Source organism: Sapajus apella, unplaced genomic scaffold (assembly GCF_009761245.1).
Source record: "Sapajus apella isolate SASKATOON/1434 unplaced genomic scaffold, GSC_monkey_1.0 scaffold2, whole genome shotgun sequence".
Taxonomy (NCBI): Eukaryota; Metazoa; Chordata; class Mammalia; order Primates; family Cebidae; genus Sapajus; species Sapajus apella.
Window position 1 is genome coordinate 74,429,604 of NW_022436942.1, and position 72,089 is coordinate 74,501,692.

At 44.3% G+C, this 72,089-nt stretch overlaps 1 long non-coding RNA gene across 1 annotated transcript; it reads right to left on the reverse strand.

Annotated features, from left to right (window-relative positions):
* Positions 1 to 15,661: 15,661 nt before the first annotated feature.
* On the reverse strand, positions 15,662 to 51,107 carry LOC116557128. Its single transcript, XR_004271376.1, has 3 exons — positions 50,548 to 51,107; positions 17,068 to 17,174; positions 15,662 to 15,691 (listed from the first exon to the last, which is right to left on the reverse strand). It is a non-coding gene; the product is annotated as an uncharacterized LOC116557128 (long non-coding RNA).
* Positions 51,108 to 72,089: the final 20,982 nt, after the last annotated feature.

Genomic DNA, 72,089 nt, shown 5'->3' on the forward strand with positions numbered 1-72,089 from the left:
TTCTTCTGTATTTGTGGTTTTATGAGGAGGTCACTGTTTACTTGGCATGTACATTTCTGATGAGCCTGTTCATTATAATCTAATCGGTCACTACTCAAAATTCTAACAGAAGAAAGACTTTCTTCTCTCATCTCCTGGCAGAGCTAACTAGCCTAGACACACCCGGTTATACTCCTTATCATGCCATCTTTTCCAGGGGTTCTTTTCTGAGTGTGTTTATCAGGCTCGTTTTATGCTAGGCATCTAACCTTCCTGACTGTCTTAGGAGGCAGGTCCCATCCCAGTCCCCATTTTACAGATGAGATAACTGAGGTCCAGAGAGGTGAAGTGATTTGCCTGAGGGCACACAGCCTAGAAGTGCAAGGCAGAACTTGAACTTTGACCACTACGACCTCCTGTACTAAGATGAAGCTAGAGAATTCCCCTTCCTCCAGTGCTTCAGACACTCTCTGGCCCTTGTTCCGAGTTCCCCACCTTTTTTTACCAGCCAGGTGTGGCCCCCGAGATGTCTTATGGGGGGCCTGCAGCAATATAGCTGGACCACTTAGCAGCCACCCATTCTTAAGTGGCCTCACCATTCGGAGACTCCGTTTTCTCATCCATAATGTAAGCGTAATTATACAGACCTCATGGGAAAGTCACTAATAATAATAAGCATGGGCATGTTTACTAAGCTCTCCTCATGTGCCAGGTACTGAATGAGGCAATTTGCACCATGGTCTGATTGAATCCTCCCAACACCCTTACGAAGTAGATACTGTTTCTTTTTTTTTGAGATGAAGTCTTGCTCTGTGGCCCAGCCTAGAGTTCAGTGGTGTGATCTCAGCTCACTGCAACCTCCACCTCCCAGGTGTAAGCAATTCTCCCCTGCCTCAGCCTCCCAACTAGCTGAAATTGCAGATGCCTGCCACTGTACCCAGCTGATTTTTTGCATTTTTAGTAGAGACAGGGTTTCACCATGTTGGCCAGGCTGGTCTTGAGCTCCTGACTTCAGGTGATCTGCCCACCTCAGCCTTCCAAAGTGCTGGGATCACAGGTGTGAGCCACCGCACCTGGCCTGAAGTAGATACTATTATGATCCCACTTTGCAGATGGGCAAACTGAAGGACAAAATGAAATGTCCAGCATGTGCCACCACCCAAACCTAAGCCACCGTCCCTTTGTTGCTTTCACTCCTTCTGAGACCCCTTGCGCTCCTAAGTTCTCTTCTCCATGTGGCAGCCAGAGGGATCCTGTTCAAACCTAAGTCCGATCATGTCACTCCTCTGCTCTCAACTCTTCCATGGCTCCCATTTCACTCGGACACTTTGCCATGACCTGCAGGGTCCTGTAGAAACAGGCTTTGTGCTCTGGCCTTCAGATCTCATTTTTTTCTGACCTTCCCTGCACATGCTGCTACAGGCATGCCGACTGCCCTGCGGCTGTTTCACACACTTGTCCTCAGGTCCCAGGCCCTTGCAGAGCTGTTTTCCCTGGGGCATTCATAGAGCTCCCTTCCTTGCTTCTGTTGGGTCAGATGTCCCCATATCAGAAGCCCTCTTAGACCACTGCACTGAAAATATTATGCTCCTCCCTCTCACACCCCTCACTCTGTTTAGTTTCCTCTTAGCATCTACAGTCACCTGACTGGCTGGGCACGGTGGCTCACACCTGTAATCCGAGTAATTTGGGAGGCCAAGGTGGGAAGATAGCTTGAGGCCAGGTGTTCGAGACCAGCCTGGGCAACATAGTGAAACCCCGTCTCTACAAAAAAAATACAGAAAAGTTAGTGGGTCTTTATATGCGACAGAAAAATTAAAGTTAAAAAAAGCCAGGCTTGGTGGTGCATGCTGGTGGTGCCAGCTACTCAGGAGGCTAAAGTGGGAGGCTCACTCGAGCCTGGGCAGTTGAGGCTGCAGTGAGCAGTGATCATGCCAATGCACTCCAACCTGGATGACAGAGTGGGACTATGTCTTAAAAAACTAAAAAAAATTTAGGCCAGGGGCAGTGGCTCACGCCTGTAATCCCAGCACTTTGGGAGGCCAAGGGGGAGCAGATCACCTGAGGTCAGGAGTTTGAGACCAGCCTGACCAACATGGAGAAACCCTGTCTCTACTAAAAATACAAAATTAGCCTTGCGTGGTGGCACATGCCTGTAATTCCAGCTATTCAGGAGGCGGAGGCAGGAGAATCGCTTGAACCCTGAAGGCAGAGGCTGTGGTAAGCTGAGATTGAGCCACTGCACTCCGGCCTGGGCAACAAGAGCAAAACTCCATTTCGAAAAGAAAAAAATTTAAAAAGGCCAGTTGCAGTGGCTTAAACTTATAATCCCAGCACTTTGGAAAGCCAAGATGGACTGATCACTTGAGCCCAGGAGTTTGAGACCAGCCTGACCAACATGGTAAAACGCTATCTCCACTAAAAATACAAAAGTTAGCCAGGCATGGTGGCAGGTGCCTACAATCCCAGCTACTCAGGAGGCTGAGGCAGGAGAATCACTTGAACGCAGGAGGTGGAGGTTGCAGTGAGCTGAGATTGCACCACTGCACTCCAGCCTAGGCGACAGAGTGAGACTGTCTCAAAAATTAAAAAAATGGAGAGACTATTAAAGTCACCTAACATATCATACATTTATTTTAATATATTTTTGCCTGTCTTCCCCTCCATCTATTAGAATGTAAACCCCATGAGGGCAGGGTCTTGGGGGGTTTTTCCTCCTGTTTGTTGACTGCCATATCCATAATGCCTATAATGTTGTTGGCATTTAATAAATATTTGCCGAAGGAAGGAATACACAATAATCCAGTACTATATGGTAAGCCCCCACCAGTGCTTGGCATAAAGTAAATGTCAATAAATGCTAAGCTGTTATCATCAAAGGTGTTAAACTACCTTGGGCCATGGGCAGCTCTTCTCCTTGGCAGGAGGATGAGAGCCCTGTGAACTCCAAGCCTCACTCCACCTCTGTCCAGAAAAAATCACTTCTATGGGAGCTGGAGGGCCAGTTCCTCCTGGTAGCAACTGAGAGGGGAGAGCGGCACTTTGTCGCTTGGCCTGGGATGAGGTTGGGGGTCAGCAGACTACAGAGGAGGGAGTTGCCTAGGATTCTTGAGGAGCTGCAGAGGTCAAACTGTATCTTCAGCACCTCGAGCAGACAACCACTTCCAGAGCCAGAATTAGGGTCAAATCATAGCCTAAGAGTCTCTAGTAAGTTTTGTGCCCCCTCCACAGCAACCTGGCTACCACTGGGAATTAAAGTTTGTATAATAATCTAATTTTCTCTCTAATTTGGAAAGTAACACAGGCTCCATAAAATATTCAAACATCAAAGAAATATGTAATTTAGAAAACGAAACACCCCTTTTCCCAACCCAGATAGCTACTATTAACAATTTGGCATGCTGCATATTCATCTAGATTTTTTCCTAAGCATATTCTAATGTGTATTATTACTATTATTACTTACAAAAATGGAATCACCTTTTATATTCCTTTTGCACCTTGTTTTTCCTTAAGCAAGTTTATTGAGATGTAATTTACATGTAGTAAAACCCGCCATTTTTAGTTTAGTTCTATGAGTTTTGACAAAATATCTACAGTCATATAAGCATGACCATAATCAAGGTTTAGAACAGTTCTGTTAACACCTTCCCCACCCCAAATTCCCTCCTGCTTCTTTGTAATCAATCACTTTCCTCATCCTTAGCTCCTGGCAATGATTACTCTATTTTATGTCCAATGTTTCTTTTCCATAATGTCACACAAATGAAAGCGTAAGGCACACAGCTGTTTTGTATCTGGTTTCTTTCACATAATGCATGTGAAGTCCATCCATGTTGTTGCATGGATCAGTGGTTCATTCCTTTTTATTGCTGTATAATGTTTCATTGTATGGATGCATCATAGTTTGTTTATCCATTGACCAACTGAAGGACAATGGGGTTGTTTCTAGTTTTGGGATGATTACAGATAAAGCTACTATGAACATCCACATACAAGTTTTAGTGTTATTGTGGTTTTACTGTTTAAATGCTGAGTGTCATTATTATTACTTTACATTTTAAATACCTTTTTGTCATTTCTCTTGGCTAAATACCCAGAATTGAGATTCCTGGGTCACATAGTAAGTATATATGTATTTTTTGAGACGGAGTTTCACTCTTGTTGCCCAGGCTGGAGTGCAGTGGTACAATCTCGGCTCACTGCAACCTCCGCCTCCCGGGTTCAAGCGATTCTCCTGCCTCAGCCTCCCAAGTAGCTGGGATTACAGGCATGTGCCACCACACCTGGCTAATTTTGTATTTTTAGTAGAGATGGGGTTTCTCCATGTTGGTTAGGCTGGCTTTGAACTCCTGACCTCAGGTGATCCGCCCGCCTCAGCCTCCCAAAGTGCTGGGATTACAGGCGTGAGCAACTTTGCCCAGCCATAAGTATATATACTTGTAAGAAACTACCAAACTGTTTTCCAAAGTGTTTTTTCCATGACCCTTACTTTTTATTTTCTAACCTAAGAAATATATATTGCCTAACAATATGTGCTTATTTGATTATGAAATCTTTCCCACCAGAATGTAAGGACATGATCTCCTTTGTTCACCATTGCATCTTTTTTACCTAGAATAGTACCCTGCACATAGTATGTGTGTTGGGGGTCCAGCATGGTGGCTCATTCCTGTAATCCCAGCACTTTTGGAGGCCAAGACAGGCAGATCGCCTGAGGTCAGCCTGGCTAACAGGGCGAAACCTCATCTCTACTAAAAAAAAAAAAATTCAAAAATTAGGCAGGCATGGTGGCACATACCTGTAATCCCATCTACCTGGGAGGCTGAGGCACAAGAATCACTTGAACCCGGGAGGTGGAGGTTGGGCAGTGAACCGAGATCGCCCCACTGCACTCCAGCCTGGGCACCAGAGCAAGACTCTGTCTCAAAGAAAAAAAAAAAAAGCAAAACAAAGAAAAGAAATGTGTGTTGGATGAATGAGCCCCATGGACCTTCTTCCACGTGAGGGCAAGTAGATACATGTCATTAATCTACAAGTGACAGCATCGTGTATTCCACTGTTGGTGTGTCTCACTTTACCATTCCCTTATGGGTGGGTCCTTGGTGCTCCTCTGTTTTTCTCTACTACAAACAAGGCTGCATCCATGAGCTTGCATATTTATTTGCAAATTTGCATGAGTTTTTTTTTTTTTTTCATTAAAACAAACTTCCAGAAGTAGTAGAATTGTGGGTCAAAAGGCATGAAAGATTGCAACTTTGGTAGGTTTTTGCAAAAGGTGATACTCATTTATATTTCCACCAAGAGTCGGGGAGGTTACCTGCCTCAGAAGGGTCCCTGCTTCACCTCAGCCTTGCCTGCCCTGAGTATTACTGATGGGGATGAATATCAAATCCACACTGCTGAGGGGCTCAGAATGGGCAAGGCTAGCGCCTCTCTAGTTACTGGATTTCTTACAGGCGTCCAGTCTCCTGAGAGAATTGTGGAAACTGACATAGGATTGACAAGTTCTTGTTTTGCTAAGAAAGAATCAAAAATCAAGGTCAGGTGTGGTGGCTCATGCCTGTAATCCCAGAACTTTGGGAGGCCAAGTGGGGCAGATCACGAAATCAGGAGATCGAGACCATCCTGGCTAACACAGTGAAATCCCGTCTCTACTAAAAATACAAAAAATTAGCTGGGTGCGGTGGGAGGCTGAGGCAGGACAATCACTAGAACCGAGAGGTGGAGGTTGCAGTGAGCCGAGATCGCAACACTGCAGTCCATCCTGACAACAGAGCGAGACTCCGTCTCAGAAAAAAAAAAAAAAAAGAAAGAATCAAAAATCAAAATAAAACCAAATCTCCTATCTACAAAACAGTACCTCCTTCTCATCTTGTAAATAAAAGGACATTTTACTCCATCAAAAAATTGGAAAGGCAAACTGTGAGAATAAAAGAAATCGAATTGTAATACATTTGAACTTTGGTTTGTTATTATGATATTATTATTGTTATTTCACTGTGAATTGGGGGAAAGAATGCGGCAAGGGGCTTGTGGATGGGTTTGGATGGAAGCCTAGTTAGTACCAGCAGGCCTGCACAGGTGACCCTGTGAGGGCTCTAAATGAGAACAAAAGGTAGTTGGAAAAAAAATGAAACTGAACAGGGGGAAGAAATGAAAGTGTTACAATTAGCTAATTGGGCCCAGTTCTTCTGGATATAGCTTTATCTCCCCCACTGTGTGTGGAGCTCTTCTCCACATCAAAGACCACTCGCACGCCTGGAGAATTGGAACCGATGTTTATGGAGTGCTTTGAAGATGTAAAGTACTGTTTAAATGCTAAGTATCATTATTATTAGTTTAAATTTTAAATACCTTTTTTTTTTTTTTTGGTGGGGATTTTTAATACAGTTGCAATTCTTATTTAACGTGCGAGCATGCCTGTCCGTTACATCATACTTCAATTCTGGCTTAGGTGAGGTAAGCAACCCAATGTACCTTTGGAATACAGAACCAACCTCACCACCCTGTCCTTGTAAATTGTGTTTTCCAGGAAGATGAACAGTGTCAATCAGATGCTGTCAGTTTATGTAAGAACATGTCTCAAGATCTAATTGAAATACAGTATCTTTCCAGGCAGAGTTGGTAGAGTTATCACATTACAGATTTTATTTGACTCTGCATCTCAATTCATTCCTTTGTATAGTTTCCAGATTTCTTCATAAAACAGAAATTAGACACAGTCTTGACATTAGAATTTCACGAAGAAGCAATCAAATCCAAATTACTTCCAAGAAAGAAAGCACTATAAAAAAGTAACTAAACAAAATGAAAGGAAAAGACATTCTGGAGGGCCCTAGTTCATGAATTAATTTGGTTATTTGGTTCTTGGGACAAATCCAACTTAATTTAAGAGGTTGCCAGACAATAAAACACAAGGAAAAACTTTTGCCTCTGTGGCCAGTAGGCGCTTGGAGAGAAACACGATAAAGTTTGAAAGTTTTTTTTAATTTTCATCTTTGGTTTTGCACAGAACTCAGACAATAAACTGGTCACTATCCCTTCTTTGGTTTATACGGACTTGACTGGTCAGTATCCTTTTCATGTGTTCACCGTGTGTTAATAGATTTTTTTTTTTCCAGCATTGGTGGGGGATTTTTTAAATTAAAAAATCATCAAAGCTTAAATGAATTCCTGGACATAAAACTTGGATCCGAAATGGAACATAGTCATTGGACCTTTTCAATTTCCTATGGTAACCAAAGACCAAACTGTGTTTTTAAAACTGTTGTAGCAATGAGATTCACAAGAGGTATCGAGTTACTAAGTGGCTTTTAGCCTCTTTTGAAACTAAAGTAAAGGAAAATCTCATTAATTTGAACTGTGCTAATAATGGCATTTGTTATAATTCAACCTGGCCTGAGCTGCAGCTTACCTTTAGTCTACCTGTGAATAAAGTTTACCAGAGTAACCGTGTCAAGAAGATTGTGCAGAGCCTGCTGCATGTCTTTAAAAGAGTAAATTGTCCTAAGGCTTTTAGCACCTCACTCTTACTCAAATAAATTCCTGCCAAATCCACATGAGTTTTAAATGTTGATTAAAGCAGAAGAAAAGTACTACTACTTGGAAACCCTTTCTTTGTCAGGGTCTCCTCTGTACTCAAAAGGAATAAAGGTTCATTTTGTTTAAGGATTCTAAACAGTCCCTTTAATACAGAAAGACCTCTTAACCTGCCCTTCACACCAGTTGCTACGAACGCATGAGGTTTCATTGAAGCAGTAGCAAAGATCTGTAATTACAACCACTAACAAGGGAGCGAACTCAAAGGAATGTTTTTTCCCACTTGTATGTGTCAGGCCATGAGCTTAGCACTTTCTGATTTCTTTACATTGTGCCTGGTGCCTGGTTACTAACAGATTCTTAGCAGAGAATTATATTTACTATTAATCTGTATCTTTTTCCAGCTATACCAGAATATTCACATCCATTGGCCTCATTGGCATCAATGGCCAGGTAAAAGATTGTCAAAGGAAAAGGAGGGGCATATGTATAAAGAAAAAGATCATAGATGATGGACAGATGGGTGGAGGAGTAGATAGGTAGTAGGTAATGGACGATGGATGGATGGTGGTGGTTGGATGAATGGGCAATGGAAAATGGATGGATGGGTAGATGGATGGAAGATGGAGGATGGATGATGGATGGATGGAGGATGAAGGATGAGTGGATGGAGGATGAAGGATGAGTAGATGGATGGAGTATGAAGGATGGATGGATGGATGGATGAATAGATGGGTAGATGAATGATGGATGGACGAATGGATGGATGGATGGGCAGACCGAAGTATTCAAAGCAAAGAAGCTTTAAACATGTTGTCCAGGTGTCATTGAGTGGTTTTTCTCTCCATTTCTTCAGTTTTTCATTTAATCTAGGACAATCTAGTGGCAAGGCAGGTTAATCATCTATGAAACAAGGATGGCACAGCCCTTCTGTCGATCGCAGTGGACTCTGTGTCTAGTGCTCATCTGCTGAGGTCCAGAGGCTGTAGGAAACCAACAGGAGGAGCTGAAGCAGACTGGATCCCAGTCTGTTAGGGAAGCTGGAGAAAGGGTCGGTGTGGCAGCTGCACGCACCAAGTAAACACAGAGGTTCTGCTAACTTGAAGGATTGGTTTGATTCTGTAATGCTTGAGTTTTGTTTTCTTGCCCACAGTATTATTTAATGGATGTAATTTAATGGGTGTCAAAAGTCTCCAAATCTCCCTTCCCTGCTAGAAGGAAATGCCTTAAATTCTCACCATTCCATTCACATTTTTTTAATTAAAAAGCCTTTTTGCTTTATCAGATTATAAAAATAACATTAAAAAGTAAATAAGACAAAACGAGAGAGCAAAAGAAAAAGAAACGCAAGCTCTCCATTAAATATTCAAACAATATTGAAGAATATTAATGAGCAAGTAAAAATGACCTATAATTCCATCATTCAGTGATATGCGCTGCTAACACGTTGAGAAATATCTAATTAAGCAATAAAAACAATATATTTAAAGATCTACCATGCTCCAGGCACTGGAGTTACTGGGGACAATCTTTGTCCTTCGGGACTTCATAACCTTCTGAAGGAAACAGATGAAGTATTGTAAATGTGATGAATGTGTTGTAACTTGTTTTTGCACTCAACAATGTGTCATAAACATCTTTCTCTCTGTGTGTGTGTGTGTGTGTGTGTGTGTGTGTGTGTGTGTGTGTGCACATATGTATATATCAGGGATGAAAATATTACTGTTTATCAGCCTTTCTCTTTTTTTTGAGATAGAGTCTGGCTCTGTCGCCAGGCTGGAGTGCAGTGGCATGTTCTTGGCTCACTACAACCTCCACCTCCAGATTCAAGCCATTCTCCTGCCTCCGCCTCCCGAGTAGTTGGGACTACAGGTGAACACCACCACACTCAGCTAAGCTATTTTTGTATTTTTCGTAGAGATGGGATTTCATCATGTTGGCCAGGGTGGTCTCGATTCCTTGACCTTGTGAGCCACCTGCCTCGGCCTCACAGAATGCTGGGATTACAGGCATGAGCCACTGCACCCAGAATCAGCCTTTCACCTATTCTTTCTTCTAAAGAAGATTCTGCCTTTGCCTGCCTAATCCCTAGACCTTTGTTAGACCCATCAAGGAATGGAGAAGCCAAGAGTGAGTACGCTGACTTGTGATTTGCACAAGGAAGGACCTGAAGCCACCTGGGGTAGAACAGAGTAGATCAAAAAGGGAGTAATGCTAGGGACGGTCGCTCATGCCTGTCATCTCAACTCTTTGGGAGGCTGAGGCAGGAGGATCACTTGAGCCCAGGAGTTTGAGCTTGCAGTGAGCTAGGATGGTACCACTGAACTCCAGCCTAGACAACAGAGCGAGATCCTCGTCGCTACAATTTTTTTTTTTTTTTTAATTAGGCATAGTGGCACCTCCTTGTGGTCCTAGCTACTCAGGAGGCTAAGGTGACAGAATCTTTCGAGCCCAGGAGCTCCATGTTGCAGTGAGCTGAGATGGCACCACTGCACTCCAGGCTGGGCCATACGAGAAGATCCTGCCTCTTGCAATTTAAAGAAAAAAAAGTGGAGAGGAGTGGATGAATCAAGAAGGAAGGAATTCCTGAAGAAAAGAACATAATAGCCCAGGTTGAGATTGGGAGGAAATGAGGAGAAGCATTTAAGGAAGCAGCTGTTATTATGAGGGAGACATGAGGATCATACAGATTGCTCAAAGAGACTTCAATTCAGATGTCAATTATTTTCCAATACTTTGTGGATTCAGGACCAGTGATCCTTTGGTATGTGACACTATGTTGAGACTAGTCACAATTTGGCTCATTGTAGTGTGATATCATTTAAAACTATCTCATCCTTTTTGATGGCAGCATAGTTTTCCATGTTGTGGGTATAAACAAACTTTATTTAATCCTTTCCTTTTAGGCTGAGATATAGGTCATTAGATCTATTTTTGCTATTAAATATAGATGCTGTGATAGACATCTCTCCAAATAGGCTTACTTCTAAAAAGTGAAAGGTAGATCAATGAAGACAGGGAAATAAAGAAAGGAGAAGAAAGAAGGAAAGATGGAGGGAAGGAAGGAAGAAAGGAAAGAAGGAAAGAAGGAAGGAAGGAGAAAGAATAAACTGTGGTATATTCATACAATACAATACTACTCATTCACAAAAATGAATGAAATGTTGATACACAAAACATGGATGAATCTAAAATTAATTACACGAATGAAATAAACTTCTGTGTGTTTCCGATTACATAAAATTCTAGAAAGAAAGCAGATCAGTAGTTGCCGGAGTACTGGGATTTGGGACAGGAAGGAGGGATGACGAAGGGGCATGAGGACATTTTTGGGAGTGATCATATATTCATGATCTTCATTGTGGCGATAGTTTCACAGGGGTACACATAAGTTAAAATTATCAAATTGTACATTTTAAACATGTGCAGACTGTTGCATGTCAATTATACCCTAATAAAGCTATAAAGTAGATGTGATAGACAGATGAGGGTGGCCTTTTAAGGTGAATGAGAGAAGAAAGGAGATCCAGCCAAGTGATTTAGAAACAGCTGTGTTGGGGTCTGGGGAGACAGGCAGAGTGTACATTATGGATGTCAGAGGGGTGTTTTTAGAGGGCAGCCCTGATAAGAGGCCTGCTAGTGTTGAGGAGATGGGCAAGGATGAGACCTGAGTCCCACCCCATACTAATTCCCCATCTGCAGCAAAGGTCTGTTTTTGACCCCTCTGCAACAGAGAGCCTGAAATGGTTAAAAGGCTGAGACAGCCCTGGGTTCACGTATTAGCTCTGCTCCTTTCTGTTTGTTTGTTTTTTGAGACAGGGTCTCACTCTGTCACCCAGGAGGGAGTGTAGTGGCATGATCATGGCTCACTGCAGCCTTGACCTCCTGGACTCAAGCGATCCTCCCACCCCAGCCTCCTGAGTAGCAGGGGCCACAGGCGTGTACTACCACGCCCAGCTAATTTTTTTATTTTTAATAGAGATGGGTCTCGCTATATTGCCCGGGCTGATCTCAGACTCCTGGGTTCAAGTGATCCTTCTACTTCAGCCTCCCAAAGTGTGGGGATTATAGGCATGAGCCATTGTGACTGGCCTGACTCTGCTCCTTTTGAACTTTGTGGACTTCGCAGGTGAAGCACCCTTTCTGAGCCTCAGTTTTCTCATCTGTAAAATGGGGAGGTACAGAGTGCTTAGCAAACTGTGTGGCACACAGTAGACACTGAATAGTAGTTTATTTGATTTTTTTGATACAGTAGTTAAGAGATTAAGAGCTGGGACTCTGGAGTCAGGCCAACCCAAGTTTAAATCCCAGATAATCGACTTTGAGCAGGTGACGTAAAATCTCTGAGTTTCATCTCCTCTTCTACAATCTGAAGACGATACACATGCATTGGTTAGGAGCCTGGGTGGAAGCAGAGGGCACACTCAACTGGGGAATTTGAGGAGAGTTTAACATAGAGATTATTTGCACAAGTGTGGGCAGAATTTAGGACGATCAACAGGGTAGAGTGCAATACCTGGGCTGGCAAAGGGAGGCGCTGTTACTAGCCCTGAGCTTGGCAGGACTAGAAGGGTCAATTTTCAGTTGCCGAACCTGGAAAGGGGAGCTGTATGGAGAAGGTCACCCAACAGGAGATGTGGAATTTGGAAGAGGCACAGCCAGCCCACGGCAACATAGAAACGTGGCGGACAAGTGTCCCAAACTCATTGTCTTCCTTCCACCCATCTCCTGCCAGTGCCTCTTCTCCCCTTAGGTAAACCCAACTGCAGTAGGGGCTGGGGGGCATGGGAGTCCACTGGAACAGCTCAGCCCCAAAGGGTAAGAGCAGGAGGAAGAAAGGATGCATGGGCCTAGGGGGCGAAAAGATGAAATTCAATCAGTAAAGGTCCAATCTCATGGGATTAATAGTAACTCCTGAGTAATCAAAGAGATTATGTTAATAAAGCATTCAGCACACAGTGAGGCTCCTCTAAGTGACAGCAGCCCATGGTTATCCGTGAAGCAGCTCTAGCTAGATTCTCAGGGTGGCTGCCAGGCCAGCCTCGACCCAACCCACAGTGCTGGGAATGGAACAGAGCTGATCTTCTCCTACATTCCATGTTTACTTAGCGAAAACTTGGCTGCTTAGAGCCAGAAGAGGTTGACTGTGGTTTTCTGCAACAGCTGGGGGTGAGGGGAGGCAGAGAGAGGGGAGCTGGAACATATTAGGACTCCTAAACGCCAAGAGACCCCAGAGCCCGGGAACCTGAGAAGAGTCCACACACACAACGGCATTTACTTGCTGTCTCTCTGCCAAGGGATTGTGGATTTCGGGGCTGAGCGGTGTGTCCTGGGACCTCGTCCCCAGGAGGCAGGGCCACAGGGCTGCACCCAGTGCCGGCGATGTGGAATGTGCCGCTCTTGGAAGCAACCGAGGCTCTTGCTTTTTAAAATTGGCCTGTAAATCTCCGTATAGTTTTCAGGGTTTAGGAATTTTATTTTATCTGGATTAAAGTTATGTTCTGCTTTGGCATCGGAAGGCGTTTATGACTGTTAAAACAAGAAATGAAAAATATAGGCTTGGAATCAGAGAGGCTGCCTCCTGCCAGACTTTTAGGGGTTTGTCTTGGGGGCCAGGCTGAAGGTTTTCTGCCCCTTCTCTGACTGCCCTGGTGTTTCTTGATAAAGCTGGGGCTGCCTGAATCTGAGCAGCAAACGCAATAGCCTGGAAGGGTCTGTTAGGAAGGAACCCTGTATCTTTGCTTAGGTGAGCTCTGTCATTCTCTGTTTTCCCCCTCTAGGGAAATGCACACTCTCTAGAGGATTGTTTAAGGGTTTTCTCACATTGCTGGCCCCCGGCTTGGTCTAGGAGGCAGATGGCTTAGGACTTTTGATTCATCAGGGCTTGGGATGACTTTGAATTCCCCCAAATTGCCATTTGGGGCAGGATTTAAATAACTGAGATTCCAGCTTTCTTTGGCCTAGTTTTGCCATTTTTCTCTACTCCCTCTTGCTTTTAAAGCACACATGCATTGAGTGTGAACACACATGCGTATACACACACACGCACACACAGTTTCTTTCCTAATGGTACAAGTTATACATGGTTCATGGAGAATACTTGGAAAGCAAAGGAAAGCACCAAGTGGGGGGCGGCAAGGAGCTGGAAAGCAAAAAAATCACAAGAGAAACCACTCAACATTTGGGCAAAAATTGTTCTAATATTTTTCCTCCTATCCGTTTATCATCTACCTATCCTTCTTTATTATTATTATTATTGAGACAGAGTCTCGCTCTGTTGCCTAGGCTGGAGTGCAGTGGTGTGATCTTGGCTCACTGCAACCTCTGCCTTCGGGGTTCAAGTGATTCTCCTACCTCAGCCTCCCAAGTAGATGGGACTACAGGCATGCGCCATCACACCCAGCTAATTTTTGTATTTTTGGTAGAGACAGAGTTTCACCACGTTGGCCAGGCTAGTCTCAAACTCCTGACCTCAAGTGATCAACCCACCTCAGCCTCCCAAAGTGCTGAGATTACAGGCGTGAACCACTGTGCCTGACCTTCTTATCCTTTTTTAAAAAGTATCACAGATTACATGCAATTTTGTTGCCTGAATTTATACTTTTCCATATTTACAGATAATGTAGTTTATGATGATAATAACAACTAGTACTTATTACACACTGAAGTTCAGTGCTTAATTCATAGCCTTTGTAGTCAGAGAGATCTGGGTTCAAATCTCAGTAGGATTCATTTTTCATTGTGTCTTTGGGCAAATGACTTAACTTGGAGGAGCCTGAGTTTTTCTATAAAATGGATAAAAATATTATCCACCTCAGAGGGAGGATTGCTGTGAGGATCAAATAGAATTCTGCCAAATAAAGAAAAGCCTGGGAAAGGCTTAGGTCCATAGTAAGTGTTCAATAAATTACAGTTCATATTCTTACCGCATGTGCGGTGGTGATGTATGTAGGACATTTGTCTGTGTTTTTCTTTTTCGTGCTGGTGCTATGCGCAGCATTCTCTCTAAACCAGAACTTTGGGCACCGCAGTATTTGATTCACGGTAAGCAGCTAGATGATTTTAAACTTCTTTCTTCCCCCAAGAACACTCGACAAAATTGGCAGCCTGTAATATGCAAAAATCCACCCAGAAATGGAAGAGAGGGACATTTGCACAAGCTGGGTTGTGTCTACAGAATTAGAAGACACAGTTGGACTAATTTTAGTGCCTAAAAATTGGAAACATTGGAATCATGCTTTATGGGAAATGCAAGTTCTTGAAAGTGGCAAAAGGAAACACCAGGAATGGGTGCATTTGGGACCATTCTCTCAAGATCTGGGCTCAGTCTTCATCTGTGGGTAGGTTCAATGGGGCTGGAAGCTAAAGGTTAGGTGGGGGAAAGGGTTAAGCATCTTTCAAGTCCTCAGGTTAGGAATGAGCGAGAGATCTCGTTCACATTGCCTCTTCATTGTCTTGATTTTCCCAGCTATCTGCTTTCCTTTGTCTTGCCATAGATAATTTTGATCCTGTGACCAGCCTCTTTGGTGTTTTGTCCTTCGGGATTTCTGAGAGGCGCGGGCCCCTGTGATTGACCTCACGTGGGCAGACTGCACACAACTCACTTTGTATCTGAGGAGCAGAGTGGGGGCCTAGCTCCCTTGCGTGCAGCCAATCAAGCCGGGGCTGAGAATTTATGAGATGAAGGCGAACCACTTTGAAGAAAGGCGCCCTTGTCTGCAGCTCCTCCATTGCTCCGTGGTACGCGTGGGGAGGTGGAGAGGGGTGGGCACGGGGAGAGGGGCTGGCGCCCTGGGGATGGATAGGGGAAGAAAAGAATCCGAGAAACCAGGGTCAAAAGTCTTTCTGTGAACAGGAAAGAAAACTGAGCAGCCTGCCTTCCTACTTGCAGGTGTGTGCTCACAATGGGGGAGCCACAGACCCTTCCCAAAGGTCAGGGAGGAAGGAGTGCATCGCAGACGCTGCCTCTATTCACTCCCAGTCCTCCCACTCCTTGGAGACTGAAGAACCAGAGAGAGCCAGGAAGGCAAGATCACTTGTAGAAGCAATCCTGGCCGCCAGTAATCTAGATGCAATAGTAACTCCGCCAAGTCAGAGGCATAGCTGCAAATTCTGGGCTTCTCCCCGGGGAGGGCAATTGCTTCATTTCTCTGAGCGTCAGTTTCCTCATCTGTGAAAAGGGGTGGTTAACAACAGAACCGCCTTCCTCCTTCATCGGGTTGTTGGGAGAAATGTGTAGAAAGCAGTCAGCACAGGACCTGGTATACAGTAAGTGCTGAATAAGTAGAAGCTACTATTAATAGCAATCATACCTGGTTTCAAAAGAGATCATCTGCTTTCATTAAAGCCAAAAATAAAGGCCATTTATTCAGCCGTTTTTTCATTCATTTGTTCAGGCAATCAAAAAACATTTATCAGGCCCTACTATGTGTTGGTGACTTGAATGAAGATGATAATAACAGTAGCTAACACTTGCTTGCTAGGTGTTAGGCTCTGTTTTATTTTTATTTTTTGGGACAGTCTCACTCTGTCACCCAGGCTGGAGTATAGTGATGCAATCATAGCTCATTGCAGCCTCAACCTCCCAGGCTCAAGCAATCCTCCCACCTCAGCCTCTGGACTACAGGCACACGCCACCATGCTTGGCTAATCCCTGTTTTTTTGTAGAGGTGAGGTCTCACTATATTGCCCAGGCTGGTCTCAAACTCCTGAGCTCAAACAATCCTCTAAAAGTGCTGGGATGAGCTGCCACACCTGGCCCCTGTTTGTCTCTGTTTTAAATCCTCCATATGTCTTTTTTTTTTTTTTTTCCTCCTTCTTCCGCCAGCCATGAATTATATAAATTTCATGATCACATGGTGAGGTAGGTACATGTCACACGGCTAGTAAGATCAGGAGCTGGGATTTAAACTCAGGTGTGCCTACTGGCCAGGTCTATGTGGTAAGCATCTTGCTAGTCCAAAACTAATAAATAAAACATGATTCCTGCCCCCTAGGGCACCACTGTCCACTGCAACTTTCTGCAATTATAGAAATATTCCGTATCTGCACTGTCCAATGTGGTACCCACTGTTGGTAGCTGCTGAGGACTTAAAATGAGGCTAGTGTGATAGAGAAACCGAATTTGAAATTTCATGTCATTTGCACTAATTTCAACATACAGTTAAATAGCCACGCATGGCTAACACCAGCAAATCGAACAGCCTAGCTCTAGGAACTGAGAGTCTAGTGGAGGAAATTCACCTTCACGAAGGCGGTGAGTGTTACACGCTATGTGGCCCTGTGCAAGCTCCAAGGACACAGAAGATCGCAGCTGTGGTGTGGAGTGTGGCCTGGGATCACAGGAGGCTTCCCAGAGACAGTCATCTCTGATCTGAGTCTACAGGAAGGAGGGGTTGGTAGGAGAGGAAGGGAGGTATTTTTAAATATGTCCAAATATGTTGGATTTCACAACAGGGTCCGTGCTCAGCCAGGACTTAGGCAGAGTTTGAAATTCATAATCAAGAGCCAGAGACCTCTTTGAGCTTTAAGATAACCAGTGCTTACCCATGAAGGATGAAACCGTATTGGATTCAGGAATTTGTCTACTGTTCTTTTTGGCGGCAGGTATTGCTTTTTTTTGGCTTTTAACCTCTCTGAGGACGTAAAAACACCTGAAAAGGAAATCTGAAAAATTCACTGGTTCGTCTGAATGCTTTGTCAATACCATGTGAAGCTAAATGTCCAAGAACCCCAAAGCAGCTCTAGGCAGTCAAAAGAGTAGTACTAATTATAAGGATAATAAGGATAATAATGAAAAACAGTTACCACTTATTAAGACACTTACTTTGTGCCAGACCCAACGTTAAGTGCTTTTGTGTATTGATCGTCTCACATACTCCTACAATCTATTCTCTGCACAGCAGCTAGAGTGGCCTTTTTGAGACATAAACCCTAAATCAGATCATGCTAGTCCGCTGCTGAAACCCCTTAAGTGGCCTCACATTGTACTTAGAATAAAATCCAAGTTCCTTGCCCAGGCCTGCAAGGCCTGACCCCTGCCTACAGATGCTCCCATTCTCCACCTACTCACCAAGCTCCAGGCACGTAAGACCCATCTCTGGTGTAAAGCCCTAAGCTTTTGTCTGCCCCAGGGCCTTTACACTTGCTGTTCCTCCAATTAGCAACTCAACTCCCCCCTCTAACCCTGTATTAGAATGAAATATGTCAAAGATCAGGGACCTTGTCTCTTAGGTCACTATTGTATCTTCAGCCTCTAGTCAATTTGTCATACAATTGAAAGAATTCAAAGTCTATGTTATGAGGCATTGAAATCAATCAAATTAAGTAAAATTTAAAATTCAGAGGGCCGGGCGCGGTGGCTCAAGCCTGTAATCCCAGCACTTTGGGAGGCCGAGGCGGGCGGATCACAAGGTCAAGAGATCAAGACCATCCTGGTCAACATGGTGAAACCCCGTCTCTACTAAAGCTACAAAAAATTAGCTGGGCATGGTGGCGCGTGCCTGTAGTCCCAGCTACTCAGGAGGCTGAGGCAGGAGAATTGCCTGAACCCAGGAGGCGGAGGTTGCGGTGAGCCGAGATCGCGCCATTGCACTCCAGCCTGGGTAAAAAGAGCGAAACTCCCTCTCAAAAAAAAAAAAAAAAAAAAAAAAAAAAAATTCAGTATGAGGTATTATGAAGCATTATTATCCTCATGTAACAGATGAAGAAATTGAAGATCAGAGTGGTTAATTTGCTCAAAACCACATAGCTTGTGAGTTTCCCACTATATACCTGTAGGACTCCAACTGTTTGCTCCTTGTCCGCTGTGATGAGGCTGCACAGCCACCTTGAGAGAAGGAAGACCCTTCAGGATGTGGTTTTCCTTCCCTCGCTCTGCAAACAACCCTGCTATGCCTCACTTAGTCCTTTATTGCCAGAATCTGTCTATATAATAAGAAACCTTAGCTTGCAAAGTTACCCAATTCCCTTCTGGTTTTGACCATATATTTTTCTTTGATTATAAAATGAGTATTATAGAAAGAATGGAAAGTAGAGAAAAAAGATAAAGAAGCTGGGGAAAACCACTTATGACCTCACTACACAGAAGCAATTCCGTTAGCATTGTGGTTTCTCTTTTTTTTAAGATAGAGTCTCGCTCAGTCTCCCAGGCTGGAGTGCAGTGGCGCCCTCTCAGCGACTGCGGCCTCTGCCTCCTGGGTGCGAGCGATTCTCTTACCTTAGCCTCCTGAGTAGCTGGGATTACATGCGTGCGCCACCATGCCCAGCTAATTTTTGTTTTTGTCTTTTTGAGACAGAGTCTCACTCTGTCACCCAGGCTGGAGTGTAATGGTGTGATCTTGGCTCACTGCAACCTCCACCTCCTGGGTTCAAGCGATTCCCCTGCCTCAGCCTCCCAAGTAGCTGGGACTACAGCCAGGCATCATCATGCCTGGTTAATTTTTTAGTAGAGACAGATTTTGCCATGTTGTCCAGGCTGGTCTCAAACTCCTGACCTCAGGTGATCTGCCTGCCTTGGCCTCCCAAAGTGTTGGGATTATAGGTGTGAGCCACGGTGCCCAGCCTAATTTTTGTATTTTTAAGTAGAGACAAGGTTTTGCCGTGTTGGCCAGGCTGGCCTCAAACTCTTGACCTCAGGTTGACCTGCCCGCCTCGGCCTGCCAAAGTGTGGGAATTTCAGGCGTAAGCCACCTCACCTGGCTTCCTTCCTATTTTTTTTAGAAGTGGGAGGTCTCACTATGTTGCCTAGGCTGGCCTCGAACTCCTGGCTTCAAGGGCTCCTCTTGCCTTGGCCTTCTAAAGTGCTGGGATTACAGGTGTGAGCCACTGCACTTGGCCACATCGTTTTCATTTTTTGGAGACAGAGTCTTGCTCTGTTGCCCAGGCTGGAGTGCAGTGGTGCGATCTCTGCTCACTGCAACCTTTGCCCCATGGGTTCAAGTGATTCTTGTGCCTCAGCCTCCCAATTAGCTGAGATTACAGGCATGCACCATCAGGCCTGGCCAATTTTTGTATTTTCAGTAGAGATGAGGTTTCACCATGTTTTCCAAGCTGGTCTTGAACTCCTGACCTCAAGTAATATAGTCACCTCACCTTCCAAAGTGCTGGAATTACTAGTGTGAGCCACTGTGTCTGGCCCAAGCACAGCTTTTAAGGCTATGCTGACTCTCTGTAAAATCCCCTTGGTTGCCTTGTCACCTACCTTCTCGGCCACTAACTCTTCCCAGGATGCAACTGCTGCCACTGTCTCTTCCATTGCAACCAGGAAGTAGGGTGGAAAAAGGCCCAAAATCTGGAGGTCAGAAATCAAGGTTAAAAGACTTAACTATGTGCCCTTAGACAAATCATGTCTCATCTTCTCTGCAGAAAGAAGATGATAGTCCTTGCCTTGGAGAACAGTGAAAGTCAAATGAAGGATCAGATGGGGAGAGTGTAGTAAACTCAAAAGTGCTGTAAAATTGTTTGGAATTCCTGCAATCCAATGAGTTATGACCACAGTGGTTATTTAAGAAGACTTAAAGGTCAGCAAAGCCAATGTTCTCCGGCCCAAATCCTCAAAAGGCTTGTTCTTGTTATGAGATGATATATATAAACTGGATTAGTGGGTCCTCTGCTTGCAATAAATCCTTGGGGATTTGAGAGAGTGGGTGTAGCCGGCTTGCTGGCTTCCCCTCCAGCATCCATGCCTTACCACCCCCTGTCCTAACAGAAACACTGTTTGGAGCCAGACACTTCGGGAGGCCAAAGTGGGAGGATCAATGGCGCCCAGGAAGTTGAGGCTGCAGTAAGCCATGATCACACCACTGCACTCCAGCCTGGGTAGAACAAGATCCTAAAAATTAAAAGCCAACCAACCAAACAAACAAAACGCTTATTTGGGTCAGGCATTCACCCAGTCTCGATTCAGAATGGGGACTCAGGGCAAACTGACTCCACCCTCAGCTCCAGGAGTGGGCCTCATTGGTCAAAAATAATCTCTCCTCTTTTTAGTCATTGGTTCTGGCAGAGGTCATGTGACCCATTCTGGTCACTGGGTTGGTGGGGGATGTAAGTCAGATAGGAAAATATCTGGCTCCTAATAAGTTATCCCTGGAAGATATATCTATAGGTATCTAACTATCTACCTATCGTCTGTCTATCTGTCTGTCTATCTATCTGAGATGAAGTCTCACTCTTTTGCCCAAGCTGATTTCCTTTAGTTCAGGGGGATGGCCCTGCCTGTTTTCATGGCCCATCCAATATTTGTGCATTTTTTTAAATGGTTAAATGAAAATCAGGCTAGGCATGGTGGTGGCTCTTGCCTGTAATCCCAGCAACTTTGGGAGTCCAAGGCGAGAGGATTGCTTGAGCCCAAGAGTTTGAGACCAGCCTGGGCAACATAGTGAGACCTGGTCTCTACATAAAAATTAAAAATCAGCTGAACGTAGTCGTACATGCCTGTTGTCCCAGCTACTCTGGAGGCTGAGGCAGGAGGATCATGTGAGCCCAGGAGTTCAAGGCTGCAGCGAGCCTTGAACATACTCACAAGAACCCTATACGTTATTGTGTTGTTATTATCCTGTTGTTCACAAAAGAGAAAGCTGAGGCTTGGAGAGGTTGTGTAATTTGTTCAAAGTCACATCGCTACCAAGAGGGTAGCTATTCAATGTCAAACTGGCTCTGAGACCAGTGCTCTTAATCACTTTGGGAAAAAACCCAATCTCCAGTGTCATTGTTAAGACATTGAGTCAACCAACCCTAAACCCACCTCACCTTTAGACTTCTAGGTTAAAGGGGCATATGACATTACTGTATTATTGAAGCCAGTTTGAGACTGCAATTCTGCTATTTGCAGATGAAAGCATCCCCTTGGATGCTATGAGAAAGCACGTAAGAAAGGTAAGAGCAGAAAGGTAAGGCAAGCTATCAGCTTCTTGGACCAGCAGCCTTTTGTCCTTGCTTGGAGAATAAAAGCTTTCTTTTTCCAAGCCCTTCAAGGCTCCTCAAGTTCCCTTTAAAAGGGATTATGAAGGAAATCCTATTTTAGAATTGCTGCTGATTTTGGCAATTCGCAATATTAGCCTGATGAGGAATTACACTTGCTAATAAAATATCTCAAGTTGGGTTGAGCCTAATTGTTGCAAGTGTTAGTAGTAATAGCCTGTCACGGGGACTCCTGTGCCGGCGCATCCCTCACTTGGCTACAGCCCATGTGGAAAATCAATTTCCTCTAAATGTTTGAAGAATGGCACAGAAAGACCTGATTTCTTTTCCCTCTGCTGGAGTCAATCTGGAGACAGTGAGCTTATAAAATGAATGAAAATAGCTATGGTTGCAGGATGCAGGGTGAATGCCGAGTTAAGCAAAGCCCGATCTCAAGCTCAAAGTTCTAGCTTTTTTGTTCTGAGGCCAGAGACAATATACGTTTGTGTCCCGAACTGATGTGCTGTTAAAAAGTCAAAGAAAAGAAAGAATTTTACTTCAGCCCAGCCATTTCACTTCTAGGAATCACTCCTACAGGAAAACTCCCACCAGTATGCAAGAATATACGAACAGGGTGTTCCTCACAGCCTGGTTTGCAATGGTGAAAAATTGGAAGCAAGATAATTATCTGACAAGAGTGGACTGGTTAAATAAATTGTCATATAGCCATGCTCCGTAGCCATTAAGAAGAAACAGGTAATCTATACGTATTCCTGTGGAAAGGTTTTTCTGATATGATATTGAGTTCAAAAAAAGCAAGTTGCAGACATCTATGTGTGTATATATATGTGCACTATATATATAGTATGTATAGTATATATAGTTGCAACTCATATATATAGTATGAGTTCATTTTTGTAAAAAAGCCCCAAAACTTCAACAATGATATGCACATTTATGTGTAGATCTTCGTACATGAGTAGAGAAAGGTCTGAAAGGATACACACCAGGTTGTCGATGGTGGCAGTTAAACCCAAGGATAAAAATGGTAAGACGAGAGATGCCCTTTTTTTTTCTTGAGATGGAGTTTCTCTCGTTACCCAGGCTGGAGTGCAATGGCGCGATCTCGGCTCACCGCAACCTTCTATGTTGTTTAGATGTTTTACAACAGGGCATATGGCTTTGGTAATTAAAAAAAAAAAAAAGAAACAAAGAAAGAAATGGGCTTTTCAGCTTGTCAGAATAGCATTGTACTAGATATGTCACCATTTCTGAAGAAAGGGAAGATCAGGCCTTGACTCCGCAGGACTGGCAATATAAGCCAGCCACACACGCAAGTCTGTTACACAGCCTAGTCTGATACATCATAGTTCTTCCTAGTTAATAATTGCCACGAAGGGACCTACTCCTTAGCTACCTGCCTACCACATCAGAACCAAGTTAAAACATCCTGGGGCCAAGGCCAGAATTTAAAAATTTACTTTTGTAAAAAATTGGGGGCTAGGCATGGTGGCTCACGCCTGTAATCCCAGCACTTTGGGAGGCTGAGGTGGGAGGATCATGAGGTCAGGAGTTCGAGACCAGCCTGGCCAATATGGTGAAACCCTGTCTCTACTAAAAATACAAAAAATTAGCCGGGCGTGGTGGCATGTGCCTGTAGTCCCAGCTACTCAGGAAGCTGAGGCAGAAGAATCGCTTGAACATGGGAGGTGGAGGTTGCAGTGAGCTGAGATTGTGCCACTGCGCTCTTAGCCAAGGCAACAGGAGAGATCATCTCAAAATAAAAAAAAACTGGGAAAATGCACATAACATAAAATGTACCACTTTAAATTATATGATTTATTGGTATTCAGTACATTGGTAATATTGCGCAACCATCAGCACTATCTCGTTCCAGAACATTCTCATCACCCCAAACAGAAACCTTATGTCTATTAAGCAGTCACTCCCCAATCTTTCCCTACCGCAGCCACTGAAAATCACCAATCTGCTTTCTGTCTCATTGGTTTGGCCCGTCATGGACATTTCATATAAATGAAATCATATAACATGTGGCCTTTTGTGTCTGGCTTCTTTCACTCCACACCATGTTTTCAAGCCTCATCCATGTTGTAGCACGCATCTGCGGTTCATGCCTCTTTTTTTTTTTTTTTTTTTTTGAGAGGGGGTTTTTTTCTTTTATTGCCCAAGCTAGAGTGCAGTGGTATGTTCTCAGCTCACTTCAACCTCTGCCTCCCAGGTTCAAGCAATTCTCCTGCTTCAGACTCCCAAGTAGCAGGGGATTACAGGTGCCTGCCACCATGCCTGGCTAATTTTTTGTATTTTTTGTAGAAATGGGTTTTCACTATGTTAGCCAGACTGGTCCTGAACTCCTGATCTCAGGTGATCTCCCACCTTGGGCTCCTAAAGTGCTGGGATTACAGGCGTGAGCCATCGAACCATGCCCCTTTTTATGGCTGAATAATAATCCATTGTATGGATAGACCACAATTTGTTGATCCATTCATTGGGTGTTGGACATTTTGGATGTTTGTATCTTTTAGTTACCATGAGTAATTCTACTATGAACATTCTTGTAAGAGTTTTTGTTTGAAAGCCTGTTTTCAGTTATTTGGGGTGTATATGTAGGAGTGGAACTGTGAGGTCCTATGGTAATTTTATGTGTAATTTGTCAAGATTTTCCTTTAAAGTTGCAGAAGGCTAGTCTCCTGACCATAGAGGACATGCAATGAGTGGGAAAAACTTCCCCTGAGTTTCTCAATTATGTCCCCTGAGTCTAGGCGGTTAAGTACATAGATGAAGATAATTACTATGTAATTGTCTTATCTACACTTAAAAAATATCTGCTGACATTCCACTTCTAATTTTAGACTATTCCAAATATCCCTTTTTTCCCTCTGTCACCTATTTGTCCCAGAGCAACAAATATTTCTATTACATGTGAATTTGGGGAAACTGTTATTCAAAATGCATTAATCAGGGCTGGGTGTGCTGTCTCATGCCTATAATCCCAGCACTTTGGGAGACTAAGGTGGGCAGATCACTTGAGTCCAGGAGTTCGAGACCAGCCTGGGCAATGTGGCAAGATCCCCTCTCTACAAAAAGTACAAAAATTAGCCGGGCATGATTGTGCATACCTGTAGTCCCAGCTCCTCAGGAGGCTAAGGTAGGAGGATCCTGAGCCTGGGAAGTTGAGGCTGCGGTAAGCCATGAGTGCACCACTGCACTCCAGCCTGAATGACAAAGTGAGACCGAGTCTCAAACAAAATAAATCAATAAACAAAATACATTAATTAAATGATTAATTCAGAATTTCTCATGTAAAAATCCTGTATTGCATTTGTGGAAAATCAACAATTCTGATGATTCCTAAGATTCCTAACACAATGGGTATTAACGCTGAATTGGTCAAATGTCAGACCAGGTCTTGCAAGGTAAGCAGGGTCTTGAAATGGGCTTTTACTGAACAGTAGCCTATGATAAAGAATGGGCTTAACTTACAATTGCTGCAAACGTAGAAGGTAAGTAACCTTGGATATAGGACCTGGGCTGAAGTCCCAACTCTGGCGGTAACTAACTTATCTTGGGAAAGGTAAAGGGTTAGGGAAACGCTTATGAGCCCTCAGTTTCTTCCTCTGTAATGTGGAACTGATTATAGGACATACTTCATGGGTCATTCTTTTATTCATTCATTCATTCATTTACTCATTCACTCATTCATTCAGTAAATATTTATTGTACACCTATGGCCATGCTGTTCTTAGTGGTTAGTAAAACAAGCAACAGTAAACATAATAAGTAATTATAAAATAGATGGTGATATGTTTTATGAGAAAAGGTTGAACAGGAGTGCTGAGGGAAAGGCTGGATTTTCTTATTTATTTTTTAGAGAGAGGGTCTTGCTCTGTCACACAGGCTGGAGTTCAGTAGCACAGTCACGGCTTACTGCATGAATTGCTGGGCTCAAGGGATCCCCTAACTGTAGCCTCCCGAGTAGCTGGGACTACAGGTGTGTGCCACCATGCCCAGATATTTATTTATTTATTTATTATAGAGATGGGGTCTTGGCACATGCCACCATGCCCAGCTATTTATTTATTTATGGTAGAGATGGGGTTTCGCCATGTTGCCCAAGCTGGTCTTGAACTCCTGGGGGTTCAAGTGATCCCCCTGCCTTGGCCTCCCAGAGTGCTGGGTGATGGGTGTGAACCACCGTGCTTGGCCTAAAGACTGAAAATTTTGAATAGCATGGTCACGATAGGCTCCGCTAAGAAGATGGCATTTGAACAAAGCCTGGAAGAAGAGAGGGGATGAGTCACGTGGGTATCTTGCGACGAAGGAACAGGGAGTACACAGGCCCTCAGGCAGGATTATTTGGCCCCATTCATGAAAACGCAGAGAGACCGGAGTGCCTGGACCAGTGCGCGCCAGGGCGAGAGGAGGAGTTTTGGATTCAACTTTGAGCCAGATGGGGAGCCCTTGGAGGTTTATGACCTGAGCTGACTTGTATTTCAAATGCATCATTCAGTCTGCTGTGTTGAAAAATAGACCACAGACAGACAAGGGCAGCAGCAGGGAGGTCAGTGAGGAGCCTCCTGCAGTAATCCAGGTGAGGGAAGACCGGAGCTTGGACCAGCAAGGTGGCACGGAGTGGTGAGAAGTGGTTGGGCTCTGAATACACTCTGCAGGTACAGCCAACACAGTTTCCTATCGGGAAGATTAAGTAAGATAACGCGGGCAGAGCTCTGAGCACAGAGCCTGCCTGTAGTTAGCACAGAATAATGGCAGCCACAATTATGATCAAGGTGGGGATAGTGTGTTCCCCTGCAGGAGCTGATCAGGAGCTAAAAAGAAGCTGAGCAAGGGAGAAGCTATTAAGGTTCCCATGTGATTTGCAGTGAGTTACAAAGGCCACCAAAGGTAACAAGGCGTTAACACAATGCAGACAAGGGCTTCCGCGGTATCCAGAGAACTAGGGAGCCCAAAGCAGCAAAGCCACATCATTTAAACCGAACTAGAGACTTTAGAACCAAGGTTTTCAGATAATTGCAGACACTTCCTTCTCACATTAGAAGTAATGGCAAAACTACAATCGCTTTTGTATCAGCCTAATAGTATATGGAAGAACATCAGTCAGGAAAACTGTTTCTAGATCCCCTGGCTTTAGAAATATTTACTGGCAATAATATCATGGCAGCTCAGGTGTTTAGTTTTGGGTTTTTAGTTGAACTGCCCAACTTCAGGATTCCTTTCAGGAAGAAGACCCAATTGCCAAGAGACAACTGGATTCCTTTCAATGAAACTTCTCTTTGTTCCAAATTCCATTGACAAACGGTCTGTCTGAGGATGATAGAGATGGATTTCTCCAGGGCAATGCCAACCTTGCTCCTCCTGCCTCTAGTAATCAGACCTCCAGTTTATCTTCTGCCAAACTCTTCCCATTGGACATCTGGCCCCAGCAGGAGAAACAGGCACCAAGGCACTTATTTTGGCTTTGACGTCAGCAAAGGAAGCTGATGAAATTCATCATCAGCGCAGATGAAAATCCACCGAGCCCTCTCTCTGTTCCTTATACCGCCTCCGTTTCTAAAGCTGACAGAGGCCTTGCTTTCCTTTTGTTTTCATTTTGCTCTGGACTAAGGTTTGAATTTTTTTCTATAGTTAATTAGAAGATAATAACGCCAGCGAGCTTATTGTTAATTATTTGGGTCTGTACTTAATACTTATAAGTGTACTCAGTTCTCGCGAGCTAATATTTGGCTTGTCAGATGTGCTAGTCATTGTAATTAATTGAGCCCATATACATTTACTGGGGCTGTGGGTAGAGTTATAAGAACAGCGGCAGATATGAAATGTCTCCACTATCTTATGCTTGTCACTAAACAGAGAATTTGAGGGAAGCGATTCCTTCTTGCAACCTTTACTCGTCACCTGGCTGACTTCTTTCCTCGCTCCTCCCTAGAGGATCTTCTCTTTCAGACCCTCTATATCATCTCTTTCTCTCGGCTCCTGTTAATTTCCTTTGGAACATCAGGCCTAGTTGCTTTGTTCATGGGTCCCATTACAGAGCCCCTCATCCAAAAACTATTAAGAATTTAAACATGGTGACGGCAGAGCATTAAACCAAGCCCGTGGTCCCCTGATGGGCACAGTGTGCGTGCCCATCAAGCTGGTTCTGCACACCATTGACTGCCTTCGTCCTTTCCCCCAAAAGGGATCTCCTCCACCAGAATGTGCCCATCCCTCTTCTCTACAGCCAGAACAGTGTGCAGCACGCAAGAGGGGCTCAAGAAACGGTCAAAACAATTTTCCAAATGCAAACTTGAAAAACACAAAGTTCAGCCATGCCATCCCCTGCTTAAAATCTCCCATGGAAGGGGCAGAGCGAAGTTTCTGGAGGAACAGAAATGTTGTGTATCTATAACTGTGGAGGGGTGACAGCCACATGGGGGTATACGCCTGTCAAGACTCATCAAACTGTAGACTTAAGAAGAGTCCGTTATACTATGTACAATTACACATCAATAAAAAATAGCATGCTTACAAAAACCCCAGTGTCTCCAGGTTCTCCTCAAGGTAAAGTCTCTTCTCTCACGTATGTCACACAAGGTCCTTCCTCAGGGGCTCATTCTGAGTCTTGCAGCCTCATCTCCAGCACCTCTGTGGCTTCCTGTTTTCCAGCCATGGTGACCGCCAGCATGTCCCAGGCCTACGTGCTGTCTTACTCAACTGCTTCTTAGCCCAGAAATTTAAAAAAATCAAAATACGTCTCACCCTGTAGAGCACCAGCACCAACTGGAGGGGGACTAAAGAGCAGGAATGGGGCAGAGTCCCAGAGCTTCCTGCTGTGCCGGAAATTAACACTTTAGTGTTGGCATCATGGGGAAGTGGACAGAGATCCAGGAGACAGGAGGTGGGGTGGGGGCCCTCACTGTTTGCCAGTCAATATGGAAGTAATCAAATGTTTAACCTGGCACAGTCACATTGGTGTGTGCCTGCTGAACATCTGAACATCAACCCACCACCTAAAATATGCACCAGGCCGGGTGCGGTGGCTCACGCCTGTAATCCCAGCACTTTGGGAGGCCAAGGTGGGCGGATCACTTGAGGTCAGGAGTTTGAGACCAGCCTGGCCAACATGATGAAACCACGTCTCTACTAAAAACACAAAAATTATCTGGGTGTGGTGGTGTGTGCCTGCAGTCCCAGCCACTTGAGAGACAAGTGGGAGGATCACTTGAACCCGGGAAGTAGAAGTTGTAGTGAGCCGAGATCATGCCACTGCATTCCAGCCTGGACAACAGAGCAAGACTCTATCTCAATAAATAAATAAAATGTGGGCCAACCCTTCCTTCTCTGGCTGACATCTACCTCCTCCCTCAAATCTCAACTCAAGTGTCTCCTTCAGGAATCCCTGCTGGCCCTGTCTCTCTCTTGGTCTCTCTTGCATTTGCCACACTATCCTGGATTAATTGATATATATTCCACTCTTAATCTCTGGAAGGTGGGGACCATAACTTCATAATCCCTGAGTCGGGCAAGGTTCATGTCCCACACAGACTCAGGGGCACACACATGGATGAAGAGATTTTCCTGTTGGGTTTCCTGGCACATAGTGCAGACACTATAGGGACAGATGAATGAATGAATGAATGAGTGAGTGAATGAATGAGTGAATTTCTTCTTTGCTTTATCTGTATTTTCTTTCATTGAAGCAGTGGCAATTCTTGAGACATGGGCTTGGAGAGCGTATTGCAGCAACTAAGATCTCAGACTCTGAACTCAGGCTACCTGGAGGGATCCTAGCGCTTGCCAGTCTCCAGTTCTGAGTAGATGACTTGGCTTCCCTGAGTACCAGATCAGGTCATTATTGATCTGACTTCACAGGGCTGCTGAGAAGCTCTAAGCACTTAGCCCTCAGCAGCTCTGACTGTAAGAGAAATTGGATCTTGTTCACCATGGAACCTGAATTGGTGGATATGGTTGTCAGATGCCAGGAGAAGTCACCTGCCATTTGCAGCCATCCTCAAGTGATCATCTCTGGTGTTACCTTCCATCTACCCAGTCTCTTGCATCAGAGGATTGCACAGCAAAAAATGAAATATCCCTGCGATAAGAATATATGATTGGCAGATGTTACTGAACTGAAATCTGTGAGACAATGAAAATGGACATTTTCTCATTTACCTCCAACTGCCTGGTGTCTCAGTTTCAGCTGAGAGAGATAGGGAGAGAGAGAGAAAGACAGAGAGAGAGAGAGAGAGAGAGAGAGAAAGAGAGCACGTGAACACTGAGGGAGGAGTGGTCCTCAGCTTCATCAGGTGAACCAGCTTGTGGATTACCTTCCCAATCAAAAGTCTGCTTTCAGCCTATCTGGAAATTCTGTGCCAGAATAATTCTTTGCTAAACATAGTATAAATTGTCCCATCACCCCAGACCTCTACTTCCTTCCAAACCACAGCTTCTTAACCAAGTCCTACATTTCCAAGAAAAGGCATTTTAGTATCCTGCATAAAAACTCAAGACTCCAGATCCTGAAAGATTGAAAGCTCAATCCTACCTTTACCCATTCCTGGCTGGGAGATCTTGGACAAGGCCCTTAACTTCCCATAGTTTGATTTTCTTCCTCTGTCCCGTGAGGAAGAACAGTATCTCTATCGCAGGGTAGCTGTGAGGACCACGTGACACTTAGTAAGTGGCAGGATTTGGTGAGAGTTTCTTAAATATTGGTTATGATACTCATGGGTTTCAAAAAAGGATATGGAATGGGGGAAAATTTTAAAAAATTCTATAATGATCCCTGCAGTTCTGCAAAATTGGAAAGACTCTTATTGAATGAATCACCTCATGTGCCACTGGCATCTTTCTGCATGGTAGGCTGAAAAATGGCCTCCCAAAAGATCTGAGTTCAAATTCCTAGAACCTGAGGATGTGAGCTTATTTAGAAAAAAGAGGCCAAGTATGGTGGCTCACACCTGTAGTCCCAGCACTTTGGGAGATGAGGCAGGAGGATCACTTGAGGCCAGGAGTTAGATGCCAGCCTGGGGAACACAAGGAGAACCCATCCCTACAAAAAGTGAAAAGGTTAGCTGGGCATGGTGGTGCATGCCTGTGGACCTGGCTACTCAGGAGGCTGAATCAGGAGGATAGCTTGATCCTGGGAGGTTGAGGCTGCAGTAAGCCTTGATGGCACCACTGCACTCTGGCCTGGGTGACAGATCAAGACTCCATCTCTAAAAGAAAAGAAAAGGAAAGGAAGATGATATTTGCAGGTATAAATAATTAAGGAGCTTGAGATGAGATCATCTTGGATTAAGATGAGCCTTAAATCCAATAGACATGCCTCCGTAAGAGCTCACAGCTCACCATTTGAGCTCCTATAAAGAAGAGACCGTCTCCTCAAGCAGATCCCTGACCCCTATATATCCAAAGAGACACCTCATAAAGGAGAGATAAGATTGACACTAGACGGGTATCCTTCTGGGACAAAGATAGCAGAAGAAGAAAACTGGTAACAACCCTTACTGTTCAGCAGCTGCTGCAGGTGAACCCCAGGCAAGCAGGGCCAGGAGTGAACCTCAGCAGACCTACAGCAGAGGGGCCAGACTGTCAGAAGGAAAACCAAGAAACAGAAATAACCTCATCATCAACAAACAGAACGTTAATCTGAAATATTTGAGACCCAATCTGAAAGCCAGCAACTACAAAGTCGACAGGTGGATAAATCCTGAAAGATGGGAAGAAACCAGTGCAAAAAGGATGAAAGCACCTGAAACCAGAACACCTCTGCTCCTACAAGGGATCACAACTCCTCACCAGCAATGGAACAAGGTTGGAGGGAGAACGAGTGTGATGAAATGACAGAATCAGACTTCAGAAGGTGGGTAGTAAGAAACTTCTGTGAACTTAAAGAACATGTTCTAACCCAATGCAAAGAAACTAAGAACCTTGAAAAAAGATTTGATGAAATGCCAACGAGAATGGACAAAATAGAAAGGAATATAAGTGAATTGATGGAGCTGAAAAACGCAACACTAGAACTTCGCGAAGCATGCACAAGTATCAACAGCCGAATTGACCAAGCAGAAGAAAGGATATCAGAGGTTGAAGATCAACTCAATGAAATAAAACGGGAAGGCAAGACTGGAGAAAAAAGGGTGAAAAGGAATGAACAAAATCTCCAAGAAATGTGGGACTATGTGAAAAGACCTAATCTACGTTTGATAGGCGTACCTGAATGCGACGAAGAGAATGAATCCGAGCTGGAAAATACTCTTCAGGATATTATCCAGGAAAACTTCCCCAACCTAGCAAGGCAGGCAAACATTCAAGTCCAGGAAATACAGAGAACACAACAAAGATATTTGTCAAGAAGAGCAACCCCAAGGCACATAATCGTCAGATTCACCAGGGTTGAAATGAAGGAGAAAATACTAAGGGCAGCCAGAGAGAAAGGTCGGGTTACCCACAAAGGGAAGCCTATCAGACTCACAGCAGATCTCTCAGCAGAAACCCTACAAGCCAGAAGAGAGTGGGGGCCAATATTCAACATCCTTAAGGAAAAGATCTTTCAACCCAGAATCTCCTATCTAGCCAAACTAAGCTTCATAAGTGAAGGAAAAATAAAATCCTTTGGGAACATGCAAGTACTCAGAGATTTCATCACCACCAGGCCAGCTCTACAAGAGCTCCTGAAAGAGGCTCTACACATATAAAGGAACAACAAGTACCAGATCAACTAAAGGGCAAAACAGCCAGCTAGCACCAAAATGGCAGTATCAAATTCGCACATAACAATATTAACCCTAAATGTAAATGGACTAAATGCCCCAATCAAAAGACACAGACTGGCAAATTGGATAAAAAGCCAAAATCCGTCGGTGTGCTATATCCAGGAAACCCATCTCACATGCAAGGATACACAAAGGCTCAAAATAAAGGGATGGAGGAAGATTTACCAAGCAAATGGAGAGCAAAAAAAAGCAGGAGTTGCAATTCTCATCTCTGATAAATTAGACTTTAAGGCAACAAAGATCATAAGAGACAAAGAGGGACATTACATAATGGTAAAAGGATCAATGCAACAAGAAGAGCTAATGATCCTAAATATATACGCACCCAATACAGGAGCACCCAGATACATAAGGCAAGTTCTTAATGACTTACAAAGAGACTTAGACTCCCACACAATAATAGTGGGAGACTTTAACACCCCATTGTCAATATTAGACAGATCAACCAGACAGAAAATTAATAAGGATACCCAGGACTTGAACTCAAACCTGGACCAAGCAAACCTAATAGACGTTTACAGAACTCTCCACCCCAAATCCACAGAATATACATTCTTCTCAGCACCATATCACACCTACTCTAAAATTGACCACATAATTGGGAGTAAATCACTCCTCAGCAAATGCAAAAGAACGGAAATCATAACAAACAGTCTCTCAGACCACAGTGCAATCAAGTTAGAACTCAGAATTCAAAAACTAACCCAGAACCGCACAGCTTCATGGAAACTGAACTACTTGCTCTTGAATGTTGACTGGATAAACAATGAAATGAAGACAGAAATAAAGATGTTCTTCGAAACCAACGAGAATGAAGACACAACATACCAGAATCTCTGGGACACATTTAAAGCAGTCTCTAGAGGAAAATATATAGCAATAAGTGCCCACATGAGAAGCAAGGAGAGATCAAAAATTGACACCCTATCATCAAAACTGAAAGAGCTAGAGGAGCAAGATCAAAAAAACTCAAAGTCTAGCAGAAGACAAGAAACAGCTAAGATCAGAGCAGAACTGAAGGAGATAGAGACACAAAAAACCCTTCAAAAAATCAATAAATCCAGGAGCTGGTTTTTTGAAAAGATCAACAAAATAGACAGACCACTAGCCAGATTAATAAAAAAGAAAAGAGAGAATAACCAAATTGATGCAATAAAAAACGATAAAGGGGATATCACCACAGATTCCACAGAAATTCAAACCATCATCAGAGATTATTACAAACAACTCTATGCACATAAACTAATAAACTTGGAAGAAATGGATAAATTCCTGGACACTTGCCTCCTCCCAAGCCTAAACCAGGAAGAAGCCGAAACCCTGAACAGACCCATAACAAGGTCTGAAGTTGAGGCAGCAATTAAGAGCTTACCATCCAAAAAAAGCCCAGGGCCAGATGGGTTCACAGCCGAATTCTACCAGACATACAAAGAGGAGCTGGTACCATTCCTTCTGAAACTATTCCAAACAATACAAAAAGGGGGAATTCTTCCCAAATCATTTTATGAGACCAACATCATCCTGATTCCAAAACCCGGCAGAGACTCAACAAGAAAAGAAAACTTCAGGCCAATATCCATGATGAACATAGGTGCAAAAATCTTCAATAAAATACTGACAAGCCGACTGCAACAGCACATCAAAAAGCTTATCCACCATGATCAAGTAGGCTTCATCCTGGGGATGCAAGGCTGGTTCAACATGCGCAAGGCTATAAATGTAATTCACCACATAAACAGAACCAAAGACAAAAACCACATGATTATCTCAACTGATGCAGAGAAGGCCTTTGACAAAATTCAACAGCCCTTTATGCTAAAAACCCTCAATAAGCTAGGTATTGATGGAACGTATCTCAAAATAATAAAAGCTATTTATGACAAACCAACAGCCAATATCATACTGAATGGGCAAAAACTGGAAGCATTCCCCTTGAAATGTGGCACCAGGCAAGGATGCCCTCTCACCACTGCTATTCAATATAGTATTAGATGTTCTAGCCAGAGCAATCAGGCAAGAAAAAGAAATAAAGGGCATTCAAATAGGAAAGGAGGAAGTCAAATTGTCTCTATTTGCAGACCACATGATTGTATATCTAGAAGACCCCATCATCTCAGCCCCAAATCTCCTGAAACTGATAAGCAAGTTCAGCAAAGTCTCAGGATACAAAATCAATGTGCAAAAATCACATGCATTCCTATACACCAATAACAGACTTAAAGAGAGCCAAATCAAGAACAAACTTCCATTCACAACTGCCACAAACAGAATAAAATACCTAGGAATACAACTAACAAGGAATGTAAAGGACCTCTTCAAGGAGAACTACAAGCCACAGCTCAATGAAATAAGAGAGGACACAAACAGATGGAGAAACATTCCATGTTCATGGTTAGGAAGACTCAATATTGTGAAAATGGCCATACTGCCCAAAGTAATTTACAGATTCAATGCTATCCCCATCAAGCTACCAATGACCTTCTTCGCAGAACTGGAAAAAACCACCTTAAACTTCATATGGAACCAAAAGAGAGCCCGCATAGCCAAGTCAATTCTAAGCAAAAAGAACAAAGCGGGAGGCATCACACTACCGGACTTCAAACTATACTACAGGGCTACAGTAATCAAAACAGCATGGTACTGGTACCAAAACAGAGATATAGACCAATGGAACAGAACAGAGGTCTCGGAGGCAACACAACATATCTACAACCATCTGATCTTTGACAAACCAGACAAAAACAAGCAATGGGGAAAGGATTCCCTGTTTAATAAATGGTGTTGGGAAAGCTGGCTAGCCATGTGCAGAAAGCAGAAACTGGACCCCTTCCTGACACCTTACACTAAAATTAACTCCAGATGGATTAAAGACTTAAACATAAGACCTAACACCATAAAAACCCTAGAAGAAAACCTAGGCAAAACCATTCAGGACATAGGTGTAGGCAAGGACTTCATGACCAAAACACCAAAAGCATTGACAACAAAAGCCAAAATAGACAAATGGGACCTAATCAAACTCCACAGCTTCTGCACAGCAAAAGAAACCGTCATTAGAGTGAATCGGCAACCAACAGAATGGGAAAAAATTTTTGCAGTTTACCCATCTGACAAAGGGCTGATATCCAGAATTTACAAAGAACTAAAACAGATTTACAAGAAAAAAACTAACAAGCCCATTCAAAAGTGGGCAAAGATATGAACAGACACTTTACAAAAGAAGACATACATGAGGCCAACAAACATATGAAAAAATGCTCATCATCACTGGTCATCAGAGAAATGCAAATCAAAACAACATTGAGATACCATCTCACAGCAGTTAGAATGGCGATCATTAAAAAATCTGGAGACAACAGATGCTGGAGAGGATGTGGAGAAATAGGAACACTTTTGCACTGTTGGTGGGAGTGTAAATTAGTTCAACCATTGTGGAAGACAGTGTGGCGATTCCTCAAGGACCTAGAAATAGAAATTCCATTTGACCCAGCAATCCCATTAGTGGGTATATATCCAAAGGATTACAAATCATTCTACTATAAGGACACGTGCACACGAATGTTCATTGCAGCTCTGTTTACAATAGCAAAGACCTGGAACCAACCCAAATGCCCATCGACAATAGACTGGATAGGGAAAATGTGGCACATATACACCATGGAATATTATGCAGCCATCAAAAAACGATGAGTTTGGGTCCTTTGTAGGGACATGGATGAACCTGGAAACCATCATTCTCAGCAAACTGACAGAAGAGCAGAAGATCAAACACCGCATGTTCTCACTCATAGGCGGGTGTTGAACAATGAGAACACATGGACACAGGGAGGGGAGCACTACACACTGGGGAGGGACGGTGGGGGGTGGGAAGCTGGGGAGAGATAGCAAGGGGAGAAATGCCAGATGTAGGTGATGGGGAGGAAGGCAGCATATCACACTGCCATGTGTGTACCTATGCAACAATTTTGCATGTTCTTCACATGTACCCCAAAACCTAAAATGCAATAAAATAAATAAATGGGGAAAAAAAAAAAAGAGATGCCTCTGTAAGAGACTATAAGGGGGGAAGACGCACACAGGAGAAGGCCACGGAGGCAGAGTTGAGAGTGATGCAGCCACAAGTCAAAGAAGCCAGCAATCAACAAAGCTGGAGGAAGCAAGGAAAGCTTCTCCTAGACCCTTCAGAGAAAGAACGGCCATGCTGCTGCCTTGATTTTAGACTTCCGGCCTCCAGAGCTATGAGAGATTAAATGTCTGTATTTTTTTGTTGTTGTTGCTGTTTTTTGGTTTGGGTTTTTTTTGTTGTTGTTTTTGAGACAGAGTCTTGCCCTGCAGCCCAGGCTACAATGCAGTGGTGTGATCTTGGCTCACTGCAACCTTCACCTCCCGGGTCCTGGTTCAAGCAATGCTCCTGCCTCAGCCTCCCAAGCAGCTGGGATTACAGGCATGTGCCACCATGCCCAGCTAATTTTTGTATTTTTAGTAGAGACAGAGTTTCACCATGTTGGTCAGGCTGGTCTTGAACTCTAGACCTTGTGATCTACCCACCTTGGTCCCAAAGTGCTGGGATAACAGGCATGAGCCACTGTGCCCGGCCAAATGTCTGTTGTTTTAAGCCACCTAGTTCATGATAATTTGTGATAGCAGCCCCAGAAAACGGATACAACCTAGAGCATCTTTAACGGGGAATGCAACCACTTGCCTATACTGGGCAGTTCTAAGGATGAAGAATATAATTCCATAAGATGTGTGCCTTGAGCATTTTGGTGGAAGGTGGCATGGGGCCCTTACAGCCTAATCCTTAAGAGCAGACAGACTTTTTTTTTTTTTTTTTTTTGAGACACAGTCTCACTCTGTTGCTCAGGCTGGAGTGCGGTGGCTCAATCTCAGCTCCCTGCAACCTCCGCCTCCCAGGTTCAAGTGATTCTCCTGCTCAGCCTCCTGAGTAGCTGGGATTACAGGTGCACTCCCCCACATCCGGCTAATTTTTATATTTTTAGTAGAGACGGGGTTTCACTATGTTGGCCAGGCTGGCCTTGAACTCCTGATCTCAAGTGTTCCGCCTGGCTTTGCCTTCCAAAGTGCTGGGATTATAGACGTGAGCCACCTTGCCCAGTCAACCAGACAGACTTGTGTTCAAATTCCAGCTTCCCCTTGAACAGCTGTGAAATCTTGGACAAGTTACTCAACCTCTCTGAGCCTCAGATTCTTAATATGGGAAACAGAGGTAGTGCTTTGCCCACCTCGGGAGTTAGGGGGATGATTCATTAGCTATGCCTGGTGTGTGCCTGGCATGCTGAAACTGCTTCATGAACATCTGCTGTGACGGCAAATCTTTTGGGCAGATCCATCTAGCTTCTCACGTGTACGGGAAGTAGCTTCTGTGTTTACCGACTGTCCTGTGGCTGTGGGGTCCGGCAAAACTAAATGACCCGAGTGGGCTGGACCTGTGGCTGCACCTGGTTAGCACTGTTCTTTTCCTTCTTCTGAAGGAAAGGCCTGGCTGTCCAGAGATGCCTTGTGAAATAGCCAGCCACCCCGGGCTGGCATTTCTTTCTTTCTTTTTTTTTTTTTTTTTTTTTTTGAGATGGGGTCTTGCTCTGTCGCCAGGCTGGAGTGCAGTGGTGCCATCTTGGCTCACTGCGACCTCCGCCTTTCGGGTTCAAGCAACTCTCCTACCTCAGCCTCCCAAGTAGCTAGGACTACAGGTGCAGGCCACCACGCCCAGCTAATTTTTATATTTTTAGTAGAGATGGGGTTTCACCATGCTGGCCAGGATTGTCTCGATCCCTTGATCTCGTGATCCTCTCACCTCGGCCTCCCAAAGTGCTGGGATTACAGGCATGAGCCACCACGCCAGCCTGGGCTGCCCAAGGAACCAACAATGGTTCCTTGCTGAAGCCAAAGGTGACAGAGAAGCCTTGACATTGAGCTCCATGCTCCCAAGTCGTGGCTCTGTGTCTGTGACGAACTTTCTAAAGGCAATGGCTTATAAACAAGCAGTATTGACTCCATGGTGGCTCCTTCTATTTCCTGAGTGTGCCTGTGTTCAGCAGACTCCGCCATCTACCACCTTCTTACTTACTGGCTAGAAGGAGTACCTCCTTTCCACTCACTTAAAAGGACATTTTTCCAATGAGAGCAGGTCATATTTCAAACTGCATTGCCAAGGTACCAGGAGCCAGTAAAAGGGGGGCATTTAACACTGTATTTATCTTGACTGGCAAAACAGGTCATGGCTGTAAAAGAAACAGCTCTGGAGAAGGAGGCAGCCTCGCCGACTCTGGGCTCCCTCTCCCTACCCCCCCTCCCCACACTGTTTAAAGCATTCTGAAGCTGCTGCCAACTTTCCTGGCAAAGCTCTTATTTCTTTACATGTATGTTGCATTCCATCTGTTTAATGTGCGTTCTGTGCCATTCACGGATTTTGGCAAGGTCTGGCGAGGTGGCATGGCACGCTCGGGCTTGTGCTAAGCCAAACAGGGCATGGGGGAGAGGGTACTGGAGGCTGATGAAGGAGTCCTACTTCTCTCTCTGGCTCAGGAAGGCCTGGAATTGCAAAGACTGAATTGGAATTGCATAGCCATCTTCCCCCAGATGTGATTGAATCATGCGTGTACCACTGTTGCATTTCGCCCTCCGCTGAGGGGTTTCGGGGTGTGGTTTTGCAGTTTCTGATACACAGCCAGCAAACTCGAAATGATGAAGAAAGGTAACAGTAGGGAAACCCACTCACACTCATGAATCTGGGGTTTCCCTAGAAACACGGCAAGGCGCTGAAGGCCAGAAAATGCTAACACCTGGATATGATAGTCCCAACGCCTAAGGAAAAACTGATCTCAATCTTTGCATTATTCTCAAGAACCATTAAGCACTTGGTTGGTGAAGCCGAGGCAACGTGCTGTGATTTGGATCCAATTTCATCCTCTTGGAAGGCAGGAAAGCCAGGTTTTATGCGCTGCCAAAACATCTGGTGAATTCAGTTAAAAAAAAAAGCACCAGTTTGGTGGGGGAGAAAACAAAACCCTCTAGAAACAGTTGTCGGGTATTGGGTGACCAAAAACGCTCTGTTGATTGACTGCAGTGTTCACTTTTCTGTTGGTTGTGGCGGAGCAGAGCTCCTCAGAAGGGGAAAGACGAGACTTGGAGAGAGAAAGGCAAACTACAGGGTTAGACACATGAAGGTTCACGCTTTAAGAAAAAGTTAAGCGCACATCTCTTGAGTCCAGCCAAGAGAATGAACAGAATCTCCCTGTTAAGAAGTGGAATTACTCACCTGATTCAAGGGAGATGACATGGCACAGTTTAAAAAAAAAAAAAAAAAAAAAAAAAAGGTACGGACTCCTAATAAGAAACAGCCGCGTGTGGGATAAAATTAGTGCGAGTTGTGTAATCCCAGTTGGCCAGTTGTAAGAACAGGGAGGAGAAAGGAGCATGGGGAACATGTTTCAGATGTGATTCAAGAGGTCCTGGAGCCCGTCCTGACCCTCTGGGTTGGAATTTCTGACTCTCTCCTCTGCCTTGACTCAGAATAGGAAACCGAATCCTGACCGCGCGTTTCTTTTTATAGAATTAGACTTTCTTGCCAACTTCCTCCAGAGCACAAGATTACCCCTCATCGGCTCTAAACAATACGCCAATCATCGGATGGAAGTGAGGGGGTGCACTGTCCTATTTGCACCAAACATAACCCAGGCCCCGAGCAGAAGACAAACAACGGGAACAGAGTTTGGCTTTTGTGCCGGGGTCTGGTAAATACAACGTGTTCTTACAGGTTGGAAAACAGTCTGCTTCCTCTTTGTACTTTCTCCCACTTCTAACTTGAATCTCATCGTTCTGCTTCGGCGTCGGCCAAGTTCAAATTTGCCAGTTGCCTAGCGGATAATGGATGGTTTATAAGCTGAGTCGTATGCTAGGGAGACAGGCGGCCGACTGTATCCTTTTTGTGTGAGCAAATGACTTCTTTTGAACCTGAATCCCCACCCAGCCCCATAGGCCATCCACGTGCTGATAGACATCGAGGAGGATGACAACAGAATGAGTGGCCATTCATTCGGTTGTCATACTTGCTGGCGAGGGAAACCTGCAGACGCTCCCTTGCCCTGGTAATCAGGTAGCGGGGGTGACTCTTGTGTGTGAGGAATACCGGTGCTTGGAAGCCTACAGGGGACATTAATAGAATGCAAAGTGTTTGGTAGTCCCTCATTAAAAATGGATTTTGTTTTCAGTGCTTTGAGGATGGGAACAGTGAAGTTGGAAACTGTGCTTGTAATTGGGAGCAGGTCTCCTGCCAGATTCTAACAGCTTTAAGGGATATCCAGTTTTGGGTTTACAGTACTACATTCTGGCTCATTGAAATTGCATCTAAACGTTGCCAGAATGTGTCATAAACTACAAAATCTGTACAAAAATATATTGACATAATGACTCTGTAGCCTTAAGTCAGCGGGGTGGGGGAGCCATGCGGCCGCATCAGCATTGTTCTTGTTCTCACAGCAGACTTGGGTCACCTGGGACAATTATCATTCATGGGATTCCGACCCTGGTCTGACCAGTTCTCTCAGCTGCTTAGGACAGCCTCACCCTGTCCCAGGGTCGCAAACGGCTCCCCTGCCTGTGCCACACCAGATAAGGGGTTGGGGATCAAGTCCGGCAGAACCATTCTCACTTGCTCCTAGAATAAAGTCCCTCATGTCCTGCTGGCCTCACCATTCTCAGCTCCATCACTCTTCACTCACTGGACTCCAGACTCAAAGCATCTTCTTCTTTTTTTTTTAGACAGAGTCTCGATCAGTTGCCCAGGCTGGAGTGCAGTGGTATGGTCTTGGCTCACTGCAACCTCTGCTTCCCAGGCTGAAGCGATTCTCGTGCTACAGCGTCTCAAGTAGCTGGGACTACAGGTACCTGCCACCATGCCCATTTTTTTTCTTTTTTTTTGTATTTTTAGTAGAGACGTGGTTTCATCATGTTGGCCTGCCTGGTCTCGGACTCCTGACCTCAGGTGATCCACCCACCTTTACCTCCCAAAGTGCTGGGATTATAGGCGTGAGCCACTGCACCAGGCCAACTCTGCATTTCCAGCAAGTTCCCAGGAGATGCCGGTCCCACGGACCACGCGCTGAGTAGCCATGGTACTGTCTCAATCAGAGTTCCATGATGAAAGAAATCCTGACTGAAATGAATTGAGTTACTACTATCTCCGTTCACCTAAGGATGGTGCTTATCTAGAGCCATTAGCTAGAAGTTAATTCATTACATACCTTAGATGCCTTAGGCATCTAAGATTTTTGTTGTTGTGTTTTTACTCTGTCTCCCAGGTTGGAGCTGGAGTGTAGTGGTGTGATCATAGCTCCCGAAGGGCCTCCAACTCCTGGCTCAAGCAGCCCTCCCACCTCAACCTCCCAAGTACCTGGGACTACCTGTGTACCTCGCCAAGCCTGGCTAATTTTTTATTTTTGGTAGAGATGGGGGTCTTGCTATGTTTTCCAGGCTGGTCTTGAACTCCTGGCCTCAAGCGATCATCCTGCCTCAGCCACCCAAAGTCTCCTGGCCTGGGCAGGGTCTGTACTACTGACATTTGGGCTGCAGAATTCTTTTTCACCCAGGCTGTAGTGCAGTGGCACGATCTCAGCTAACTGCAACCTCCACCTCCTGTGTTCAAGCGATTATTTTGCCTCAGCCTCCTGAGTAGCTGGGATTACAGGCGTGAACCACCATGCCCAGCTAATTTTTGTATTTTTAGTAGAGACAGCGTTTCTACTAAACCTGGACTCGAACTCCTGACCTCGTGATACACCCTCCTCGGCCTCCCAAAGCGCTGGGATTACAGGTGTGAGCCACCTCACCCAGCCTGGGCTGGAGACTTTTTTATTGTGGGGGCTGTCCTGTGTATTGTAGGATGTTTAGTAGCATCCCTGGTCTCTACCAACTAAATGCCAGCAGCACCATCCCCAAGTTGTGACAACCAAAGACTGTTTCCTGACGTTGTCCAAGTTCCCTGCCCCCTACTGAGAACTGCCGTCTTGGGACATTAGGGTGTCATTCTCTGGCAATACCTGCTTGAGAGGGGTTGGGAAGCTGAAGACAGTGTATCGTTCAGGGCTATAGTTCTGTTGCCTAGCACAGCGCTCTGCATATGGCAGACCCTCAGTATGTGTTTGTTGATTGATTGAATGAATGAATGAATAAATGAAAGTAAATGAATGAAAATGAACTCCAAAATCATGCTTGGCTCATGGGTAAATAGAATTCTCTTCACACAGCCTCCAACCTCCTCCACCCCACTCTCCCGCCGCCAACCTCAAATCAGCAAAACTTAGTGGGCTTGTTGTCATCTAAGGCACAATTTTTCTAAATGTAGCATTTTCTAGGGTAAATATCCCTTCGAAAAAAATGTGAAGAAAAATTCTCGCTTGAGATCTTTTTTTAAATGTCTCCAATGACTAAAATCCTCTTACAGTAAGTACCCAGAGATTTGCATTTGCTTAAAGAAAAGAAAAGAAAAAAAAAACCTGCCGTTTTTAGTCAAGAATGTAGAAAGTACTTGAAAATCATATACTTTTTCCCCATCTCACCGAGCAAATTATAAAATGGTAGAATTGATTTTTGTTCTGGTTGTTTTTAAAGTCCCACTTCAGACTGAGGCCTCATGGATAAAGTGGTACTAGGGACTTCTTTGGGAAAAAAAATCCCTGTAGTAATAACACTGGAAGTACAAGGAGGAAAAACAGTAGTCGTAGGGCTTTTGTTTTGTTTTATGTAGGGAGTGTATCTTATATGATTTCAAGAGGAAAACTACAAATAAATACAAATAAAATCTACATTTTGCTTAAAACTATGGATTCAGGCTGTATTTAAAAATAAGGTCAAGCCTAGCATGGTGGCTCACACCGGTAGTCCAAGCACTTTGCAGGGCCAAAGTGAGCGGATGACTTGAGCTCAGGAATTTGAGACCAGCCTGGGCAACGTAGCAAAACCCTGTCCCTACAAAAAATACAAAAATTAGCTAGGTGTGGCGGTGCGCACCTGTAATCCCAGCTACTTGGGAGACTTAGCTGGGAAGATCACTTGAAACTGGGAGGCGGAGGTACAGTGAGCCGAGATTGTGCCATTGCACACCAGCCAGGGCAGCAGAGCAAGAGATATCCCGCATCTCAAAAAAAGCAAAACAAAATTGTAAACAAAAGGTGAATTCACTCAATTTATATGTTTCTATGCACTCAGTAACTCTGAAGCAAGTTTTCAAACCAAATTGCCATGTAGAAAGCAAAGCCAGCTTCTCCCTCTTCTCTTCCAAACCTTTGGGCGAATGAGCTGGCTGAGCTCTCAATTATTCAGGGCAGTTGAGTGAGATTTGCAGCACTGGAGAGGTTTCTGGAAAAGAGTATGGTGGTGACGACCTTTCCATGCTCTTCTAAGTATATCCTTCTTTACCTAATAGACGTTAAAAATTATTTCTATTTTGCATGCCTACCCTGACATCACTTGGCAGTGACTGCCTGAATGGTTTGGGGCAAATATTGTGACTCGGTAAGTCTGGGTTCTCTATGTGGGGAGGGGAAAAGGTGCTGTGATCGACTGATAATGTCTGCCATGAGCAGGGCCATGGAGAGTGGTGGATGGGCTGTGTATTTGCCATTTTTGGATCCTGGTATAGTCTTCTATCACAGCTGTTCTAGCAGATGAGAATTTCAAGGAGAAGGTGCTGCACTTCTGAGCATTAATGCGTTTTACTCCATTTCATACAGATACACCAAGTCCACATTTCAATTCACAAAAGCTCCCAAGACAGATGTGAAACAAAAAGATGCCAAAGTTCCTTTCCTTCTCTGGAAATATCTAAATAGACGGTTATATGTGTGACTCCCTCTCGGGGTAAGTATGGTTAAGACATGCTATGTCCCTCCATTGGGTTACTCTACATTTGATTCAGTCACTGTGACACCATATGCTGCCAAAACATCACATCCCTTCCCTTGGAATAAAAAGGTCTTTTCATAAGACTTATAAACTCTGAATATTAATCATATCAATTATTATTCAGTCTGTCCACTATCCACAATACTTAAATGAAGGGACATTTAAAAGATAGAAAAAGACAAGTTTAGGAACTTCCAGACAATGATGAGAAAGTAACGATGAGGAAGAAGGCAATGGTGACCAAAGCTATATTAAAAAATATTAAATAAAAAAATTAACAAATAGACTCTTAACTTTCAATATTAGTCTTTATTTCAAAACTAAGAGGAAGAATGATTAAAGAGATGAATTCACATTTGAACAGGGTCCAAATGACTTAAGGATTATTTGGATTCAAATATTTCAGTTGGACCAGAAATGATGTTAGAGTTATGTGATGCATTAGGGGTTGAAGTGAAATGAAAATATTTCTCTCATTTAAAAGCAATTTTCTTGCTTTTGTGGGCCTTGAGAGTTTTCTAGGCTGTGCGGGCCAACCACCTTGCAACTCCCTTGCCTTGGACTCATGAACTCCAATTTCAGATCCAGCCTGTTAGGGGGAAGTAGAATTTGTGTTTGTGACAGTTCCTTTTGCAGAAATCATGTGGTGCAAGAGAAGATTGTCCATGGAGAGCTTAACAGTTGTTACTTTTGAATCCGAATTAGAAAGTTTCTGTACTAGGGCTGGGTCTGGTGGCTCACACCTGTAATCCCAGCACTTTGGGAAGCCAAGGTGGGAGGATCACTAGAAGCCAGGAGTTGGAGAACAACCTGGGCAACAAAGCAAGACCTATCTCTAGAAAAAGTAAAAAAAAAAAACTTAATGGGGTGTAGTGGCATGTACCTGTAGTCCTAGCTACTTGGGAGACTAAGGCAGGAGAACATCTTGAGCCCAGGAGTTTGAGACTGCAGTGAGCCATGGTATCACACCACTGCACTCCAGCCTGGACGACAGAGTGAGACCCTTCTCTAAAAAAAAAAAAAAAAAAGAAAGAAAGAAAAAAAGAAAAAGAAAGAAAGTTTTGGCACTAGTGATACAGTGGAATCACACCTGATTTTGGTTCTGGCTTCAGAACCTCTCCTGTAAGACGCCACCATGAGAATGATCACTGATGAAGAGGATGAAACAGAAAGTGCTTGCTTGGAAAGATAGGAAGCAGGTGGTGAGTTCTTCTCCACCACATTTTAAAAACAGAGTATATGTGGTAGCCCCCATCAAGCAAGCTTTATCCTCAAACCCAGCAAATGTTTATTAAGCACCTACTGTGTGCCAGACCCTAGGCTAAGGGCTCTTATATACGGCTTCTAATTAAACCCTGGGACAAACAGAAACATCCCGGCAGACTCTACCCATCCCTCATTCCTAAGCGTGGGTTGATGATAGAGCAGAGCTTTTCAACCTTAGCACTACTGGCATTTCAGGTTGGATATTACTTGTTCTTGGGGGCTGTCCTGTACACTGCAGGATGTTCAGGAGCATCCCTGGCCTCTGCCTACTAGATGCCAACAGCATACCTTGCTCTAGTAATGACGATCAAAAACATCTCGAGACATTGCCAAATGTCCTCCGGGGCACAAACATTGCCCCTACTTGAGACTCACTTCTTTAGAGACAGAATGGTCGCAATGCCCAGGCAGCTGTAGGTAAACATATCTTTCACTCCCTTCCGTGGTCTGACTCAATGGTTCTCTAACCTGAATGTTCTAGAAACAATATCATATATACCTTATTTTATGGGAAGATAATTTTCTAGGGTAATTTGACCCCATTCATTTTTGCCTTACATGCTTACATGAGAATCTAGCCTCTCTTTTACTGGGGTGTGTGTGTGTGTGTATGTGTGTCTGTGTGTGTATGTGTGTGTTTGAGATGGAGTCTCACTCTGTTGCCTAGGCTGGGATGCAATGGCACAATCTTAGCTCACTGCAACCTCTGCTGCCCAGGTTCAAGCAATTCTAATGCCTGAGCCTCCCAAGTTGCTGGGATTAGAGGCATATGCCACCACACCTGGTTAATTTTTGTATTTTTAGTAGAGATGGGTTTTCGCCATGTTGGTCATGCTAGTCTTGAACTCCAGACTTCAAGTGATCTGCCCGCCTCAGCCTCCCAAAGTGCTGGGATTATAGGTGTGAGCCACCGCACCTGGCCATAACCTCTCTTTTAAATTGAACATCACTGGTCTCCCTCTCCCTGAAAAGCTTTCAGCAGTCACAGAGATCTTTCCAGAACAAAAAAACCTCTCTCATGTCCAGGCTTCTTCTGCAAGGACAATGGTGATTACTGCCACTATTGAATACTTCCTGTGGTGCTGAGCCACCCTCCTGAATCCTCACATTGACACTATCAGGTAGGTGCTATTCCTGCCCATTTTTCAGAGGAGACCCTGAGGCTAATAAATGTTGACGCCCATCTGATGCCAAGCTGGACTGCTTTCCAATAGAAAATACGCACAGCCTGTACTCAGTAATGATGAACTACTATTTGCTAGTGGAAAACAAATCTGTTTGATTTAATCATGAACAGTCATTCAGAATTATTTTCCTGAACCAAAAAAGACTGATGGAACAAAGTTTCAGGATACAAAATCAATATACAAACATCAGTAGCATTTCTGTACACCAACAATGTCTAAGCTGAGAGCCAAATCGTAAACACAATCCCATTCACAACAGCCACGAAAAGAACAAAATATTTAGGAATACAGCTAACCAGGGAGGTAAAAGATCTCTAGAATGAAAATTGTAAAACACTGTCTGAAGAAATCAGAGATGACACAAACAAATGAAAAAATATTCCATGCTCAAGAATAATCAATATTGTTAAAATGGTCATACTGCCCAGAGCAACCTACAGACTCATGGCCATCCCTATCAAACTATTCATGACATTTTTCACAGAATTAGGGAAAACTATTCTAAAGTCCATATGGAACCAAAAGAAAAAAAAAGCCCAAATAGCAAGGCAATCCTAGGCAACAAGAACCAAGCTGGAGGCTTCAAATTATCCTATAAGGTTACAGTAACTAAAACAGCATGGTACTGGTACAAAAACAGACCAATGGGACAGAATAGAGAGCCCAGTAATAAAACCACATACTTACAACTGTCTGATCTTTGAAAAACTTGACAAAAACAAGCAATGAGGAAAGGATTCCCTGTTCAATAAATGGAGCTGGAATACCTGGCTAGCTATTTGCAGAAGAGATTGAAGCTGGACACCTTCCTTACACCAAATATGAAAATCAATTCAAGATGGATTAAAGACTTAAATGTAAAGCCTCAAACTTATGAAAACCCTGGAAGATAACCTAGGAAATACCATTCTGGACCTGGACCCTGGCAAAGATTTCATGATGAAGATGTCAAAAGCAATTGCAACAAAAGCAAAAATTGACAAATGGGACCTAATTAAGCTAAATAGCTACTGCACAGCAAAATAAACTATCAACCAGAGTAAACAGACAACCTACAGAATGGGAGAAAATATTTGCAAGCTATGCAAACTGACAAATGTCTAATATCCAGAATCTATAAGAAGGTTAAATTAACAAAACAAGAAACAGCTTCATTAAAAAAGTGGGCAAAGGACATGAACAGACACTTTTCAAAAGAAGACATATACTTGGCCAACAAACCATATGGAAAAATGCTCAACATCACTAATCATTAGCAAAATACAAATCCAAACCACAGTGAGATAACATCCACACCAGTCTATTATTAGTAACTCAAAAAGTAACAGATGCTGGCAAGGTTGTAGAGAAAAGAGAACACTTATATATACACTGCTGGTAGGAATGCAAATTAGTTCGGCCATTGTGGAAAACAGTATGGCAATTTCTCAAAGAAATTGAAGCAGAATTACCATTCAACCCAGCAATCCCATTACTGGGCATATACCCAAAGAAATATAAACTGTTCTATCATAAAGACATATGCATGTGTATATTCATCACAGCGCTATTCATAATTGCAAAGTCATAGAATCAAGCTAAATGCCCATCAATGGTAGATTGAATAAAGAAAATGTGGTACGTATATATTATAGAATACTACACAGCCATGAAAAAGAATGAGATCATGTCTTTTGCAGCAACATGGATGAAGCTGGAGGCCATGATCTGAAATGAACTAACATAGGAACAGAAAACCAAATACTGCATGTTCTCACTTATAAATAGGAGCGAAACATTGAGCACCCATGGACATGAAGAAGGGAACAACAGACACCAGGGTTTACTTGTGGATGGAGGGTGGAAGGAGGGAGAGGATAGGAAAACTACCTTTTGGGTACTTTGCTATTACCTGGGTGATGAAATAATCTGTATGCCCAACCTCCATGACATGCAATGTACCTATACAACAACTCTCACATGTACCCCTAAACCTAAAATAAATGTTAAAAATAAATAAATATTTTCTAAAAGACTAATTGCTGTGGTCAATCCTCCTAATATTATGGCTAGGAAGGATATGGATATTCAGAATGTATATGTAACCCAAATTGTGTTTCTCTTCCAAAATATATAACAGAAGCTGTCCAAATATGTATTAACTAGCTGTCAAAACAAAACAGATCATTTCATTTGAAGCTACAAAAAGACTGGAGTATTGGCAGGTTCTCTAAAATAATGGTGCTCATGCTTGCCACATTGTAGTGGCATTACACATTTGCTACCGCAACTTCTCCACATAGCTGGGTGCTTCTTGAGGCCAGAGACTGACTTAAACCCTTAGACTTAGTCTCTTAGACTCACTTAGACCTTGGTACCATGCTAAGTTTGTTGAGATAGTAAATAATACATGAATGCACTTTCTAGTTGTTTAATTGATTTTTTGTAGAGATGGGGTCTTGCTATGTTGCCCAGGCTAGTCTCGAACTCCTGACCTCTAGGATCCTCGCACCTCAGCCTCCCAAAGTGCTGGGATTTTGTCGCACCTGGATATCAATGCACTTAAAATCTGACTGTTATGTGCCACTTAATCTTCATCTCTCTGCAACCGTCAGTGGTGAATATTTTCAAGATCCTCTTTCTTTTTTTTTTTTTTTGAGATGGAGTTACCCAGGCTTGAGTGCAATGGTATGATCTCAGCTCACGGCAACCTCACCTCCCAGGTTCAAGCGACTCTCCTGCCTTAGCCTTCTGAGTAGCTGGAATTACAGGGATGTGCCACCATGCTCAGTTAATTTTTGTATTTTTGGTGGAGATGGGGTTTTTCCATGTTGGTCAGGCTGGTTTTGAACTCCCAACCTCAGGTGATATGCCCACCTCGGCCTCCCAAAGTGCTGGGATTACAGGCATGAGCCACCATGCCCAGCCAAGATCCTATTTTTCATAGAAAGAGACTAATGCTGAAAGAGATGAAGTGCCAGCCCTAGGTCACTCCCTGGTGAGCTGCGGTGCCAGGCTTTGGACTTCAGTCTCATGCTTTGAACTCTAGCTCTCATACATTTTAACATTTTTACCAGGTAAAAGTGGGTTGGGAACCCCAGATGCCAAATGTGGCCTGATGCCTATCATTTTCGAACTGTCTTAATATTAAGCAGAATTAAATATAGAGAATTGAGTGTGGTGGCTCATGCCTGTAATCCTAGTACTTTGGGAGGGCAGGTGGGTGGATTGCCTGAGCTCAGGAGTTTGAGACCAGTGTGGGCAACATCGTGGAGCCCCGTTTCTACTAAAACACAAAAAAATTAGCTGGGTGTGGTGGTGCATGCTTGTAATCCCAGCTACTCGGGAGGCTGAGGTATGAGAATTGCTTGAACCCGGGAGGTGGAGGTTGCAGTGAGCCGAGATGGCATCACTGCACTCCAGCCTGGGGGACAGAGTGAGACTCTGTCTCCAAACAAAGAAGAAAAAATTAAATACAGAAAATTGCATCCAATAAGCCTTTAATGTATGTGAACTCTGTCATGCATGCTTGTGAAGAGAAAGCAAGAATAATGTAATAAGTATTAGCAGTTTGCTTCTGAGGGGTGTGGAGTGGGAGCGTGTCCAGACTGAGGTTAGGGGGGCAGCTGCAGTCTCCGAATCACCAACTTCTTTTCCCATGTGGCCCTTCGCTGCCCTGAGTAGGAGTCCAGTGTTTTTACAATACTGAAAGATTAACATGTTTCCCACAATTTGACCTCCAAATACAAGGAAACTGCTTCATCTGGTTCTCAACCAAATAATAACCTGGATCAACTGGCTGGACAGGACTTACTGTACTGAGAGATGATCTGTGGATGGCCAGTGTGGCTGGGATTTGTGAGGGAATTTTGGAATATGTGTGACTGTATTCATCAGGGTTCTCTAGGGGGACAGAACTAATGGGATAGACGAGATAGACGTGTATCTAAATGGGAGTTTATTAAGGACTACTGACTCACACGATCACAAGGTGAAGTCCCACAATAGGTCATCTGCAAGCGGAGGAGCCAAGAAGCCAGTCTGAGTCCCAAAACCTCAAAAGCAGGGAAGCCAGCAGTGCAGCCTTCAGTCTGTGGTTGAAGGCCCGAGAGCCCCTGGCAAACCACTGGTATAAGTCCAAGGGTCCAAAAGCTGAAGAAGTTGGAGTCCAATGTTCAAGGGCAGGAGCATCCAGCACGGGAGAAACAGGGAGGCTGGAAGACTTAGCCAGCCTAGCCTCTTTCCGTGTTCTTCTGCCTGCTTTTATCCTAGCCATGCTGGCAGCTGATTAGATGGTACCCACCCAGTTTGAGAATGGGTCTGCCTCTCCCAGTCAGATCCTGGAACAATACTTTGCATCCTTCAATCCAATCAAGTTGACAATTAATATTAACCATCACAGTGACCATCGCCAAAAATCACCATGCTGATTTTTGATCCCAAGAAGTATTGGGGAAACATCAAAACCAGACAGAAATTAAAATAAGAAAGAAAGACAACTTTGACATTTTTTTTGAGTGCTAGACATTGTTTCGTGAAGGCCATGTATATGAGCTCATTTCATCATCAGAACATGCCTATTAGGTAGGTGCTATCATTATCCTTCCCATTTCACAGGTGAAGCAACTGAGCCACATGGACATTCAGGAACTTGCCCAAGGACCTGGCTAGAGTGACAGAACCATGATTTGAATGCAGATAGACGAGGCCCACCACACTAAACCACATTCCTATCTCCCCAACCAGACTGCGATCTCCAGGAAACTTGAATTAGGGCTCCTCATCTTTTCATCTTCCCCAGGTTTGGCCCTGTCCTGTGATCACTGGGAATTCAATAAAGTCTCGTCTCAACTTGAATTGACTTCTTCGATTGTTGACTATCCTTTAAAACATTTTGACAAAGGAAAAAGAACTGCACAGGAACTCTGCATTTAGAGGCAATCTATAGCTTCTTAAACACAGCCAAAGGACTGGAAACAGCGTAGTAAAATGATATATAAATAGCTTCACCATTATCCATAGTACCCATTATGAAGCAAAATAGTAGCTGGTCTCTCTCACTGTCTCTAAAATACAACCTCTTTGCAATGTTTTGGTTTTTTACTGTTTATGTACGGGTAAAAGGATTACAAAGGGTTAAACATTTTAGTGAGAATTCTACTAATTGGGCCAGAGGTTGAATGCTGGCCTATGTTTGTCCTAATGCTGAAAAATGCTTAGCAAAGCCCAATCATGTATTCGAGGTAGCAGAGGACAAGAGGACTGTTTTTTATTTTTATTTTTTCTTTTTGAGATGGAGTCTTGCGCTGTCACCCAGGCTGGAGTGCAGTGGCGCAATCTCAGTTCACTGCAACCTCCACCTCCTGGGTTTAAGCAATTCTCCCGCCTCAGCGTCCTGAGTAGTTGGGACTACAGGCATGCATCACCCAGCTATTTTTTTTTTCTTTCTTACTGAAGACAAGCCAGCTATTTTTTTTTTTAAATAATTTATTGTAGAGATGGATTTTCGCCATGTTGGACAGGCTGGTCTTGAACTCCTGGCCTCAGGTGATCTGCTGGCCTCGGCCTCCCAAAGTGCTTGCTCATGTGCGTGAGCCACCGCGCCTGGCCAAGACAACGGTTTTCACGCAAGTTGACAACCACTTTGCCAGAGTTCCTTTAATGAGCTAATTACAAAGGGCTCTTAGGTGTCCTCTGAAGCCAGTCCTGGAGGAGCTCCACTTAAGAGACACTGAATGAGTCATTAGCACGTGAAATACTATGCACACTGTTGGCTCTTGGAACATATAATAGAATTAATGTTTTTGCCACTTCAGGCTGATATTCTGTAGTAGTCAGGACTTTTTCAGTTGTAAGCAACAGAAAGCCAATTCAAATTGGCTTACACAGAGAGGAGTGTTCACGAGCATCAAGCATGGCTGAATTCCTGTGCTTAAATAATATCATCGGGAATCCCACTGTGTCCATTTCAGGGCTTTTCTTCCTTTGTGTTTGTTCCATTCTTAAGCAGCCTTTCTCTAAGTGGTGTTAAAACTGTTTCCGGCAGTTTCAGCCTCATATGCATCACCTAGCACCCCAGTGGAAAGAGAGCATCTACTTGTCAATAATTCTAGCAAAAATCCCAGCGCTAAGATTCCTTGACTCTGATTGGCTTAGCTTGAGTCACATGTCCATCCTTGAGCCAATCCTGGTGGCCAGAACAATATAATAGTCTTATTGGTCAGAACTGAGTCAAACCAAGACATGGGTGGGCCCCAATGCATCACAGGGTTCTAGATGGAAGGAGGTAGTTTCCCAGATAAACATCCAGGTTCCGATGCTGGATGACTGGAGTGGGAGGTGAGGGGGGTTGGAGACTGGGCAGGCAAAACCAGTCAATGTCCCTGAAACCTTCCCCCTAAATAATTTCCAGCAAGCAAGGTGTTACCAAACAGAGGAACTTCGTATGGTTTACAAGAAACACTTAGATATTTGCTTAGATATCTGAGGTTTAAAACATGGCCTATATTGGCTACAACGTTTTGGAAATATTTTCTGCAAATTGCACTCACCCACATGCTTGAAGTTTCGAAGTTTTCCTTTTTTTCTTTCATTAAGGAAAATTAAAAAAAAAAATTCTTGGAATAAATCCTTAAGAAAAAGAGCAACAGAAATGCCACAACATGATTTGAAATACGACTCTGAGGGCAAAATTTGCATGGCAAATTAGCATGCAGTTGACCTTCCTTCTGTCCTGATGACATTTCTGATGTGGAATAATATTCTTGGGGTTCCTCTCTAAACTATTATGCCTTTTATTTTTTATGCTAATGACTTTGTTCATTTGTTGTTACAATAGCAATACCTGCCCAATTTAGAAAGAATTGAATGTATCAAGAAAACACTCACAGTGAGCTCACACACGCGTACACGCGCGCGCGCACACACACCACACACACACACACACTGTTCATTGCTCACCATTCTAGTTAGGAAGACCTATTTAATACGTGTCATGCCTTAGGTGTTACGTAGTCACTGTCCTAGCCCCATATCACAGATGGGGAAGCTGAGGCTTACAGTATTCAAGCTGGTAAGTAGTGGAGCGAATTCAACTCTTCTCTGTCTGAGCACAAAGCCTTGGCCTTAATCATGACATTATTCCTCCACTCTACCCTGTTGCATAAAGAGTTCCAAAATTAAACTTACGGAAATGGTGTCTTGTTCATAATGTTTTATAGCTTTTTTTTTTTTTTTTTTGAGACAGAGTCTCACTCTGTCACCCAGGCTGGAGGGCAGTGGCACAATCTCAGCTCACTGCCAACTCTGCCTCCCGGGTTCAAGTGATTCTCCTGCCTCAGCCTCCCAAGTAGCTGGGACTATAACCGTGTGCCACCACACCCACCTAGTTTTTTGTATTTTTAGTAGAGACGAGGTTACACCATGTTAGTCAGGATGGTCTCAATCTCTTGACCTCATGATTTAGCCGCTTTGGCCTCCCAAAGTGCTGGGATTACAGACATGAGCCACCATGCCCAGCCTATAGCTTGCTTTCAATATATCACATTTTCTCATGTCATTTAATACTCTTCCACATAATTTCTTTTGGACTGCATTGAGCCTATCACATGGACGTGCCATCATTTACTTAGTAAGCCTCAATTGTTGGACATTCAGGTAGCTCCTTTTTTTTTTTTTTTTTTTTTTTGAGACAGAGTCTCACTTGGTTGCCCAGGCTGGAGAGCAGTGGAATGGTCTTGGCTCACTGCAACCTCCGCCTCCCAGGTTCAAGCAACTCTCATGCCTCAGCCTCCCAAGTATCTGGAACTACAGGCATGTGCCATCACACCCTGCTAATGTTTGCTTTTTTTGGTAGAGACGGGGTTTCACCATGTTGGCCAAGCTGGTCTCCAACTCCTGACCTCAAGTGATCCACCTGCCTCGGCCTCCCAAAGTGATGGAATTACAGGCGTGAGCAACTGCACCTGGCCTAATTTTTTTTAGTATTTTATTAATGCTGCAGTGAACTACCTTGGAGAAATATTTTCCCATACAACTCTGATTATGTCCTTAGGACAAATTCCTAGAATTACTGGATCAAAAGGATTTTGTATTTTTAGTGTTTAATAGCTATTGCCAAATTGTTCTTTAGAAAGGCAGACCCTGTTCAGCCCGGTGACTCATGCCTGTAATCCCAGCATTTTGGGAGGCTGAGGCAGGCAGATCAAGAAGTCAAGAGATCGAGACCATCCTGGCCAACATGGTGAAACCCTGTCTCTATTAAAAATACAAATAGTGCATGCCTGTAGTCCCAGCTACTCAGGAGGTTGAGGCAGGAGAATTGCTTGAACCCAGAGAGGCATAGGTTGCAGTGGGCTGAGATTGCACCACTGCACTGCAGTCTGGAGACAGATGGAGAGCAAGACTCTGGCTCAGAAGAAAAAAAAAAAAGAAAGGCAGACCCAATGTGCAATCCTAAGGTCCCTCCCTCTCTCCCTCCCTCCCTCCCTTCCTTCCTTCCTTCCATTCTTTTTCTTGAGACAGTCTTGCTATATTGCCTAAGTTGGCTTTGAACTACCATCTCAGAGATCCTCTCTTCTCAGCCTCTCGAGTAGCTGGGACACTAGGCGTGCGCCACCGTGCCTGGTGAACCTGTGAATTTCTGCTTTCCCACTGTCCCATTACGCCTCTTCTTCAGAGATGACTAATCATGAACTAATTGCGCCTCTCATCTCTTGCAATGGGAAATAAAGTCCCTTTCAACATATAAATCATTCAGTAGTATTCAAATGGCTTAATGCAAATGCAGTGGTTAAAAAAAAATTGCTCAGTGATAATTTGCATCCCAACCATCATCACCGTCTGCATTAGGAGAGTTTATAATCATTTTCCCCCAACCTTTGTGACTGAATCAATGTCCTGAGTATAGGACTGTAGACAGCAGCAAGGTAATTCTGGGTATGAACCTGTTGCTAGTGGGAGTGATGCGTTGGCTGCAGTGAAGGATGATGACGTGGCCGATCTGCTGCAATGACCCTGGCTTGTGACTGTAGGTGGTTATGTTGACACGGAGCCCATCACACCCAACTTCCCTTTGTATGGAAACTACCCCGCCTTCTGTGCTCTGCTTTAAGGAGCCACGGTCAGCTGTTTTCTGTCTAATTGGACTGGGCTCATGACCTACCATGCAGTCAGACTCAAAACACAAGAGAATCAGACTTCTCTCAGAAATGTATTTATTTATTCATTTACTTCAGATACAGAGCCTCGCTCTCTCAATCAGGCTAGAGTGGCATGGTCATGGCTCAATGAAGCCTCAACTTCCTGGGCTCAATTGGTCTTCCCACCTTAGCCTTTCGAGTAGCTGGGACTACAGGCATGCACCACCACGCCTGGCTAATTTTTGTATTTTTTGTAGAGACAGAGTTTGAACATGTTACCCAGGCTGGTCTTGAATTCCTGGCCTCAAGTGATCTGCCTGCCTCAGCCTCAGCCTCCCAAAGTGCTGGGATTACCGGTGGGAGCCACCACCCCTGGCCTCTTTCAGAAATTTAAACTCGAATAAGGGAGACAATTGAAGGCAAGCAGGGGGTAGCTGAAGTGGAAAGGAGGAAATTGAAGGGAAGAGACCAAGAGTTCGTGGCTCTATGTCAAGCACAGGCTTGGCGCACTGTTGATAGTCAATACGTATTTGTTGTTGAATGAATGAGCCAATGGATTTGATGAGAGCCGACCTCTTTCTTCTCTCTCTGTCCAGTGTGCCTCCCGCTTCTGGTAGCAGCATCCCCATTCCTTTGGGAGCTTGCCTAGAATGTGGATTCTAGCTGGGGGAATTCGAATTGTAATTCTAAAATGTAATTCTAGCAGGGGGAAGGCAGGTTCCTGAAGAAATGGAAAAGAGAGGTTCCCTCAATATGGATTGACACTGTCTGCCTGAACCACCTGAACTGAGAAGTGAAGTGTAGTATCCTCAGCTCTGGAGGCTCCCCATGGTGTGACACCAGTGTCCTTTTCTGCTTCTTTGCTCACACTCCTCCTTGGCTTCTTTCCCTTCCCTGGATGTGCCCTTTTCTGTCTTTTTTTTTTTTTTTTTTTTTTTTTTTTTGACACAGGGTCTCACTGTGTTGCCCAGGCTGGAGTGCAGTGGTGAGATCTTGGCTCACTGCAACCTCTGCCTCCTGGATTCAAGCAATTCTCCTGCCTCAGCCTCCTGAGTAGCTGGGATTACAGGTGCCCACTACGATGCCCAGCTTATTTTTGCATTTTTAGTAGAGATGGAGTTTCACCATGTTAGCTGGGTTGGTCTCAAATTCCTAGCCTCAAGGGATCCTCCTGCCTCTGCCTCCCAAAGTGCTGGGATTACGGGCATGAGCCACTGCACCTGGCCCTAATTCTCTACCTTCTGTCTGTTGTGAGCTTGGGAAAGTTAATTAACCTCTCTGAGCCTCAGTTTTCTTACCTGTGAAATGGGAACAAAAGTGAGATAATACCCATAAAGCAGCTGGAACAGAGCTGCTACTCAGTGTCTTTTGTTAAATATGAGCCCTGCCCAATCCTAGAGATTTGGGGAGTAACGGCAGGCATGCCCGTGGTCACGGTGGGCAGTATAGTGTGACAATTAAGAGCATCAGCTCTAGCTCTGTCATTTAGTAGCCCTGTGACCTTGGGTAAGTTTATGTAACCTCAGTCTCCTCCCTTTAAAGTGGGGTAATAATAGCCACAATATCTGAGAGCCATTGTAATAATTGAGAGGATTGAGAAACGTGCCCGGGAGGTGGGCTTGGCTCTGAAGAAGCACTCAATGAATGGCAGCTATTTTTTCTCAGAAACCACGGGGAGAGAGGCTTTCTCTTCTCGGTAGGGTTACTAAACTGGTAGAATGTGAGCCATCTGTGGGAGGCCTGCAAACAAAGCCAGCCCAAAGAAGGCCGAGCAGAGAGGTGGACAGGGAGGGACTCCTGGTGACTTTTCTTTTTTTTCTGTAATGCAACTTTTTTTTTTTTTTTTCCAAATCTCTCTCTGTTGTCTAGGTTGGAATGCAGTGGCGTGATCTTAGCTTACTGTAACCTCTGCCGCCAGGGTTCAAGTGATTCTCCTGTAGCTGGGATTACAGGTGTGCGCCACCACAATTAGCCCAGCTAATTTTTGTATTTTTAGTAGAGACGGGGTTTCTCCATGTTGGGCAGGCTGGTCTCAAATTCCTGACTTCAAGTGATCTGCCTGTCTTGGCCTCCCAGAATGCTGGGATTACAGGTGAGAGCCACTGCGCCCAGCCTGTAATGCAACTTTAAAAATAACTCTAAAATCTTATTACCATGGGGGTTGTACCAGACATGCGTTTAACTCATGCAAATCCAACTCTGCATGCTCACCTTGGTAATGAGGAAGTGAATATAATCCTCCGAAACCAAAGGGCCAGGGAGGAGGCCTGAGTGCTAACCCAAATGGGTTGTGGAGGACTGAACTCCTTCCCTGGCCTCTGTAGCTGAGGGAGGCACAGAACCCAACTTCATCCCAATGCTTAGTACCAGGATGCCCTTTTTAGTATTTGTCTATTTATTTAGAGACAGGGTATTTCTCTGTTGCCCAGACTGGAGTGCAATGGCATAATCATGGCTCACTGCAGCCTCCAACTGCTGGGCTCAAGTGATCCTCCCACCTCTGCTTCTGAGTAGCTGAGACTACAGGCACAGCACACCAGCACATCCAGCTAATTTTTTAATTTTTTGTAGAAACGTGGTCTCACTGTGTTGTCCAGGCTGGTCTTGAACTCTTGAGCTCAAGCGATCTTCCTGCCTCAGCCTCCCAAAGTGCTGGGATTACAGGTGTGAGCCACTGTGCCTGGCCAGGATGCCCTTTCCAAAACCTTCAAAACTCTCACAACCTGCACATGCGTGTTTTCCCATGAGTTGTGAGAAAAGACATAACAACAAAAAGCCACTATGAATTAGTATATACTTTTAAAGAATTTTTAAAATTGCACTAGCGCTGTAAAACTATTCATGTGTCTATATGTGGGAGGTATTGTTCATTCATTCTATGGGCCACTCCATCTGCACTTTGGGTATGCAGACTCTTGCTGTATGACTCTGGAACCCAACCCCCAACACCTCTGCAGCCCTTGGGTTCCAATGGTGCAGTTCTTGGTATGTGGCCTGCAGCCCACTGAGTGGGTCTAAGCTCCTTTCCACAGACCATCAACTGATCCCAAAAGGTCACATTCTTCCCCTGGTTCTTAAGAACAAGTGACACATATATCCGTCCATTTCCAGCTTGCTGCGTGACTAAGTGCCACTTTCTAGGAACCTACTATGTGAGTGACTACAATTGACTAGTCATAACTAAAATTAGAGTGTTACTGGGAATTACTGAGAACTCAGCCGCTGGGTTCTTCTTGAAGCCTGGCTCCTGCATGACGTTTTTCAATACTGCAAAACTCCTACCAGACGAGTCACAAACCAGGATCTGGTAGGTGTAGACTGAAGACAGGGTCTTTGGCCTCGCCTAAGTGAGCCAAAGATCAAAAGCATTTGAGAGCCACTGTTTTAGGACCTGGAAATTCAGAAATCTACTCTCTGGAGTGCTTCGGTCCCCCATCTCCATATTCTTGACGTTTCCAGCTGCTCTTAAGGTCATTCCCAACTTACACCTTTAGACCACAATAAGTTACCTATAAAGCATCCTTTAAACAACGGATATCATAAATAACGTTAAGATTCCAGTTCTGACCTCTAAATACCTAAACCGTCCTTCATTCAGTTAATAAATATTCACGAATACTCAAATATATTCAGGCAAATATTAGATCTGGGGCAGGCAGTGGTCATCAAGACTGTTGCATTCCCTGTCTGCATGGAACTTATAGTCTGGTATCAGAAAAACACTATGTAAATAAACGAAGCAATTATAAAATTTCATGTGCTTAAAAAAATAAAGTATGGAGGTAGAGGCTGGGTACAGAGGCTCATGCCTATAATCCCAGCACTTTGGGAGACCGAGGAGTGGGGGATCATTTGAAGTCAGAAGTTCGAGACCAGACTGAACAACATGGCAAAAAAAAAAGTACAAAAAATTAGCCAAGCTAAGTGGTGCATGCCTCCCAAGTACTCAGCGGGCTGAGACGTGAGAATCACTTTGAACCGGGGAGGCAGAGGTTGCAGTGAGCCAAGATCGTGCCACTGCACTCCAGCCTGAGCAACAGAGCAAAACTTTGTTTCAAAAACAAACAGTATTGAGGTAGAGAATGGTATTGGAGCCCCTATTTAAACACACTGGTCAGGGAAGATGTCTTCATCCATTTTATGTTGCTATAAAGGAATACCTGAGGCTAGGTTATTTGTAAAGAAGTTTTTTTGGTGCACCTGTCCACAAGCTGTGCAAAAAGCACGGTGCTGTCATCTGCTTCTAGGAGGACCTCATGCTGCTTCCACTCAACAGAAGATAAATGGGGACTGGTGTGCGCAGAGATTATATGGCAGGAGAGGAAGAAAGGGAGAGCAGAGATGTACAAGACTCTCAAGGGAACTAATAGAGTGAGGACTCGCCACCAGGGAGGGCATTAATCTGTACATTAATCTGTGCCATTAGGCCCCACCTCCAACATTGGAATCAAATTTCAACATGGAGTTTCGGGGGACAGACATCCAAACTATAGCAAAAGATGTATGAGCCACGGTTCTGTGATTGTAAGCAACTGAAAATGATGCTGGAAATGTACTGAAAAGATGTGGGAGACTCGCAGAAGCAATGGAAACACTGGACTGGTGAAGGAAGGACCAGAACCAGACAGTTTCCAGGGATCTAGGGAGCAAGAATGAGCGGAGTGTCTCTGGTCTTACAAACACGACATGTCAATGTTGGCCATTTTCTGTCTTTAGTTCATTTGGGTCAAAGGCTCATTCATTTGGCTTGGAGGGAAGGGCAGGGCAGGAAACCTTGATTGACAGTTGCTCCAAGGCCATGTCAGATATGGAGGAAAATAGGGGTTCTCTGGTGGACACCACTGACTGGCCAAACCAACATGCATTTCTGTCTCATTCCCTCTGCCAACTTCCATAGTCAGGACTAGAAAAAGTGAAATCTTTGCCTTCCTAGCCTCTCTTGCAGCAAAGGATGGCTGCATTACACAGGTCTGGCCAAGGAGACAAGCTGCTGTACATGGAGGAAGGTGTTCTGGAAAAACCTTTGTTTTTCAATAAAAGGGGTAGATGTTGCCATTACCACCACTTCCCACTTCTTCTCATTTTGAACACAGACAGGAACCTTGGAATGAATGCCATCAGATTTCTTATAACCATGATAGAAAACGCAAGAGACTCACAGAGACACAGACTTTGATACTGCTGTGTTGAACCAACTCTGGAATTACCTGAGCTAGATCTCTTGTTTTGTGAGAAAAATAAATCCCTATTTTTTTTTTTTTTTTTTTTTTTTTTCTGAGAAGGAGTTTTGCTCTTGTTGCCCAGGCTGGAGTGCAATGGCATGATCTCGGCTCACCACAACCTCCGCCTGCTGGGTTCAAGTGATTCTTCTGCCTCAGCTTCCCAAGTAGCTGGGATTACAGGCACCTGCCACCAAGCCCAGCTAATTCTGTATTTTTAGTAGAGATGGGGTTTCTCCATGTTGGTTAGGCTGGTCTCGAACTCCTGACCTCAGGTGATCAGGATTTGGCCTTGGCCTCCCAAAGTGCTGGGATCATAGGCATGAGCCACTGTGCCTGGTCACAACTTACTTTGATCAAACAACTGTGAGCAGATATGACCAATGCCAAGTCTGACCAGAAGCTCTAAGAGAGATTGTGTGATTCAGTTCTGTCACCTGCTGTTTTCCATCTGGCATAAGGACAGCTTGTCCTAAATAGGGGCTGTTCCTTTTGCCTGTGTCCCAGAATGAGAGATGTATGGAGCTGTAGCAGCTGAAATGTAACAAACATGAAATAAATGTTTCTTGTTGGAAGCCACTAACCTTGGGGTTGTTTGTTACTGCATCAAAGCTGACCAATACACTGAAAATGATGCTGTTATCTCCAAATGTTAGGCATGCAAAATAAATAGCATCCAATATTAAAGGCCTTACTGAGAACATGACAATAAAGCTGGGGTCTCAAGCATGCAAAGTAATCAGCCATGCAGATAATCAGGTGAAGTGTATTCTAGGTCAGGGAATCACATACTCAAAGGTTTGAACCAGGAAAGCGCTTGGCTTTTTTTTTTTTCTTTATTTCTTTTTTTTTTAAGACAGGGTGTTACTTTGTCACCTTGGCTGGAATGCAGTGGCATGATCATGGCTCACGGCAGCTTTGACCTTCTGGGCTCAAGTGATCCTTCCTCCTCAGTCTCCTGAGTAGCTGGGAGTACAGTTACATGCCACCACACCTGGCTCATGATTTATTTTTAGTAAAGACACAGTCTTGCTATGTTGCCAAAGCTGGTCTCAAACTCCTGGGTTCAAGCACTCCCCCCACCATGGCCTTCCAGAGTGCTGGGTGTACAGGTGTGAGCCATTGCACCTGGCCATGCTTGGCATTTTTAAGAAACAGAAAGAATGTCAGCATGACTTTACTCTGTTCTGATTCTTTCTGTTTTCAGCTCTTTTAGCTTGGCCTTCTGTTTCTAGTGCTACTCTCTTCTCCTCGGACTTGCTGTTCCAGCCCGGCTTCGCTGTCCCTGCTCATCCGTCCCTCTGAGGACTCAGCTTGCTCTCATCTCTAGCTCATTCCACTCCTCACTATTTGGGGTTGCCCATCCCAGCCCTGAACCCGGGAACTGGGTCCAGCCAGAACCCAACCTGGAAACACAAGGCCAGGCATCAGACAAGGGGGTGGTTTCATTTGACTCCCCAGGCTCGTTATGTGGTATTCCCATTCAGCACCAGGGCAGCAGAAAGCCATCGTGTTTCTTAATTGGCGGCCACACAGCTTGTTAAACTTAATTAATGAGGCATTATCAACTCATCTCTGATGCCTTGGTGGAGAGTTGAATTCTACATGCAGGTTGGGAAAACAGGTGGGTAAGTGTGTAGGTTTCAGGGGTAGGTTGTATTCCTGGTGGGCACTCCTGGGATACTCAGCCTAAACAGTCAAAATCTCATGCATATGAAATGAATGATAGCCTTGCTCCCAAACGCTGTGAAACAGACTCATTTTAGTACCTCCCTGCCCTCGGGTTCCACTCCCAAGATCTTGCCTCTGTCACAGCCCTGCAATGCCTCCCCCGTCTCCCGTCCCAGTCACCCAGTTTCTCAGAAGACCCCTCAGTTATTTATTTCTTGCCCTTGTTTCTGAGAAAGTTGTGTCTTTTAAATAAATTCTGTCGTGCTCAGGTGAGCCTGATTGGATCTCTGTTCCTTATAACACAAGATGTTCAGACGAGCCCCCGTCCCCCATTTTGCTCACGGCTGTCATCTGGTGGAGACCATAACATGATTATTTGGAGACGTGATGCCCACCAACTCCAACCCTTTTTGTAAAAAGAGCAGATTTGGCTCTTTTTACAATGGAGTGAAGACCAACCCAGCAGAGAGAAGCTGAGAAAGCGTGGGAAAGTAGAGAGATGGAAACGAAGAGTTGGATGCTGTGAAAAAGATGGAAGAGGCTGATGGCTCTTCCAGAATTCACAAGCTGGGGTCCTTGGGAACCCAATTCAGACTTGCAAACATTTTCTGTTGGGCTGAAACCATGTCTTTAAAAAACGTTGAGTGTAAATACTTTGAGGACAAGAATGCACTTTTCCATTCGCCATAGTCTCCACCACTCCCTATTGTCCTCCCAATGGCCTCCTTCCCTTAGTTGCATTCTAGTGGTCTAGTTCTGTAGCCAGTTGAGTTTACCATCTGTGCTTTATGTAAAAAGCCTGGTTAGAGGCTTTTTCGGAAAGGGTTAGAAAGGCCCTATCATTAAGTTTAACCCTTATCTTCTTACATTTCAAATCTTACACTTCTACCAGTCCCACCCCATGAGCCTTACTAGACCCTATCATTTCGATGCATCTGATGTGCTAAATAAAGAGTGATGTGCAAACCCACGTTGGAGGTAAAGGCGACATCTCATGTCGTGTTGGACTCGTCTGAGGATTGGGAACTGTTACCGAAGACAAGCAGGAGAAAAACTTTGAGAGTTCCCCTTTAGAAGCAAAGAGGTTTCTCAGTGGAATCATTTCCACCTCTGGTTCATCGGACTTCACATGGAAGGAAAAGCCGGAAATGTCTCCCTAACTAGAAGAGGGGGAAAAGAAAATGCACTTAGGGACTGCGACAATGGGGAAGAGAGCAGGGGGCAATGTGTCCAGCTCTTGCAAGAGACACTCAGGCAGCATTCCAGGCTCAGTCTGAACTTTCGACCCCATTGTCTACTCTAATTACTGGAACCAGCAGGATTAATTCCTCGACCTACTTTCCAGTTTTTTTTTCCTGCCACAGAGCGATAAGGCCGCACTGGGCTTCTCTCTGGCATTTGAATGCAGCAGCGGGGTTACATGCAAACTCGTGTTAGAGCCGAAGAAGGGTCTCATCATTGAAATGGGGGTTTAGGATCACTTCTTTTCAGCTGATTCTCAACAAAGAGCAATCGAGCACATGAAAACATCCCCTACTTTTAGAATAATCAGAGATAGCAGTGAAAGTAAGATATTATTTTATACCTGCTAAATTAACATAACATTTAAACTGATAAGTTAAAAAAATTTTTTTTCTTTCTAACTACCAAATGCTGGTGAGGTTGAAAGAAACCTGCATGTCCACAAGTTGCTGGTGGCACAATATTACAATACAGCAATATACATCAAGGCTCATTTGAAACGATGCTGTCCATTGATTCTGTAATCTCATTCCTGGGAAGTTATCCAAAGGAAATGATTCAAAAGAAGGAAGAGCTGTGTACACAGAGACCTTCACTGCCGCATAGAAAGAAGGGTGTCAAAATGACTCATACGTAGGCTAGCAAACTCATGGGCCAAATTCTGCCAGAGGCCTGTTTTTGTGTGACCAGCCAGCTAAGAATGTTTTTTCTTTAAAGGCCTTTTTTTAAAAGAATATTAACATGAACAAAAAAAAAAAAAATGTAAAGTTAGCTGACCTCTAGAATAAAAAAAAATTTGGATGAAGATTATAGAGCAACATAGGAAAATGTTTACCATACATTAAGTGTTGTGAAATATAAAATGGAATTTTACTATGATATCAATCACTTAAAAAGATATCCTGTGTATGCAGGAAGAGAAGGCAAAGATGGAATCTGTTGTTTGGGAGTGATTGAAGTAAGTTATTATTCTTAGACTCCCTTCTTATCAGAAACAGCCCAGATGCTCATGGGTAGGGAGTTTATTTTCTAAATGTGGCATCCTTATGATGGAGTACTATGCAGCCATTAAAAATGATGCTTTGGGTCTGCATTTGCTGAGATAGAAAGAAGCGGATGACATACTGTCGAATGAAAAGAAACATTACAGAACAGCATGCTCAGCGTGTTCTCATTTGTATAAATTGAATACTGATTCATTTCTGTGTTTATGCAGAGAGGACAGTCTGGAAGGGCAAATACCAAACACGTTTGCAGCCACTATCTCTGCGTGGTGGGATTTGGGGTGAATTTTCTTTTTACTATTTGATGGTTTATATTTTTCTCAAGTGACCGCTTACGTTTAGCGTTAAAAAAGCTTTCCTGAAAACTTAAAAATGTGTCATTGGCAAGGAAGCCAAGGCCCTAGGAATTTGCTATGCTCTCCCCTGTCTTTTCACTGCCTTCACCTTAAATGCCACTGCCTCCAGCCTCTGGCTCTCAGACAGGCCCAGGACTCACTTTGGGTGCAAAATTTAAGGTGATGCCAAAAATCTCGGCAATCAAGATCAACATTTTAATGCCATATTTTTAAAAAATCAAAGGGAATGGGAAAATCCATGATGAAGAAAATATTAACAGTTTTAATAAAGATAGGATAGTATTATGGGTTTCTCCTTCTCTCCCCGTCTCCGGGATGCCGCGGCACGGCACTGTCACTGAGCCTCTCTCTATTTACACTGATGGTTTGTTCACCATACATTTTTGGCATTAATTTTTATTTTTAAAAAATTGTAATAAAATACTACTTATCTTGATACTGAGCCTTTGACACTCCCATATACTAAAAAATAATTGAATTGGACCTTTTCGAGAGAACCTTATGGTATATAGATTATATCTCTATAAAGCTTTTTAAAACTTTCCTTGTGGATATAGAAATTTGAATTTGTGTCATTTTCATGTATTACAAAAAGGCAGTGAACCTGTTGCCCAGGCTGGAGTGCAGTGGTGCAAACACAGCTCATTGCAGCCTCGACCTCCTGGGCTCCAGAACTCCTCCCACCTCAGCCTCCCAAGTAGCTGGGACTATAGGCATGTGCCACTGCCCTTGGCTAATTTTTAGAAATTTTTGTACAGTTGGGGGTCTCACTATGTTGCTAGGCTGTTCTTGGACTTCTGAGACCGTCATCCTCCCACTTCAGCCTGACAAAGTGCTGGAATTGCAGGTGTGAGCCACCATACCTGTCCTAAGTTTTAAAGTTTTTTGTAGAGACAGGACCTCGCTGTGTTGCTCAGGCTGTTCTTGAACTCCTGGAAGCAATCCTTTTACCGCCGCCTCCCAAAGAATTGGCATTACAGGCGTGAGCCACCACACCCAGCCTGCTCGCATGTCTTCCTATAGCCCACTAGTTAAGAACGATTTTTAAACCTCAAAACGGTAGGGAAAAATCAAAAGAAGAATGATATTTTGTGATAGATGAAAATGACACAAAATTCAAATTACAGATAGCCCCTATTTCCCGTGGGAAATAGTAACACAGAACCTGACTTGCAATCAATTGAAGCTTACACAGGAGTCAACTGGCCTCTTTGAGGCGGTTTCTCCAAGGCAGGATAGGTGAATACCCACTCCTTGGGGTTGCTTGGAGGGAATGTGGGCTGAGCACATGCGCAGAAGCCGACCTTTGCAGGGCGGATGTTTCCAGGAGCAGAGGAGCCCCTCTACCACCCAGGCAGCCTGTTCTGGAAGCACTGGGGCCATCGAACCAACTCAGATCACCAGTTCTGTTCCTCTCTCTCTTTGATCTCTCTCTGCCATAGATATTCCCCACTTCTTGATCGTATTTTTTCAGCAGAGTTTTTAATTACTGTCCAAGCAGCCACCACCTAGGAGTTTATCCTAATGCTTCATGACTGTGTGACAGGGCTGTAAAACTGCAGATAACCCGGGCTCTCTGGGCAGGAGGGCTGCTGCCTTATCAGACACCGGCTACAATAATTAACCATGTGGGGAAAAAAAAACAAATATTGAACAACAGATGCCTCATCTGTGACGGAAAGCCCCTGACTCAATGAAGCCAGCTGGGCTCTACCTCGGTGGCACTCACTGAAGTGTTCTTGAGAATCTCCACCCTCAGAGCTCCTGTTTCACCCACCTGTTCCCTCAGAGTAGCAACCCCCCCCAACACTAGCCTTCCAGCTTTCCTCATTCGCCCTCACTTAACTTTAATTTTTTTTTTTTTTTTTTTTTTTGAGACAGGGCCTGGTTTTGTCACCCAGGCTGGAGTGCAGTGGCCCAATCATGGTTCACTGCAGCCTCGACCTCCTGGGCTCAACCGATTCTCCCACCTCAGTCTCCCGAATAGCTGGGACTACAGGCATGTGCCACCGCACCCAGTTAATTAAAAAAAAAACAAAACTATAGGCCGGGCGCTGTGGCTCATGCCTGTAATCCCAGCACTTTGGGAGGATGAGGACAGATCATCTGAGTTAAGGAGTTTGAGACCAGCCCGGCCAACATGGTGAAAACCCCGTCTCTACTAAAAATACAAAAATTAGCCGGGCGTGGTGGTGGTTGTCTGTATTTCCAGCTACTTGGGAGGCTGAGGCAGGAGAATCACTTGAACCCGCGAGGTGGAGATTCCAGTGAGCTGAGATCACACAACTACACTCCAGCCTGGGTGACAGAGCAAGACTGTCTCAAAAAGAAAAAAAAAAATGTAGAGATGAGGTCTCACTCTGTTGCCCAGGCCGATCTTGAATTCCTGGTCTCCAGTAATCCTTTTGCCAGGGCCTCACAAAGCTCTGGGATCACAGGCGTGTGCCACCATGCAGCCCCCACCCTCGTCTTTGAACACTCTTTTCTTTTCCCTCCCTTTCCTCTCTAAGTCTTTCATGGGCCTCAGTTCTTCCACGTCACTCTGTTGCGTCAGACCACCAGAAGGCAAAATGTCTTCCTTGATCATAGGGTTGTTGGAGCTTTAAACAAGGTAAAGTACACAAAGGATCCAGCTTGGTGCCTGACCCAAGGTGGGTGCTTGGTCAATAACTATTAGTATCCTGTCAATAGATGTCTTAAATAGCAATGCCAAGTATTTGCAGGCATGTCATAATTCCCGGGAGCGCAGACTATTTACAAGCCAAATGTTGTTGCCCAAAATGCAATGATCGTCTTGCCTTACCAAAATGGTTCATAATCAACTCATTTATCCATTCATGCAACAGTGAGGGGGCAGGGTGCGGCGGCTCCAGCAACTCAGGAGGCCAAGGCGAGGCCAGAGGATCAGCTGAGATCGGAAGTTTGAGGTTGCAGCGAGCTGCGATGATGCCATTGCACTTCAGCCTGGGTGACCAAGCCAAAGCCTGACTCTAAAAATAAATAAATAAAATAAAATAAGGCGATATAGGAGCTTCTGTATCAATTAAGTAATTTGGACACTGCTGTAGGTATTGGAGGCGTTGAGATTTTAAAGCAATTTAGAAAAGCAATTTAGACTTATTGAAACCATGTAACTGAACATCTGCTAAGCTCCAAGGACTGTTCTAGACAGTGGGATTAAGCAGATTATGTCCTCAGGGAGCATAATAAAATTTAGAGGGAGAGGCTGGGCATAGTAACCCACGCCTGTAATCCCAGCACTTTGGGAAGCTGAGGCAGGCAGATCATCTGAGGTCAGGAGTCCAAGACCAGCCTGGCTAACATGGCAAAATCCTGTCTCTTCTAAAAATATAAAAATTAGCCAGACATGCTGGTGGGCACCTGTAATCCCAGCTACTCGGGAATCGCTTGAACCTGAGAGGTAGAGGTTGCCGTGAGCTGAGATCGCATCACTGCATTCCAGCCTGGGTGACCGAGTGAGACTGCAACTCAAAAAGAAAGAAAGAGACAAGCAGGCAAGAAAGAAAGGAAGAAAGGAAGAAAGGAAGAAAGAAAGGAAGGAAGGAAGGAAGGAAGGAAGGAAGGAAGGAAGGAAGGAAGGAAGGAAGGAAGGGAGGGAAGGAGAAAAGAAAGAAAGAAAAGAAAGAAAGAAAGAAAGAAAGAAAGAAGGAAGAAAGGAAGGAAGGAAGAAAGGAAGGAAGGAGAAAGAGGAAGAAAGAAAGAAAGAGAAAAGGTTTAAAGGTGAACCAGGCCCAAGATGCAGGGAGCTTTTAGGAAAGATGAATCAGTCCAGGCAAAACATACAGCTCCTGTAGTTTCCTGGAAGAACAGCTTGAGCTCGCTTGCGGGATGAATGGGAGTGGCCCAGATGCTGAGAGGGGCTCCGGCAGCCATACCCCAGTACAAGGAAATAGCACAGATGTTCCTGGAAGTGTTTTGAACGTGCTGTTATGCCAGAAGCTTGTTCTTAACCATAATTTAAAAGGCTTGCTGGGCTCCCACCTTTTTTCATAAACCCACCATGTCTGCATTGTGGAGGTTTTGTGCCTCGGCTGCATGGAATGTGGATTCAAGGAAGCAGCCTGTGCTTCAGTTTCTACATCTGAAAAATGGAGATAATAAAGACAACTCCACAGGGGTGTTCACAGAATAAAATGAAACAACGTACCAAAAGCATTTGGAGGCAGTAAAAGCTGGATATTGTCATGTATGTTTCTCCTTGCCAACTCGCCACCTACTGCCTGCTCCCTACCCACAGGCAAAAGAAGGTGAGATGGATGCTACATAGTTCCTAAAAAAAAAAAAAAAAAAAAAGTTCTTTGTTTTCTCTAAAGCACCACTGATCTATTAATTAATATCTTTGGAGAAGAAGCTGATGCCTGCCTTTTAGCTGCTTGGACAGTTGTATAGGTCCTGTTAGTTACTAACCCAATATTCATTCCCTCATTCGGCTTTGCTAACAGAATGCAATTTTGCTTGGAGTAGCAACATGTCCGCCTTGGAGGTTGGGTCAAGATGGATTTAAGCAGTCGTACCACGTGCCCCAGTTTTGGCCAATGAGATCTATGCAGAAAGCTTCTGGTTTTTTGACAAATGGGTTCACAGCTGGCATTGTCTCTGCCACCCTCTTCGTGCCTTGAGTTGGGAAAGTGACGACTGGAGCTGTGGCAGCTACTTTGTGATCATGAGCAAATGGTCAAATCCGAGACAGTGGTTCTGACATGACTAGGCCAGTTAACCAATACCAGAACTTCTTTTTAGAGAGAAGATAGATCCTTTGGTGTTTAGCCGCCGTAATGGTTTTGGTTACAGGCAGTCAAATGTAATCCTGACTGTTGAGCAGGGTTGATCATAGACAGTTCAGGGCCAAGAGCACCAAACAATACACCAAGTCATGGGTATCTGAGGTCTAGAGTCAGGTTACCGGCAGGTCAGTAACTTAGAACCCAAGTCCTTGCAGTGAGGCAAGGACTGGAACACAGGGGAGCTGAGCCCCTCTGCTCAGCCAGCAACACGGTAGATGAGTTTGGAGGAGGAGGACGTGCCTCTATTCAACCTGATGGGCTGGGGCATGGTGCGGACAGAGGAATGGGTCTCCAGCAGGGACAAGAAGGGCTCAGTCTCCCGGACACCCAGCTGGAGCTGGGTTTTCACTCCACTGCATGTTCTGTCCTCTTGTTTCCTCAACACGTTGCAGCGTCTTGTTCCTCTGATTCTTTCTCATGAGGCCTTATTTTTACAACCTTCTCCCTTTATCCACTTGTGGCTCAGAATAAGGTAGAAAGCTGATAGGGTTTAAAACGCCAAGGGGCTGGAGCCCCTTCCCCCTGCCCACTCCTCCGCGCATAAACATTTGCTGAGCGGGTGACTGAATGCATGAACGAGCATATCCTGCAGATTCCGCCCTCTCACTATCTGTGCTAATCCATAATAATTTCTATTTGACTTTGGAATGCATTATGTAATTTGAATTCTGCAAATTTACCTTCCTAATTATGTTCTTCTTTGACTAACACAGAACTTAATTTGCACAGATTGAGTGATGGTGGGGGGAGGTTTGCTAGGTATTGGGATCATTAGGTAGCTAATCCATACATTGGCAGTCAAGAGTTGTCTATATTGGGAAGGTCAACTAGACTGATATTTGAAGCGGGGGTGGTATGTGTATGTGTGTGTGTGTGGGCCTGGCGTCTTGTTTCTGTGTTAGCCAATCTGTGGAAACTGGGTGCAATAAAAACCTTGCCTACCAGCTTGGTCTTGGCTTAGGCTTTCTGGCCTATCCTTTCACTGTTCTGAGAGCGACATGGTAGTCCATGGCTTCAAAGGCCCAGCAATGAATTAGATTTACACCTGGCCTTGCTCAGACTTCAGGACCTCAATGCGAGCAACTAGGTTCCCAGGTGGATATCCTGGGTACAGGGTTACTGCATTCTCCCTCCACTTGCCCCGGGCATAAAAGAAAGAATGAATGGTTGGATGGATGGGTGGATGGATGGGTGGATGGGGGGGTGGACGGGTGGGTGGACGGGTGGATGGATGGGTGGACGGGTGAGTGGACGGGTTGGGGGATGGATGGATGGGCGGATGACCTCTTTATACAACAGTTCCCAGCCTCAAATCTCAGTTCTTTAGAAATGATTGCTGTTAATTCATCCTTGAACCATCCACCTACCGGGATCTTCACTGACTGAACCTTCCGTTTGGGCTGGGTCTGAAGGTTTGCCTGGACCTTGATTAACGGGCTCTACTTTGCCCTGGAAAGGATCCCAAGCTCCCTATCTGGTTGGAGATTTTTGGCCCTATGCGCCAGGGCCTGGGATGGCTGGTTCCTGGTCTTGTTCCGATGTTTAGATGTTGATGGGGCCTGGCCTGACCATGTGCCTTTAGGCTGGCAGGTCTCACCCCGGCTGCACGGCCAACGTTCAGTACAAATGAACCACTGACACTCAACTCATTCATAGTCTTTGTTCTCAACCATTCACCCTGACGTAGCTAGCTTGGCTTTTGTTCCCACTGTCTTCTAGATATCTTGGCTCCCACCCCTGTATTAACCCCCGGACCAATTTATGATTCCACACCATTGGCTGTGATCTCATGGTTCCCTCCTGGACAATGGGTCACGCCTCCATTCCCAACCCACAATCATGTCACTGGGCTCTGCCTTTGCTCCTCCATGATGGTTCACGCCAATTTCTTTGGGTACCTCATCTATAGCTGCCTTTGATTAACATTGACCAAACCCAGGACCCTATATCCACGGAATCTTGTAGTCTTCTTTCTCCTCTCTATCTGGCCTCAGGAAATAGAGCAGGATGTTCATACCGATGAATTGGCTTAGAACCTTAATACCAGGTTCCCCTGATCTCTCTTGGCAACTGTCATTCCTCAAG